Raw genomic sequence first — 72,089 nt, 5'->3', positions numbered from 1 at the left:
AATCAAGTCCTGGTGGATGAGGTTCTTCATTCATATGATCGCCTGTTTGGTTGCTTAGCCGGTAGGAAGATCAATAGCAAGTACAAGGCGGACAGCCTAATGGGGCTCCCCAAGAGCTGTTCCCCTCTGCACAGGACCAGCGTGCTAACGGTTATCATTTGCTTGTAATTTGTGGAATGTCAACCCCACCCACTGGAATGTTAATGAGCAGAAGACAAAGAACTTTGTGTTCAAAGCTGCATTGAATCTCAACCACCCCAGTGTACATCTGCTTCGTCCCAAAGGCAGACAGCCTTTGATGCAGCCGAAGGTCAGCCAGAGGGTGTGAGCCGTTTGCTGCAGTTCGCTGATGTTTGGTGATGTTAAAGCTTCTCTATTGCAATCTGAAACTCACAAGCCCTTTATCCCTTTTACCCAATTTTCCAACTCTATCTGTCCATGAAATTTGAATTGACTGAATAACCTCTGTTCTTTTAATGTAACCACATATTGTTATAACCAGTGGTTGACAAATCACCAAAAAATCTACTCGCCACACAAAAAAATCTACTCGCCACCTAGTACCAAACGTGTGCTGCTTGGGCCAATATTTACTCGCCCGGGGGTTAAATCCACTTGCCCGGGGCGAGCAAATGTATAGGTTTGTCAAACACTGGTTATAACTCTGTGTCCAGGACATACTTGTAAAATGAGAGGTAACTCTCAATGTATTACTTCCTGGTAAAACATTTTTATAAATAAATAAAAAAAAGTACAGTGTCCCAATTATTAATGCCATGTATTAAATTAAATTAAATTTCTAAATTGACATTTAACTCATATTTAGATATAATTTAAGTCTGAAATATATACATGCTATAACTCAATGTTGCAAATACTGAATGTAACATTTATGAGAACATTAACAATGTTTTATATATCAAATTATATATAAAAGACTGCGCCTGTTTGTGAAGTGGTAATATAGATTTGATATATATCAGTATGCTATCACCCCTTTGTCACGGGAGACCAGGTTTTATTAACACCTTAATACCGGGATCCTTGATTGAGCACAACAAGGAGGGTAAAATAAATTGTAATTTATTTCCTTTTAAGACAAAAACACAATCATGCAGAATTACACTTAATATACAATTACTGGGATGGGTAAACAAAATATAATGTCCACAGAATGAATAACAGGAAAACAAAGTCTCTAGGCACCAATTCCCAGGAGCGGGGTCGGTGCGCAAATAGAGCCGTGCGACAGTCCTTGGCTAGGGGTGCTGCGTGCAACCCCTGTATCTCCGCTGAAGGGAAACTTTTCATTTTGTCCTTACAGGATTCGTTCAGGAATCGTTAGTTCAAACGAACTCTGGAAGAGGGGTACAATCCTTGGTTATGATGTTTTAACCCCTCACACTCCGGAACTCTGCTGAAGCTGGAATGGACCTTGGATTAATCTTTAGGTGTTTCTTAGGTGAATCTCAGATGAATCTGATTCAAAACCAGACTGCAGGCATTCTTATAGGGTTTTGAATCCTATCTTTAACCTGTACAGCCATTCCCCCCATGGGAATAACTTTTCCCACCTATCCCAGACTTGCCAGTAGCTCATAAGCCTGGCAGAGGTGGCTTCCCTGTCTGCTAAGGGCATGCGCTAACCTAGCACCTATGCCACTTAGCATACAGAACCCAACCCCTTACCTGGCGACAGAAAGTCTTGGCTTCGGCTACCATTTGTTGCTAGCCAGAAATTTGCACCGGTACAGGGTACTTTACTGTATCCCCCCCCCCCCCCAGACACTTCAGGGTCTCTGAGGATTTCAACTCCGGACCTCTACAGACATTGGGGCAGCTGCCCAGCAGGGTGCCCTTTGAAGTCCGGAGTTAGAAAACCCTCAGCTCATTTATCCCAAACATATGTGCATGTTAATGGATTCACGGCCTGGGCTGACAGGAAGGGGTTCCTGTAGTCATATTTTAAAATGCCTAGAATAAGGCTTACTCTTATATGTGACTTATATATGAGTTGAAGGTATATTAGCAATATGTATGTGTATTATTATCCCCTAGCCCTCTGCATCTTAAAAATCAGATGCTAGCTTACTCCTAACGCAAGTTAGCCCCTTAATTGAATGTGCTCTGTGGTTTGACGTGTAATCTGTCTGCGGTGTGGAGCCGGCATTCAATGTTGCATTGCTTGTTTGGATCGATAACCACATACGCACTTTACCAATTGACCTTAATCTGATAATGAGACCACATTGTACACTGTTGAAATCCGCCATCCTAACTAGACCGCAAGCCACTTATCCACTTTAGTTTGTGGTTAAGGCTTTCTCTGATCTGTCTGCGGTTAGGAAGTGATTCAGGGTTACAATGCAGACACTCACCACAGGCACACTTATCCAATTAACGCTTTACACAGCGCTAGAAGCCCCTTATGCCTAGCGGGCACATTCTACATAACACAGTACATATTAACAGGACTGCAGCCAGGTTCTGGGCTGCAGAACTGGCACTCCACATTTACGGTACACTGGCGACACACTTTATTCGAGCTCGGCTAGTCCCACGAATTCGGGTATACCCGGGTGTATTGAGGTTTGTGACTGTTTTCTGCCCGAGTGCATTGAGGTATTTTCCAAGCAGGGATTGAAGCATTTTATTCCCGCTGGCTGCAATACTGCACAGTATATATATATATACTGCATTACAATTCATGAATTTATGCCATCTGGTAGACACGCGAAGCATTGCAGCCTATTAAATCCTAATCATTATCATTTAACAGATTAGCCGCTCGTCAGCCAGGCATGAACCCAGGCTGGGAAGGCAAACGCAACGGGGCTTGTCAGAGGTGAGGAGCGGCGCATTCCAGGTATCTGCCAGGTACATACTGGGTATTTGCTCGAATAAAGTGTGTCGGTGCAGTATGACTCAGGAGACATCACAGGTGATACACAGGGAATACATGGCATTACGGTGACCATACGGTTAACCCCTTCATCCCCAACAAGGCTTCGGGGCAACCAGCCAGCATAATACCTTTATTAGTGGCCTGGTTACCCCTTCACCGTCACACCCTTATAGGGGCTTAATACAATGATAAATTGTGATCTAATTAAAAATAAAATAAAACATCTTTTAACTGACAAAGCAAATGACTTATGTAAATAAAATACAAATAATGTTAATGTGAATCAACACTATATGAAAAAATATATAAAAATAACTAACTATTGTGCAAAGGATATAAAATATATATGTAAAAAATATAAATAAAAGTCCAAGACTAAAAGCCATACAAAATAAAGTCCACTGGAATAATGGTCAGCATTATTTTGTCTTGATGCACATATGAGGATTTTGGCAGCCTTCGTTATGGGTACAACGACCTCCCTTCACAAACCTGCCTAGAAAACAAAAAGAAAAAGCGCCCAATCCTAGTGCATTATCACTAATATAAAAAAAAAAAACATTTTCCAACAATCACGATTAAAAATCAGTTCCGACTCATCTGTGCGATCTGTCACGAGCTCCTGTCCTTCAGGTATACTCACACTATCTGTCAAACACACTCACACGTTACAAGAATTCACACATTTGCTCTCGTGATCTTGTTTTATTATAGACATCTCCAGTAACATAGTAATTGCATCTTCCGATTTTATTGTATATCTAAAGGCAAGACTAAAATCAGTGAAAAAAATACATTGTGGCAAGACATGGGGGCTGATTCACAAAGCAGTGATAAGTGGTTTAAAGAGTGATAAATGCCTTTATAGCGTGCTATTCACAAAGCAATGATAACAGTGCAGTATCGCACTATATGGCTTTTTATCACCCATAAACAGTCAGTGAAAAAAAAGTCGTCCGATAGGCACAAAAATGACTAACCCGCCGTTTTTTGCCAGTAACTGCTATTCACAAAGCAGTGATAACTTAATCGTACTGTAAAGGCTCGCCAGATTTTTTCACCAGCTAAGCGCTGGTGCAAAAGAGATGGAGACATGCATAAAAACTTGGTTTTTATTTTCCTGTGCAGCATTAATACCAGAGGCCTCCAGGTGGTCCCTGCAGGTGTCCGGGGGCCTCTAGGTTGTCCCCGTGGGTGCGGTATGGAGGCTCTGATATGTCCCGTGCCCCGGGACAAAATGGTGCCAGAGATAAGAGTGGAAATCCTCGATTCCTGGGAGGATCAAGGTGATCATCCAGAACATCTCGCCTCACCCTATACAACTTGACGTCGGTCAAAGACTGGGTCGGATATACCCAGTTACACCCGTAGAAACTCTGGCTCATGTTGGTGGCTATCCTTTAACATTGAGCAAGGGCAGCCAGCAAGAGAAACAGTGCTTGGGGCACAGACCTGGTAACTGATTCTATAAACTAGTCCCCTACCTTTGTCCTGATCATATCTTTTCTATGGAACAGCTCAGATAAATGGATTCAGAAACTCCCTCCATATAAATAATAGGAAAAAGCACATAACATAATTTGCATTTGCAAGGCTGACATGTTAATTTCATCACCACACAATACCAAGTATCTAAGCTGGGGGAATTGCTAACACAGGAATAAATACAGACATAAGGTATTTATGTAAAAGACAAGACTTAGAATTACACATAGCTAGCCCACATTCCCTGTACTTCCCCAGACATTACATACATTGGGCTGAAATATACATTACTTAGCCAGCCAAGTTATATGTGGCCAGGCCACCATCAGCCCTCCCTCTCTCTCCCCTCTTTGTATGGACGTGCTCGCCACAAACCAGGACCGGACCATGGGGCTCAGGTGGGGATGTGAATACACCGACCTTAGACCACGAAGCTGGTTCAGGATTGCGCAGTCCGTAGTCAATCGTAGCAGGATCAGGGTTGGAGAAGCCAGGGTAATCCATAGAAACACCAGGGTCAGGGTTGGAGATGGTAGGGTAGTCGATGTCCAGGCTGGAGTTCGGCAAAAGGAAGTAAGGTGCACACCACTTCAGTGTAGCAGCTGAAGCGCGGGAATGGCCTCTGTGTCGGGAGCGGCCCATGATAAGGTCTCTGCAAGGAGAGAATGCAGGTCTAAGGAACAAGGCAAGGCTGGCACTGGGGATCCAGCGCTTAAGCACAGGAACCAGGAAGCAGACCTCTGCCTGGGGTGAGTGCAGCAGGTCTCAGGAACAAGGCAAGACTAGCACTTGGGATGCAGTGCTTCAGTACAGGAACCAAATAGCAGACCTCTGCCTGGGGTGAATGCAGCAGGTCTCAGGAACAAGGCAAGTAAAGGCAAGGCTAAGGCAAAGTAGCTTGTGGCAAACACAGTCACATCCAAGTGAATCTTGGTTTTATGCTCAGCAATGAGGAAGTGTGAGAACCCAGTATAAGAAGGGCAGATAGCCAATCCCAAGACAGGGGTATGTGGGAATTCCTCCAATGCCAGAGCAGAGAGACAGAGCTGCAGTGATTGCAAGCACATGTGATAGTGCTTGCAAATTCAAGTGGAGGATTGTCTGAGAGCACACCAACTCTGCAGGAGTGAGCTCAGCCAAACCCAGGAACGAATTCCTTACACTCTCTCTCTCTCCAAAATAGCAATTCTTCTTTGTCTTCAACAGTAGCTAGAAACACCAATCTACCTCAAAACCCACCATGTCAACCAAGAAGGAAGTAGCTATCTAATGAAGCCACATGACTTCAAATAAGAGCAGCAGGGAAGAAAATGAACAATTCAAGCAATATCCTAAATCTGTGTATAAAAAAAAACCCATCAGTTGAGTAGTATTAAATGTAACCCCTCTTTATTTGGCTGTACCTCAATATATGAGGTGGGGGCCAGAGTTCGTACAATATAATAACACCCACACGTATGTGTGATTAGCAAGATGGGGAAACACCACAACAGGATATGTACAGTACACAATTTAATGGATAAACAAAATAGGAATTTACACAGGTTTGCAAAACTCATGTGACCCTTATAATTACAGCCACAGCATATCATACACAGTATACTTGTTAACCTCTCAATTGTAACTAGCGCTGCACCTATCAGAAAATCATCAGTACAGGCCATATCTAACTTACCTGATTACCCCTGCTATTCTGGATGGGATTAAAATTATCAGTACAAGTCACATTTAATTTGAAAGTGCAAGTACTTTATCATAAGTACTTTAGTAGGTATATAACCTTCATTGATATATTGTTGTCTTCTTTTGCATTTATCTGGACTATCCTCAACAACTATACCTGGGTCAACGCGCCAGAGGACACTTTTTTCTTCTCTGCTCACATTTGAAGGGATGTGGAACTCCCTCCTGGACTCTGACTGCTGGACATAAGTATACCTATATTGGACTCTTTAATCTTTCTCTATTTACACATTTGTGTTGTATTTACCCTTGACTTTTTTGTTAATTTAATCATTTTAGGATAGTGAGTAGCGCTACTTTTCCCCTTTTTTGTGTGCAAGATTTGTGTTACCATTTTCGGTTACTGATAATTGTTAGGAAATATTGGAAGCAGTTTGAGCTTGAATCGTTAAACAATTACTTTAGCAATCTAACGATACTTTGTAGCGTTACAATAACTGAAGGATTGATTGCAGCTGCAAGGCAGCCATTTAATTCACCCTGGGAAGGCTGAATTTGCTGATCGATGACAGAAGAAAGAATAGATTGAATAGGTTACCCATTGTATGTCAATGTAATAATCTGTGCCACCATTAAGGGCATATGTAACCGCAGTGACAGTGTTTGGCTTTATAGGATAGTGTAGATTAGTCACGACAAATACAAAATGACATAAAATGCAACTATGCATATTTGGATACTAGTGCTTGTCCATTAATGTGTGTGGGGTTGGGGGTCAAGGGGAAGATGATGGGGGTACTTGCAACGGGGAGGGTGTATAGACCTCCAAGCTGTTTAGCAGTGGTGGTTAATCCCTTAATTACCGTAGTGCTTAATAACCACAAATATTATTAAGTGATTAGTGACGACAAAGTAGTCATGAAAAACACATTTGTCGTCACTGAAGAGAGGGAGGAGGACAACGCCCTTAATCCTGCAGGCGTAAGTACAATTTTTTATTCATAAACAGTTGTTGGCTAATGTTTTATTTATTATTTGTTAATGCGCAATTATGCAGATCTAGAGAATAGGGCTTTTGACCATTTCAGTGTGGGTGACTGAAGCTTGTTGTTGCTCCAGGGTGGATGTATATGCCGCGCGAGAGGGGGTTTAACCCTTTCATGACCATAAAAAGTTTTAAACGCTAAGGCAAGAGAGGGGTTAAAACCCCCTAAGCGGACTATCCAACCACCCTGTGGAATGACAAACTTCATCCACCCCCTCTATAACCCACAAAGCGTGCACTGCTATTTTACCCTTTGATGACCTAAGCCGTGAACCACTAAGGTCATGAAGCTGGCCTGGAATATTTATTTTATCACCTAGGTTTGAGGGGCTCAGAAGTACAAAGGAATGCAGCTCAGCTCCTGAGACCCACGACTTCAATCTGATGTAGTAAAAAAAATCTCCATCAGAGACACAGCGCTGATCCCATTTCGCCACTTGAAACCTGCGAGTTGTAGACGTGATGTGAATCTCGGAGCTACCTTAGCTCAATTTGTCAAAAAATGTGAGTTTGAACATTTTTTGACCTAGCGCTTGGTTTGTCTGAGTGGGAGTGCTATCGATTGGGAAGAAGCAGCTTTCAAGCGCGTTTGGCATGTTACCAGAGCTTTCTGAATAGCTACAAATGCAAACTCGCTCAAGAAGTGCCCATAACTTCCTTATCAAAGCTACTAGATTATGCCCCTATGTCTCTTGTACCTGTTGGTCACATTGTAGAAACCTCTTGTGGAGGACTTCTCTCATTAAAGTCCATAATCTCAGACAGGTGGCCTAACATCTTTTATCCTCTGTAATCCTCATCTTCAGACTCATCATCACTTTTGTTTGTGTATGATTTTAAGGGAATACAAGCTGGACACTGTCCTCTGTTTAACTGGTCACTCCTTCTAGGCTGGATATCTACCTCCGGAGTCTCTTGCCTCACTGGACACCTTACATATCGGCAGTAGGTGGTTTCTATGCAGGTTCTTTGCTGCTCCACTTCCCTTTCAGGTTTCAGTCGCTATACAGGTAGCCCCTTTAGTTTCTCTACTACGATAAAGGCTCTGGCTTCCAGCAGTTGGCTATTTTGTGCTATTAACAGTGTTGATCAAGAGATTGATCAGAAAGATTTCCCTCTATATACAGCACTCAAAGTCATATACGTAATCTACTAATGGACAGAAATGGTCCTGCAGTGAAATACTGCAAATCTGGTCAGTATCCCAGAATCACCGAGGAAATCAAAAATAATAAAACTTTATTACTTCTACATAGATAGTTAAAAACACAGATACATTATTAAAAATCCCCATACTAGTGTGGCAGATAGGAGTAAATATAATCGGAGAATTAGGTAGGTCTAATTGACTTGTTTCTCTATATACTCATATCATAACATCCAATGTAAATCTATGGATACTAGCTGGCTACGATTCTCTAATTGTTCTGATGAAAAACTTTATACGTATGTTATATATATTCATTCAATCAGAGGTCAGACTTATATAGTGATAGTACATCTAAATACACCAAAAAACCTGATTTTTAACTGTCAGTGTATATCTTTAAAGGAGCATTATCGTGCTGTGAGGTATAGTGTGTGGCAATACAGCGAATAAAACAATCCTCTATAGAAGTGGTGTTAGTATATAAGGTAGCCAAAGGTTAGGAGATAAAAATATATCTCTCTGCATATCCTGTGAGAAAAAGCAGTGTAATACCTTGGATAATCCCTGCATTCACCACCTATAAAAACCCATCATAAATATGGGCTAAACAGCACTAAATAAACACATTTGTTTTTAGTAGCACTTTAAATTGCTTCAACTTTGTCTCCATAGCAGAAATAAGCGTTGGCAGAATTCAGAAGTAAAAGCTGCTACAAATACAAGCCTGCTCGTAAACCAGGTAGTAGGATGTCGCCACTTCGAGTGACGTCACAGCCGTGACGCCCTACGTTCCCGATGCACATTTCACGTGTTCACCACGCTTCATCAGGGGGAGGAGGGATAGGGCTCCCAGATTTTGTGCTCCCAGATTCCAGATAAGAACGCTATCATCCACTTGCAAATATTGGCGATGAAACCTTTTGTCATATCTGCCTTTTTTCCCCGGTTAGTGGTAGCTAGTTTATATGCCTCTTGTAACTGTTCTTTGAGCTTTCCCTCGTATTGTATATAAGTGGCAGGGGGACGTACCATCTTCAGCCACTCTGAAACACAAATTGTTTGGCAAACTGGCTTCCCGCCCAAACATCATATAAAATGGTGAGTACCCTGTAGTGTCATTGCAAGTACAATTGTTTGTATGTACCAGATGATGTACATGATCACTCCACTGCTCTTTTCCCTGGGTATTCAATGTGCCCATGATGTTCAATAGTGTCCTATTAAACCTCTCCAGTTGGGGGTCTCCCTGCGAATGGCATGGCGTTCTTCAAGATTTCTTTATCCCACAAAGGTGTGGCAACTTCTTAATGAGGCAGCTTTCAAAATCTCGTGCCCAGACGGAATGGAGTCTAGCAGGTAAGCTATAATGAACAAAGTACTTTTCCCACAGCACCTTGGCGACTGCAATGACTCGCTGGTCCTTGGTTGGGAACCCCTGGGTATACCAGATGAAGTGGCCAGTGACAACTAGAATATTACTAGTGTTTTTCTTTCAGGCTTCATTGACAGAAAGCCCATGCAAACTGAATCCAATGGTACTGTAAGGAATCCGCCCCTGGGTTTGGCTGGAACCCATTTCTTACAGAGCTGCAGTTTCCAGACAAACCCTCTCTGCTCATGCAATCACCTGCTTCTTACTGCCTCCTGTGCATCTCTGGCCTGATTGGCTTCCTGTGCTATGTAGAGTCAGCACTTCCCTCTTGGAAGTGACTGTGCATAATCCAAATCCTCCTTGGTGTCACTGTACTGGCCACAAGCTCCTTGCTTGTTCCCTCTTGGCCTTACTGTGCTGAAGCGCTGGTTTTCCAGTGCTTGCTTCTTGTTCATGTGGCCTGCTGCATATCCTCTCTGCAGTGGCCTTCGTGCTGTCCTATCCTGGTCCTGACTTCAGGGGCCCTTTCTACCCTGAAGTGACCCCGCTCAAAGTTCCTGTTTTCTACACTGAAGCGGTCCCGCTCCATATTCCCCCTCTCTACGCTGAAGCGGCTTGGCTCCAAGTTTCCTGCTCTCTACGCTGAAGCGTCTTTGTTCCAGTTTAATGCTTCTACGCTGAAGTGACCACCCAAGATTTCCTGATGATGACCTCAGCTCGTGACCGCGACCTCCACTCCTGTGCCGCCTACCCCGACCCTGGCTTGTCTACGGATTACCCTGCATTCTCCAACCCTGATCCGGATATGTTTGATTACGGACTGCGCAACCCAGAACCGGCTTCATTTTCTAAGGTCGGTGTTTTCATATCTCCACCTCAGCCCCGCGGTCCAGTCCCGGTTTGTGGCAAGCACGATAGTGACGGGTACATTGGTTACATTGGTTACAGTATATTTACGAATGGAGGTACCCTCGTAGGCAGCGTCTTCCTTGATACACACTGACCACCATTCTTGCAGTATTCTTCAATTTCTCTGGTCATTCGGGGCCAGTAGAACCGTCCTTTTACTAGTTCCAACATCTTGTTGGTACCCAGATGGCCATGGTTGTCATGGGGAAGTTTAGTACCACCTGCCTGTATTTGTACGGAAGTACCAATTGTTTAGTTACTACAAGTATGTGTGGAGACTTCTTATTGACTTGAAACATTACTCCACTCTTTCTTAGGCCATTGTCTTTCTAGCAGCCGGCTCTCAGGGTGTATCCCAATGAAGGTCAAAGCCGGCTTCTGTTTGCGCAAAGCTTTAACACTTTAACCTTGAATCTGTCAATTGTGCTTTCTGTAGGCAGATCAGCAGATAGCTTTCCCGGGTCTAGGGCTAACGTTTCCACCGGGGTCCCCACTCACTTGCCGGAGGCCTTTGCGAGAACCCCCTCCCCTTGTTTTCTCTTACACTCTCCATCTCCTCACTCTCTCACCTTATTCCGTACCCCTTTCCTTCTCCCCTCTATCTCTCATTCTCTCCTTCCCTCTCTTACACCCCTCTCCCCTCCCTCTTACAGCCCTCTCTCAAACTCCCCCACTCCCAACTCAATAACCTCCCTCCCCAAATACACACACGCAAACACTCAATAACCCCCTCCTAAAATACACACACATACACTATAAGCTCCCTTCCCAAAATACACACACAAACAATAAGCCCCCTCCCCAACACACACACACACACTCTAAGCCCCCCTCCCCACATACACACAGACAAACACACACAATAGCCCCCCTCCCCAAATACACACAAAATAAACCCCAATACCCAAGACACACAAATACACAATAAGCCCCCTCCCCAATACACAAACACACAATAAGCCCCCCTATCCAATACACACACATTAATCCCCCCTCCCCAAATACACACACAAACACACATACAATAAGTCCCACTTCCCAAATACACACACACACACACACACACACACTAGGACCCCCTCCCCAAATACACACACACTAAGCCCCCTCCCAAATACACTCATACACAATAAACCCTCTCCCTAAATACACTCATACACAATAAACCCCCTCCCTAAATACACACACACACACACACACGCAATAGGCCCCCCTCCCCAAATACACACACACCCATAATAGGCCCCCTCCCCAAATACACACATAGACAAACAATAAGCCCCATCGCCAAATACACACACACACACACAATAGGTCCCCTCCCCAATATACACAAACACACACACACAATAATCCCCCCTCTTCAAATACACACAAACACACATACACACACAATAAGCCCTCCTCCCCAAATTTACACACACACAATAAGTCCCCCCTCCCCAAACACACACACACACACACACACACACACACACACACACACACACACACACACACACACACACACACACACACACACACACAATAAGCCCCTTACCCAAATACACACACAGACAATAAACCCCATACCCAAGACACACAAACACACAATAAGCCCTCCTCCCCAATACATACACACATTAATCCCCCCCCAAATACATATATACACACACACACACACACAATAAGCCCCCATCACCAAATACACACCCACACACAATAAGCTCCCCTCTCCAATACACACACACAATAAGCCCCCCTCCCCAAATACACACACACAATAAGCCCCACTCTCCAAATACACACCCGCACACAATAAGCCCCTTCTCCAAACACACACACAAAGACACAATAAGCCTCCCTCTCCAAATACACATACACACATTCACACACACATTCATACAAACACACACACACACACACACACACAATAAGCCCCCTCCCCAACACACACACACACACACACACAATAAGCCCCGCTCCCCAAATTTACATACACACAATAAGCCCCCTTCCCCAAATACACACACACACACACACACACACACACACACACACACACACACACACACACACACACACACACACACACAATAAGCCTCCTCCCCAAATACACACACGTGCGCGCAATAAAGACACACAATACAACACAATAAGCCCCCTCCCCAATATACACACACACATGTGCAACAAGCCCCCTCACCAATATACACACACATAAACACAATAAGCTCCCCTCCCCAAATATACACACACAATAAGCCCCACTCCCCAAATACACACACGCACACAATAAGCCCCCTCCCCAACACACACACACACACACAATAAGCCCCACTCCCCAAATTTACATATACACAATAACCCCCCTTCCCCAAATACACACACACACACACACACACACACACACACACACACACACACACACACACACACACACACACACACACACACACAATAAGCCTCCTCCCCAAATACACCCACACACACACACACAATAGGCCCCCTCCCCAAATACACACACACGCGCAATAAGCCCCCTCCCCAATATACACACACACAATAAGCCCTGCTCCCCAAATATACGCAACTACACGCACAATAAGTCTCCCTTCACAAATACACACACACAATACACCCCCCTCTCTAATACACAAACACACACACACACACAAACACAATGCAGCTAATCACCTATGACCAGTGGCATCTAATTTATCTGATAATTGATATATGGGAGCAGGTTATTGTCTAAGTGCACCACAAACATTGCCCACAAATGCTATAGGCCAAAGTCCCTCAGAATGTTCCTGATATTATACAACCCCTATCCCTCAAGGCTGGCAGCCACATGTAGTACATAGGGCTTTTGTGGGTCGGCAAATGCCAGTTTTGATGCATTAGTGAGGCAAGCCTTGATGGCTTTGAAGGCCTCTTTCCATTTGGGAGTTCATCTGTCTCCAAATGGTTCATTCATTTTGAAATAATCCTGGTCACAGGGGCCATACTGGATCCTCGAGTCGGCTGGTAACCTTTGTTCAGTTTAGTCATTAACTGGACTATGTTCGAGAAGTTCTTCACGAATCACCTCTACTATTCTCAGATTCCTAAGAATGATCATAGCTCCGACAACTGCCTGGGCCTGGGCCTGGGCCAGGATGCAAAAGCTTCTAATTTGGATGAATCCGTAGCCATTCCTTCAGACAAAATGTGTCCCACATAAGTGACGGACGTTTAACAGAACTGACATTTGTCATGGGATAGCTTCAGTCCGCTTTCACTTAGCCAGTACTTTTATCAGGTGGGCCTCATGCTCTTTCAATATTTAAAAATGGCTGCTTAACAGGATAGATGCACTCAGATCAGGCTCTACAACTTAACTGCTAAATTGCATCACCATCTACCAGATGTGATCACAAAACGCTATCAAAACAGCAGAATCATTGAGAATGGTGTGGCGAGTGTGGAGTTAATCAGGCCTTAATAAAGGTATTATATCCCAACTCATATTGGGAGTGAAGGGGTTAAAAGTGTAAGCATGACACTAATGTATTTGCCCTTCTCCCAGCCTTTTTTATCAACATTTTGCAGGCTGCTCCCTGCCTGGAGTAATAGAAATAAATGCAAAGTGTTCTATATTGTTTTTAGGCACAAAATAGCGTTGTGAGCGCCGAAGCCAGCGCTGATTGAATAAGCGTGGCTGGCGATGGGAGGTCTGTTTGAAGTATGGGTATCCATTTCCAGGGCCCTCGACTCCATAACCGCAAGTCAATTGAATTAGTGGCTTGCGGTTACATTTGGAGTGGTATACCGATAAAATGTATCCATATCTTTTTAGCTCCCGTAACTTGAAAGGCAGAAAGTCTATTGCCGTGGGAAGTCGGTCAATTGACGTGAGAAGTAGGTGAACTTGGCTTTCCACAAGCAAGCCTTTCAATTAAGCGGGCTAACTCGGGAACGCAGACAGCTAGCACTCTAATTTTTGGTGTGCAGCCCCAATAAATAAACCACTCTCACACATATAAAAATTACAGTTGTGACACTCCCAGAACATGATGTTTTAATAAAGTGTATAATACTGTAAATTGTAAAATGTACAGGCAGGAACCGTTTTTTCTGTGAGCCCGGGATAAATCCTTTGGCATGTAAATATGCCAGGGGTAAATGAACTGAGGGTATTTTCCTTCCTACACTACAAAGACCCCCTGTTCAGTGGGAGACTGTGTCTAGTGAAGTGCTGGGAATGAAAAGACTCAGAGATCCAAAGTGTGAAAGTGACCGGATGTTGCTGAGTGCTAGATCCCGGTACTACTCAGCATGAGCCCTTCACACCTTGGAGCCAAACCCCAGACCAAGGGTCACCAGGAAAGGGGTGTACCCCAGGTATGCTAGTCGCATGGGTGTCAAGCGCGGTGCAAACAGGAAAGCCTTTTTGAGCCTGTTTGAGTACAGCAGTAGCGGTTCCAGGACGCAAGGGGTTAACAACATCGTAACAAAGGATTTACCCCAAATTCAGGAATTTGTTAGCCCTGGTGACTCCCAAACGAATTCTAACGAACAAGCACGAAATTCCTTCTTTTGGCGGAGATATTAGATCGTCAACTTGCGATCTAGCCAAATGGACTTTAAATCAGAGACTGCATTTCTTGCGCTTTCGTTCAAAGGACAATTTATTTCGTTTCCCCATCCCAGTAAGTGTTGTATTAAGTGTATTCTGAGGTTGTCGTGTGTTTGTCTATCAAGGAATTAAATTACAATTTATTTTGCCCTCATTGTTGCGTTCAATTGAGAATCCCAAAAATATAAAAGTGTTGTGTTGATAAGTTCTGGACCACCGTGACAAGTGGATCATCAGAAACAATTTAATACTATTATAGTACAATTCTGATAACATTTTATCAACTTATGGTGCATATTGAATGTAAATTTCAGGTCTAACTGCTGATGTAACATTAGTTTTTTGACATCTAGGAGCATCAAGAAGGACTATCCCTCCTGCATTACATTATAACACACTAAACCCACCAATATACAGTGGAAATGTATAGCGCAAGCAGTATAGTACTAATAGTACTAACAGGACTATCCCTCCTGCATTACCTCTTCATGACACTTGTTTGATCTTTATAGTATATTACATTGAGACATCCTGCAATTGTATCAATACTCAACACCTGCTGAGTTGCTACTGCTACTAGTACTGCTGGTAGCACAGTGAGCAATTTGCAGTATCCTGCTGTGAGGAACAGCGAAGCTGATCCTTCTCTGTGGAAGCTGTGGTTCAGGTATATGACAGTTTGTTGTTGTTGGAGTGACCAAAATTGTGCGGAGAGTGTGGACCAGCGAGCAATTCAAGGCCAGAATTCAGCTGAGCTGAGGAAGTTAGCTAGGAAACCTTATTTTATGAAAATAATTATATCTAGAAGTTTATTTTGTACCCTGGAACGGGCACTTCATGCGCTGAGGAGGCAGCCTAATGGGAGCTATGTGGAAATCTACGACCATTACATTATATTACATTATAACACACTAAATCGACCAATATACAGCATAAATATATAGCGCAAACAGTGGAGTACTAACAGTCAAGTGTCTCTTCTACCTCCTCGAGACTCAACCAACACCTAATTGATAACATCAACAACTGCCTTCTATAAAGCTAAACCATACCCCATATACAGTAAAATAAAGTTTGAACATTTTGATTCATTGCGATGGACATTACAATCTAATATCTCAGCCATTTCAAACATCTGCCATCCATCATCTGTGACCTACTCCCTGCTATCAACTACATTTATCAACTCCCCGGTGTTTCCAGCCTGCCTAACATCTGAAGAGCCTATCGTCATCCTCACACCAGGAGCAGAAAATGTCATTCTACCACCATGCTGACAAAAAGTGCCTCAGCCCAATGAAAACCACCAGAACTTCTGTCATCCCCCCATCCAGTTATTTTTTTTTTTTTTTTTTAATAATTACCAGTCATTGTTACTTATTGTTATTAACTACAGTAGAGTATCAGTTATCTGACTTTTGGTTATCCAACATTCCATTTTATCTGACATCTACTCCCCCCTCCTTCTCCCTTACCAGGCTTACCAGCGGCGGCAGAAGAGGATGACTGAAGACCATTGGAGCGGAGCGGCACATGAGAGAGACTGCTTGCTGTGGAAGAAGAGGACCATGTCAGTGGAAGAAAGAAGATAGAGAGCAGGGAGCGGTGGTGGAAGCAGGAGAAAACCATGAGAACATGTGAGTGAAGCAGGAGCAAAGTGGCACAGGAGAGCAGCTGAGGAGCACGCTGTAACAGCGGCAAACACCAGACTTCCAGTGTGACGCTATTACAGCACGCTCCTCCCCAGCCATTTTCCTGTGCCGCTCTTCTCCTGCTGTCTAACTTTTTTCCTCCTCTGACATGGTCCTCTTCTCCCGCCGCCACTTGTCTTCCTCTTGTGCCACTCCGCTCTCATGATCTTCAGTCCTCCTCTGCTGCTTTTGCCGCCCTGGTAAGCCTGGTAAATGAGGGGAGGGTGGTGCAGATGTCGGATAATATTTTCCGTATTATCCGTAATTTTCGGTTATCCGACACAATATTGGTCCCATGTAGGTTGGATAATTGGGATTCTACTGCATAAACTATTGTTATTAACTAATTTGTAACTATTACTATACTCCACTCCTTCCTCTCCTGCGCAACCTATTTCATATTTTTCTCATTCTTGCTCCCCACCAATGCTGAAATCCCATTGTTCCCTCCCCCAGCGCCTTGCTTTGATTGTCCACTTCCACAATGCTTCAACATTAACTAATTGTTGTTGTAATATCTATTAGATTGCTTCCTTCCACAATGGTCCCACTCTATATCATTCCCAGTACTTAGATATCCATTGTCCCCCAATTATCCCTAATCAATGGTAGTGTGGACATTGTCCCATTCCCCTTTGCTTTCAAATCTGATTGTTCCCTTTCCAAGTGCTCATAAATATATTATTCCCTTCCCCAGTGATTCTTAATTAATTGTTCCCTTCCCATTGCTTCTAAAATCTGAATGTTCCTTTCCCAGTGCTCTCAACATTGACTACTCCTGTCTCAAATGCTAACAAATGACAATCCCCATAACAAATGATTCCCCCACAAACTGTGTCCTTTACCCCTGCACAGACTGCTCCATCACTAACTGACACCTTCATCAACTATCCCCACTACAGTTATCCCTAACCCTTGCTGAACTACCACTGTTCACCCCAACCTCAAAAATCATTCAGTCCCTCACCAACTATCCTCTCCTATGCCACATCCTATCCCTCATCCAACCCATTGTTTAATCACCTGTCCCTCCTTGCTACTCAACCTACCTCCACTTCCTCCCCCTCCTGCTTTCCCTTCCCCTTTCCCCATGAGACTTTGCCCCACCCATCCATCCCTCCCTCCAATGAAACCATCCTTTTCAATCTCTGTCCTCACACCCCCATCCCTCGTCACAAGCCAACCTCCACTCGCCATGCCAACCCCAGCAACCTCATATACCCCCTCCTTGTCAACTCCTCTAACCACCCCATCACCCTCTCTCCAACCTCCATCAACCTCTCATTCTCCTCTGAAAGGCCAGATCCATCTGCAATAAGACCACCTTCACACTCAATCACTTCCAACAAAACAATTTTGCATTTCTCACAATTATAAAATCATGGATCCCGACCAAAAACACTGGCACCCTAGCTGCGCTCACATCTACACAATCATACTTCACCCATACCCCACATCACACTGGCACTGGAGGAGGATTTGGCCTCATTGTCTCCTCATCCTGGACACCTTCCCCCAAATTCCCTCCATTCCCCTCCCTCCCTTTTTCCTCCTGTGAATGCCTTGTCTGCTCTTTCTCTTTCAACCTACCCATCACAATCATCGTAATTCATTGTCCACCTGACTCACCCACACTATTTTTCAATGAGTTCAACTGCTTCCTCCCTTCACTCTCATCCTCTCTCAACCCCCTTGTCATCCTCTATGACTTTAACCTTTACCTCGATAACCACACCTCTGCTTCAGCTTTCATCCCCTTAATCTCCTCCTTTGGATTCTTTCTCACTTAATCTCCCCCCACCCACATACACAGAGGCACTCTAAACCTTTATCCTCATGGCAAGATGCCATGATGAATCCCCCTCCACACTCTTTTTCCCACCTGCCGATCACCTCCTCCTCTTTACCATCCAAAGCATCACCCTGCCTGCACCTCCTGCCTCCTCAACCCAACCCAATCCCATCTGGCATAGAAACCTCAAATCCATTGACCATCCTCCCTTACCGTCTACACCAAATCACTCCTCCCTACACTCAAATAATTTTCTTATCTCCCTCTGAACTCTGCCTAATCAACCATCAATTCTGCATTATCCTCCTCCCTCGATAAAATCGCACCAGTCCACTCTGTGCGTCCCACCACAAAGCCACCTCAACCCTGGCTCACCTGCCAACTCAAAACACTCCGTCTCTCCCTTCGCACAGTTGAGAAATCATGGATATCTTTCTATTCCCCATCGTCACTTGTCACCTTCCAATCCCACTTCCACCAATTTACCTCCACTCTTAAATCACAAAATCAAATATACTATAACACCCTTATCAAATCACTATCATGTCATCCACCCTAACTGTTCCCCACCCGAAATAATCTGCTATGACACTCCCCAGCTCCATCGCCTAAACACCCTCCCCCTTTTCAGCCATAGACCTTGCCTCCTACTCAGAAAATTAACAGCATCAGTGCTTCCTTCACCACTGCTTCCCCCCTCCATTCCCTATCCCTACCCACTCCTTTTCTTCTGCCCAAACTCTGATGATGATCTCCTCTCAATCATCAAACGCTGTCATCCCACCCCATCCCCTCCTGACCCCATTCCACACTCCCTCATCACCTCCACTCCTCGCACTTTTCCTCCCCTATCTCTCCTCCTTCTTCAACATCACCCTATCTAGCAGACAATTTCCAGACTCCTTCAAAATGGTAGTAGTCCCCCCCTCCTCAAAAAATATCTCTCGACTCTGACCTACCCTCAAACATTCATCCTATCTCACTCCATCCATACTTCTCCAAACTCCTCAAGCACATAATTCACAACCAACTCTCTACCTTCATCCACACCCATTACATCCTTCCCATTGTCTAGTCTGGCTTCCATCCCTCACACTCTACTGAAACTGCCCTCCTCACAATACATAACTTTCTATCTCAAGCTTGCCACTCCAAACTCTCCTCCATCCTCATTGTCCTCTACCTCTCTTCAGCCTTTGACACCGTTGATCACATTACTCTCATCTCCACCTTCACCAACCTTGGCATCACTGACACAGCCCTCTCATGGCTCTCATTCTCTCTCTCCCACCGTTCTCACTCTGTCACCTTCAATAATTCATCCTCTCAGCCAACCAACATCCAAGTGGGCATGCCCCAAGACTCCATCCTTGGTCCTTTCCTATTTTCCCTTCACACTGCCCCACTCTTTTACCTCATCTCCTCCCATGGATTCAGCATCCATTTTTTTTCAGATGACATCCAAATCTATTTCTCCCACCCCACTATTCTCACCTGAGCTTTCCACCCATATCCCTTCCTGTCTTTCTGCCATTTCCACCTGGATGTCCTCCTACTTCCTACAAATTAATCCAGCTAAGACTGAATTTCTCTACTTTTCTGCTCGTCCTCCCTCCTATCCTCCCCAATCCCCACCATCTCCTTTTCCCCCCTTTTCCCCCCTTTCACCCTGCCTTCCTCTTGACCCAGCTCATAACATCCATCACTACCACTTGTTGCTACCACCTAAATAAAATAAGAAAAGTTTGTCCACTCATTTCTCTCTCCTCGGCCAAACTTATCATCCACTCCCTCATCTTCACCCATCTCGCATACTGTAACTCCCTTCTCCTCATCTCCCCCTCTCCTCCTCCATACCCCTCCAACAAATTCAAGGTGCTGCAGCCAGTACATTTCTTAATCTCCCCTGCTCTACCCACATCACCTCTCTCTCCTCTCCCAAATTCCCTGGCTCCCATCCAACAGCGTTCCCTATTCAAATTCCTCACCCTGGTCTATAAATCTCTTCATGGTCTTGCCTCTCCTTACCTTTCAGCACTCGTCTCTCGCTACACAACTTCATGTCCTCTCCACTCCCTGATTGGCACAACCCTCACTCCCCCCAGCATGTGCCTCCTCTTGATTCTGATCCTTTGTCTTACACGCCCCCCTCCACTGGAACAAGCTCCCCCCACATTCAATCTGCCCCCTCCCTAACTATCTTCAGAAGCCAACTCAAAACTCATCTCTTCTCCATCATATTCCATGATCCCTCACTATGCTCCTATCCCATCCCCTCTTTTATCCTACCCTCGCCATTGCCCATGATCTCCCCTACCCTCACCCCTTCCTAAAGTCTCTCCAAAACCATCCAGGTCACCCACCTCACCGATCCAATTGCCTCCCCTGTCCCCACTGTCAGACCATGCCACCAATAAGACTAAATCCAGAGACCTGACACCAGTTCCTGCCCCCTAACCAAGCAAGTTTTACTAACTAATGTACAGCACCCTGGATAAGGGCACTATATAAATGTTGTTATAAATAAATAAGGTTCTTCCAAAAACTATTAGATTGTCCAAGTATACTAGCACCTCCCGCAAGGTCATGTCCCCCACGACTCGTTCCATCAGTCTCTGGAAAGTGGCCGGGGCTCCTCACACTCCTAGGGGCATGCGTTAAAATGGATAGAACCCCAATGGGCATATGAAGGCTGTATTCTCTTTGTATTGTTCACACATGAGAATCTGATAGTACCCTTGTCGTAAATCGAGGACCGAGAACCACTTGCTCCCTGAGAGACAGTATAACGCATCTTCTATGCATAGCATGGTATATTGGTCAGGAATGGTCCATCCTTTCAAGGTTTTGTAGTCAATATAAATTCTCATGGCCCCACTCTTTTGAGATAAGTGCTGGGAACAGTAGGTGTTTAGATACCTTTAAAAATATGATTAATCAGGTTTTACATTAACACTTTGAGATGGTGAAACTCTCTAAATGTTGATTAAACTAGTGTTATTTTGATTAGTGAGCAGTTATATGGGCCTAAAATGGGGAAAGAACTGTGCACAAGGCAGCACCAAGTATTTGAGAGTAATCATCCAAGCATGACTGCTTCTGATCTTGGTTGTAAGTGACCACAAGGATTTTGTCTCAATAGCAGGGCTGCCCGCACGAAGACATTTCTGTCAGATGAAGTCACAGGGAAGAGCTGGAAACAAGTCCAGGGAGAGAAAGGGCACAAGAAGGTAAATTAGGATATAATGTATGATCACAACATAACGCACAGGTTCACTACTTTAAAGTAACAGTCCTGTGGTATACAGAAGAGGTCATATTAGCCATCCCCTATTATGCTTTCATTAGGGAAATATATATATTTTGACACTGCTTTCAATTGTATACACTGGAAATATGATTTTTAATGTGAGGCATTTAATAGCTACTCACTTTATTCTGACAAAATTCCCTTGAAGTATAGATGGGGACAGAAAAACCAAGATATACTTATTTAAATGGTTTCTCTATGGAGTGGGGGAAATACAAAGGACACTGTATAAAATTGGAAGTGTAGATAACTGCTGAAAGAGTCTAACCTTGAAGTGGTTGCAACGTAACATGTTTTGTCCAAAAGATTGAACTAAGTGACCCTTACTTATGTAACGGGTATTCCCCCCCCAATCGCAGATCTGATGTGGATGCAAGGAACATACGGTGTTACCATAGGTGTGGTGCATTACCTGTTGGCTCGCAGGAGGGCTGAGCTTCCGCCACGGGGAACCTGGGACAATTATACTAGGGGTAACCACTTACTCAATTCAGCGCCTCCACCTGCGATGGCTCCCACCAGAGGGGGAGTGGTTCCTCGCAGGACAATACAATAATCACATACACGGGAATATATATATTAACGAGTGACTTTACTAACAAGCAATATAACATATCACGCAATACCTTTATATAACCTGTGTCCCTCTCTAGAGGAGACACATACGGCGTCGCGCAGGACGCTTCCCCAACACCAGGTGATCCCACCGAGTGTCCCGAGAATCCCACCCAATGTCCCGCACTCTTGGAGAGAACGTGGGTGACTGCGCAGTCACAGTTACACTAAGGGGCCCGTTGGTGCACTTATGACTGTATGGTACCTGCCGAGCACTCCGGTACTCGGATCAGCAACTGGCTTCGCAAAGGGTCAGACGTGTGATGAATCCGTCTGATCCTCCAACCGAACTCCTTTGTACGCAGACCGCCAGGGCGGTCTCCCTCTGGAATAGTCTCTGCGGACCCCAACGTGGGTCCGAACCGCTTTACAGGAACCGCAGCGTCCGCTGAGTCCCTAACTAACACTTGGTACTAACGTGACAGGAACCCTAACCTAGGGCCTGTCCCTGTGGTACCGCAACCTAAAGTGGCTTTGGGGAAAACTCCTAGAGGCCTACCGGGGTTAATAACCTGCCCCACTCCCCTAACTCTTCCCAGCCTTGACTGTACTTACTAAGACCTAACGAGTCCCAGCGCCTACAGCAGCAAGCTGTAGCTCACTGGATGCTGCAGCCATTGTGCTGCGCAACAAGGTGCCTGCCTGTCAGACCTCACAGCACTAACAGCCGTGACTCTGACAAGGCAGCACTCTACACTAAGGGCAGCGTCCCTATCTTGGGCCTCCCTAAGCATTTACCCACTAAACTAGTGGGGAGTTGGGGCCTACCTGGGGTGTAGGTACCTATATGGGGCAGGAGCTGCACTCGCTCCCCGCACCCTTCCTTCCCTCACAGCTCCCTGACTCCAACTCTCTGTAACCTTTCTTTTCCAGCTCCCACTAATGTAAGTGGCAGGGTCCCTAACCTGAGGGCTGTCCCTGGCAACACTCACCTTACTGGGGAGCTGAGCTATCTTGGGCCCTGGGGGTGCTGGCCTAGTACAGGGAGTCCCTGAGTCCTGTACCCTACCTCCTTCCCTGCGCTGCTCCGGTCTCTGACTGCCCAACGTGCTGCAACTGACAAAAACCCTGTCTGCACACAACATTGTTGCAACTCTGCAGCATGAGAATCTGCCAGCTCTATTGGCTTCAATGCTGCCTGTGACCAGGGTGAAAGTGCAGTCCCCAGAGGCTGCTGGGAATTGTAGTCCTTGGCACAGCTCTTTCCTATGGGGACCGCGTGCACGATCTTTACTGCGCATGTGCGACGCTGTAATGGCCGCCGCTACGCTTAACTGCGCCTGCGCAACCTCCCAGAGCTCCGGCACACTGGCGATGGCCACCGCTACCCTGGCCAACCTCTGCGCATTGCGCAAACCTCGCGCCACAACCAAGATGGCGGTGCCCGCCGGGAGAAGTCGCCGTCCCCTTCCCCCACTGCCACAGGGGTAAGGCAGGGGGCAAAGGAAGATCAGGGGAACCGGGGGTGACCCCCTTACACTTATGAGAAGAAAAAACCTCTAAAAATGAATAAAATAATTTGTCATGCTGGATGTGCATTGGGGCTTCTTTGTTTACTGCTAAATATTTGAGGTCACTTTCTCAGTAGCACTCCAATTGGCACAATTAAATATTTACATATACACTACTATGGGACTGGGTTTTTGAATTTGCAAAGATTGTGTATGTCTTTTTCCTAGAGAATACAACAAAAGACAGATATTCCCAATGCTACATCCAATATGAAAAAATATATATATATTGTTAAATACTGAACAGTATGTCTTCTTATAAGTAAGGCCTAACTATATATTTTTTTTTCACATTGGATGTAGCATTGGGAATTTGAGTCTTTTGCTACATACATTGGTCACATCCAATAGCACACCTTTTAACACAAATATATATGATATGGTGTGGTAGGTGTTGGGGTTAAAGTTTGCAGGGGTTGTGTATAATTCCTAGAGAAGTGCCAACATTTAATAATCTGAATTTGATCGACAAGTATAACTTTTGATCCAGTGGGAATTGTTGACACCACCTAGTTTATTAATTATGTATTTGTGTATACTGTGCCACCATGTTCCACTGCACAGTGCAATGGGGTAAAAGACAGGAAAAATTATAACAAACAGATACACATCAATTTATGCATGGTAGCACAATGGGGGTTATTAATTAAACTGCATGTGAACCAACATTATTATTTTTTGTTTCCTGGTGTGATTGAGACAGACTGCAAGCGATATAATCCTGTGTGAACTAAGCAGCCAGTATTAAAAGCCTTCTGGTAAATAACTAGGATTGCCAGGTAGCTTCTCCAAAAATACTGGACACAGTGGTATAATGTGCTATGTACTTGAGACACACACACACACACACACACCACCCCGCTCACCTCTTTCCACTCCATGCCGTTTCCTCCTGTCCTTGGTCCCACCCCTGGCTCCTGACACCTCCTCTTGATTGGCTGCTGCTGGGTGATGCAGCCAATCAGGAAAGAGGAAGCTTCCCAGCCCGCTGGCAACAGCCATGCTCCCTCGCTGCTCAGGGAAATCCCGCAGCCACCCAAGCCGGTCAGGTCACTGTGTCCAGAGAGGTAATACAGGACACATACATGTCCAGAATTACCTCTACATTTTTACTGGACAAGTGTCCAAATACAAGACAGTCTGGTTTAGTAGTGGAAACGCTAACCATAGGAGAGACCTTTGCTTTTTCTCATAACTTTTCTCTTCTATTTTACTGGCCAGTCAATATGTTATCAGACTTCTTTATTTTTTCCTCTACTTTCACTCTATCGAGAATAGCAAAAATACATGTTTGGCAGAAGCAGCTATCTGTTTTCTATACCAAAGCCTAACATTATATTGCATATTTGTATGAAGTGCTGTTAGTAAAATCTCTCTTACCTGTTTCTCTCCTGTGTGTTTGTGGGTGTGTGGGTTTGACACACCTGGTTGTAAGAATACAGGAAGAGGGAAGGTTGGCAGATTAAATCCTATTAATGTTTTAATTCTGTATTGAAGCATACACTCTCATCTTTTTGTATTTGATGTATTATCTTGTTGTGTTTGTAGTATTATGTTGAAACATTTGAATTCTATGTAAAAATAAGATTAATTGATTTTCCTTTGTACAGAGTGGGAGGGGGGAGGGGTGGTTGCTGAAGGGTATAAAAATCCACCACAAGCATTCCTAATCAGTCAGGTTCTGGGTCTTGATGGGTTCTGACCTAGATGTGGAACTCGGCTGGTTGTACCAAGCTGCCTGTAATTGGAAATGTTGTTTTGTTCCTGTTTTGCAAGAAGAAAAATAAATTGTCTCTATTTCGTTTGACAGAAAAAAATCTACACCCTGTCAATTGAACCCTCTGGCACCAAATACAGTATATACAAAAATACTAGAAACGATATTAGAAAAAACTAACTGGTAAAGCCTCTGTTTCCCTTTAAAATAAACAACTTCCAACGAATCCGTATAACAAGTGCAAAAATTGTATTCAATAATCTTGCAAAAATAACATCATGAAAAATGAACCTGCTGATGGAGCCACGAGTATCCGAACACTTGCCTTTTAAAATCTGGGGCAATCTCCCAGGAATGCTGCAACATTTCTGTGACATTTCTGCAGACAGACTAATGGCCCATTGGATTAACTGAATGAGACTGCCAGGGACCCCCGCTGTGTTATTCCGATGGGCCATTAGTCTCTTTGCAGAAATGTCACAGAAATGTTGCAGCATTACTCTGAGATTGCCCCAGATTTTCAAAGGCAAGTGTTCGGATACTCGTTACTGCATCTGTATAACTTACACAAATACACGTTCTTAAAAATAAACTTACATACTGTAGGCTGACACACCCGCCCAGAGAGACTCAACTTTCCAGCAACTGACCTTTGTCCGAGACTTTTGTGTACGCTAGGAATTCATGTTTCATATTTCATGATGCTATTTTTGTAAGATTACTGAATACCATTTTTGCACTTTCTAAACTGTTGTCCTCCTCATTTCTTATATATCATTCATTTGATGATTGAGGTTTCCTCTATATTTGTTGATTATATATTTTATGGCAAAGAACAACTTAGTAATTCTGCCCCTTCGAATAGGTTTATTATCCTAGTTTATTCTAGCCTCTGCAGTGTATTAACACAGGGGTGCGCAAACTTCTTGAGCTGCACCCCCCTGCCCGGCAGCCACAGCATTCGCACCCTTCCTCTCCAAGGACTCGCGTCTAATGATGCCGCGGGACATGTGACTTCACATGACCCGGCACGTCATTTGATGCCGCGTTGCCATGGCGACGCGTCGCCGAAGACCCGGCAGAGAGCAGGTAAGGGAGTTACAGAGGCCTCACGCCACCCCCAGCATTTAATTTAAATGCGGTGGGGAAGAGCGCGGGGCCTCTGTAACTGCCGCGCCCCCCCCTAGAAATTCTGGCGTCCCCAGGTTTGCGCACAGCTGTATTAACACACAAGTCTTACAACACAAAACAAAAATATTACAAACATACACAATTATTATAAAACAATCAAGTACATCACTTCTATTTTGTGAATCTGGAAACAGCAAAAATTTCCCTTTCAAAATTATACAACACGATCTGAATACTCTTGGCTCAACTTGGGAATATAAAGTCTAGTTCAATATTTTACAGTCTCATATGTTAAGTATACAACTAGCACAATCCTCAGGCACATACTTCGCTATCACATCATATCCCATTACGTAAATTACTGCAAGTCCTTGTTTTATTTGTTTCGATTAGAAAAGAGGCGTTTAAGAGTGAATACAGATATAACAAGACTTACTGTCCCCAGAGCCGCGACCCAAAAAGTAAATGGGGGGGGGGGGGGAAGGAGGGGGAGCTGAGGACAGTGTTTGCTGCGATCACGCTGCTGGGTGTCCGTGCTTCCGGATGGGATCCCCTTCAGTGTTAATCCGTCTGGGCCGCATTCATCATGTAAGTAAAAAGTAAGTCTTGCTACATCTGTATGATAACTATATAGAAATATATTCAGGGTCAGTACAAGGAGCTTTCAAAAGAACTATTCATCCCAAGGGCAGTACAAAGGACACAGGGTCATCACTTTAGGTTGGAGGAAAAGAGATTTCACCCGCAACCAAGGAAAGGGTTCTTTCAGTAAGGGCAGATAAAATGTGGAATTCATTACCCATGGAGACTGTGATGGCAGATACAATAGACATCTTCAAAAAAAGGTTGGATATCTTTTAGAAAGGAAAGGTATACAATTATATACCAACTAAGTAAACAAGGGAAGGATGCTGATCAAGGGAGTGATCTGATTGTCAATATTTGGAGTCAGGAAGGAATTTATTTTTCCCCTTATGAAATATAATCAGATGATATTTCAGTGGGGTTTTTTGTTTGCCTTCCTCTGGATCAATATACTGTAAGTACAAATATAGGATAAAGTATCTGTCGTCTAAATTTAGCATAGGTTGATCTTGATGGACATATGTCTTTTTACAACCTCATCTACTACGTAACTATGTAACATTGGAAAAAAGTTGCAAAACTGCTGTTTTACTGGGACAATAAGATAATTATTGCCTTCATTAATAAGGAGAAGAAAAGGCATGCTTGGCCAAGATGGGCCAATACAATGGCAGCTTTATTCAGCTGTCATTACCAACAAGCCCCACCAACAACCACTACACCACCACTTCAGAAGCTGTTTGCATCACAACCCCCCAGGCAGATATAAATACCTGTTATAAGGTTGGGCTTTTATAGAACGTCATGCACTTTCTAATTCATTCATTCCATCATTGGATGATGTGTCAATGGGTTTTTTTTTGTTTGCCTTCCACTGGATCAAAATATTGTAAATACAAAAATAGGATATGTATCTGTCATCTAAACTTACATATCTGTCATACCTTGTCTTCTGGCACAGCGCTGTTTAGTAAATATGGCCCAATGTCTCATTGAGATACAATTGTTATGTGGGACGAACCAATTTAAATTGATCAACAATGAAGAGTTTGTTGAACTGGCAGATGAGTGGATGCATAGAAGAGCAATCTTTAGATCTGGGGTAAATGTGCTCTGGCCCTGGGCGTATTTTCTTTTCATGTACCTTTTTTGAATAAAAGATGCCAAATGCTTGATCGAGACAGAATATATGAGTCAGCAATGTGTTAAGACACATAGGAGACCAGCCACATAAAGAAACAGTCTGCTCAAGATCCTTAACTCATATGACAATTGGGACATCACACACACAAGGCTACACCACGATCTCCCCCTCAACGTGTTTCACGCTATAGAGCAGCTCTTCATCTTGGAGTGGGGAGGTGAGGTCTGAGCCTGTACATTTAAATTAAAAAGCCTGAGAAAAATGGACAAATTGGTTAACCCCTTGTTGCACATGCACTATTTTTTTACAGCAGAAATTAAACAGTTCCTGAATCAATACACATAATCTATAGAAAATGTCATTAGATTAATCCTATCATTAAGCAGACAAAGGATAATATAAGTATATTTTGGGTATTGTTCATATTAATTGAACTGTTATAAAGTGCAATTCAAATACTAGGGTACATATAAAAGTCACAACATAATCCTGAAAACTGGCAGCATAGACATAGATGGTATATAGTATAAGACCTATAGACTATATACCATCTACAGTATGTCTATGCTGCCAGTTTTCAGGATTATGTTGTGACTTTTATATGTACCCCAGTATTTGAATTGCACTTTATAACAGTTCAATTAATATGAACAATACCCAAAATATACTTATATTATCCTTTGTCTGCTTAATGATAGGATTAATCTAATGACATTTTCTATAGATGATGTGTATTGATTCAGGAACTGTTAAATTTCTGCTGTAAAAAAATAGTGCATGTGCAACAAGGGGTTAACCAATTTGTCCGTTTTTCACGGGCTTTTTAATTTAAATGTACAGGCTCAGACCTCACCTCCCCACTCCAAGATGAAGCGCTGCTCTATAGCGTGAAACGCGTTGAGGTGGAGATCGTGGTGTAGCCTTGTGTGTGTGTGATGTCCCAATAAAGTTTTTTCTATCAACCCGGAAGTGGCCTGGATGCTTGTCACTAGCAGTGGCGCCGGATCTTCTTTCTTCCATTCATTCTCTCTGAAGGCTGCACGCTGGCAAACGGAGGATAGAGGACAGTAGGACCCAGATCAGAGAGCACATGGAGGTAAGGGATTTCCCTCCCAGCCCTTATTAATTTAGAGGTCTTTATCTGCTTCACCCATTCCGTTTTCAAGTGACTCATTGACACCCATGGATGCAGAGACTATCTATTGAAGCGCAGGACAGTTTCTTTGTATGCACGTGGAGGAGGGAGCGTGATGTAGGCAGCCGCAGAGGAGGGCAGAGCACGACTTCCGGTGCCTGCTTTTGGGATTCCTCCCTCTGCACTACGGACAGGGACTCGGGGAGTGGAAGTGAGAGTGACGGGGGGAGGGTGGAGTGAGAAGTGACGTGGGGGTAGGGAGGAAAGTGAGAAATTGGTGGGGGAGGAAGGTGGAGAGAGAGAATGGGGGAGAGAGAAAAAAGGAGGAAGAGAGAGAAAACAGGAGATAGAACATACTAAATATTCACAAACACAGTTAGAAATCACAGGATTGTTTTGCCTTAGTTGTATAAAAAAAATCTATGACAGCGCTTTCTCAAGGGCAGTCATCACAAGAGGGGACCACTCTTAAAATGTCATCTGGAATCATTTATTTAAAGGAGATCATAGTTTTGGTGGTGATGATTTGGTGGGATCTTATCAAGCCTTTCATAATGTGTACAGTTTTATGTATGTATACTGTATATGTCTTTATTTATATAGCGCCATTAATGTACATAGCGCTTCACAGCAGTAATACATGTGACAATCATATAAATAACAAATAATACAAATAACAGATCATGGGAATAAGTGCTTCAGACATAAAAGTAACATTTAGGAAAAGGAGTCCCTGCTCTGAAGAGCTTACAATCTAATTGGTAGAAGGAACATACAGATACAGTAGGAGGGCATAATAGTAAGTGTGTCTGCAAGGGGCCAAGCTTTATGTATCAGGTGTATAATGTTAGCCACGGAACTACTCATATGCTTCGTTAAGCAGGTGTGTTTTATGGTGGGTCTTAAAGGTGGATAGAGAGGGTGCTAGTCAGGTATTGAATGGAAGGGCATTCCAGAGGTGTGGGGCAGTAAGTGAGAAAGGTTTAAGGCGGGAGAGGGCTTTAGATACAAAAGGGGTAGAGGGAAGACATCCTTGAGTGGAACGCAAAAGTTGGGATGGTGCATTGCGAGAAATTAGGGCTGAGATGTAAGATGAGGCAGAAGAGTGTAAAGCTTTAAAGGTGAGGAAGAGAATTGCATGTGTGATACGGGATTTGATAGGAAGCCAGGAGAGGGATTTCAGCAGGGGAGGCATGAGACAGATCTAGGAAAGAGTAGAGTGATTCTGGCAACAGCGTTTAGGATAGATTGTAGGAGAGACAGGTGAGAGGCAGGAAGGCCGGACAGCAGGAGGTTACAGTAATCGAGACAGGAGAGAATGAGGGCCTGTGCCAGTTTTAGCAATCGAGCATCAGAGGAAATATCTTTGTGATATTGAGGAAGAAAAAGCGGCAGGATTTAGATACATTTTGAATGTGAGAGGAGAAAGTGAGAGAGGAATCGAGTGGGTGTATGACTGAACTTTCAACAGTAATGCGGAAGGAGGTAGTGGGGCCAGGTTTGGGAGGAAATATAAGGAGCTCTGTTTTTGCCATGTTAAGTTTAAGATGGCGGAGGGCCATCCAGGAGGCTATCACAGAGAAACATTCAGAAACGGTGGTCTGTACAGCAGGTTTAAGTCAGGGGCTGAAAAGTACATTTGTTTGTAGTCAGCATAGAGGTGATATTTGAACCCAAGAGATGTGATTAGGTCACCTAGAGAGAGTGTGTAAAGAGTGTCAAGAGTGTGTAAAGAGAAAGAGGAGAGGTCCCAGGACAGAGCCATGGGGTGCCCCCACAGAAAGGTCGATAGAGGAGGAGGAGGTGTTAGCAGAAGAGACACTGAAAGTACAATGGGAGAGGTAAGAGAAGATCCAGGATAGAGCTCTGTTACGAATGCCCAGAGTATGGAGAATGTGAAGGAGAAGAGGGTGGTCCACAATATCAAATTCTGCAGAGAGGTCGAGTAGTATGAGCAGAGTGTAATGACCTCTGTCTTTGGCAGCATGGAGGTCATTAGTTATTTTAGTGTGGGCTTTTTGAGTGGAGTGAAAAGTGCGGAAGCCAGATTGTAGAGAGTCTTGGAGAGAATAGGTCTTGAGAAAATGGAGCAAGTGAGAGAATACAAGACGTTCAAGGAGTTTAGAGGCAAAAGGCAAGAGGGAGATAGTAGGAGCAAGAAGTTTTAGGAGATGGGAGGGAATGGGGTCAAGAGGACAAGCGGTAGATGGAGAAGAGGAGAGCAGCAGTGCCACATCCTCCTCTGTGACAGCAGAGAAAGAGTCAAGGAAGACAGGAGGAGAGTTAGGAAGCGGTGTAGTATGGGAGGAGGAAACAGAGGGGATGTCCTGACGTATGAATTCCACCTTTCCTTGAAATAGTCAGGAATGTCCTGAGGTGAGATGGAGGAGGAAGAAGAGGCAGCTGAGGGTGGTCTGAGTAGGGAGTCAAGTACAGTTATTCTTGACATATCTTACTTTTCTCCAGACATAAATAACACGAGGACTGTCCTGGTAAACCATGATGTGTGGAAGCTTTGTTAAAGCCATTCTGCAAATAATTTTGTCTCTATACATAACTTTGTGCCCGACAATCTGACACCTAACAATGTATTTGGTTTGTATTTTTCTTTTGTGAACCTGATTTTGCCTTTATTACTTAGTACATAGACGGGCATAAACTACAGCAGTGGTAGGACCAAGCATTGTTCTTTCTATTGTGATCATGACAGCAAATTCTTGACCACGCCAAAGCCATCCCTGGATCAGGTGTTGCTACAATTTCTTCAAAACTGTTGGGAAAGAGAGCAGCTTCTCACTCTAAATGGTGCCCCTACAGGCAACATCTGATTACAAAGCTTATGTTGGCAGCAAAAGATTAAAAGGGAGTGGTTAATAATACCACGTGAGTCACTTCTATGACCACAACCCAGATAACCATTTAGAGCTTTGCTTTTTCACATATGGACCTTCTGCCCTAACCACATCTCAAAAATCCATGTAACATAGAAATATAAAAAGCATAGGAGAAGGAGCGGCTCAGTGAGTAAAAGACACTGACTGGCACTGAGTTTGAAGCAGCGGAGCCTGATTCAATTCCCGGTGTCGGCTCCTTGTGACCTTGGGCAAGTCACTTTATCTCCCTGTGCCTCAGGCACCAAAAAATAGATTGTAAGCTCCACAGGGAGCTATACAAAAACATGTTATTTTTACTGTATTATTATTATTATTATTATATACTAATGTATTAACACCAGTATTATTACAGTATATACAAGACTTATTGGGAAGGATCGATATGAGTTTTCAAACTAGTACAAGACTTATTGTGATGGAGATGATAGCACGTAGAAACATAATATTGGATTAACCACTTTTAGACATTGTAGGTTTAAAAGCCTTACTCAATATCTGACAAAGTGGTTGTTAGGGCTATTTTTTGTCTACAATTCTCCATGAAAGTACATGGGGATGTTTGGACCAAAAGGGGCCCGAATAGCACGTTCAGCCTATATAAAACGAGGCTCTACAGGTCATTTTGGAAGCAGGTAAACAGTTTTAAATACATATGGTTTGCCATACTAAAGTGTTGGGCACAACAAATGTCACTTTAGTGAGTCTTATTAAGTCATTGTATTCCAACATTGGAAATGTTTATAAATGCCCCCTAAAACAAAACTATCCAATAAAATAAAAACAATTCGTTAATAAAATAACTTGATCGTTCATGTTGTGCTGATTTATTTTTAACTTTATTTTTAATTTTAAAAAAAATCAAATTTTTTTCTGAAATTTCCCACGTATTATCTGAATGGAATCAGCTGTTACCATTAGAGATGGGCAAATTCGTGCAAAGCCGTTTCCCACATTTTCCTCCCAAAATCTGTTTCGCTGTGTAAAATCCGCAAACGGATTTGGTCGATTTTTAATCCACGCGGATTCATCAAAACTCGCCATTGGATACAATCCGTTGACAGATTTGTAGAATCCAAACCGTGGATTCAGCAATCGGTGGCGGATTCTTAAGAAACCGCTAGCGGATTGCTGAATCTGCACATTGGATTCTACAAATCCATCAATGGATTGCGGAATCCGCAGAGTGTTTTGGTAATGATAATATAAAAAGCTTAAAAATGCGAAATCGCACTTTTTGAGATTGATCCACTGAAATCCGCAGACAAAAATGAACTGGCTGATCCGCTGCAGATCTAAATTCACCCACAAAATGTGCCCAGCTCTAGTTACGATGGCTACTTCTATTGTCTTAAGTATTTGTGGCCATTTTAGCCTCCAAGTAAGGCAAATAATACATCCAACAGACTATAAGGCTGCGGCCCCGCTGGCGCTGACCGCGCTCATGCTTGAGTGGTGGCGTCACCAACTCTCCAAGCATGAGCGCGGGTGTCCTGCGAATTTTGCGACCCCATGGGGGGGAGTGCATTGGGGGGCCTATTGAGCGCGCTTCGAACACTCTTTTTTTGACTTCCCAAGCTCCAAGCTTAGGAGAGAGTGCGTGCCTGCACACGAGCGCGAGCACGCCGCGTGAGTGGGGACGTGAGAATTCACTTTGACAAAGTGAACCCAGCAAGCGCTGCCCGCTCAGGGCAGCCTTATTCAACAACAGAATTTAACAAACGTGGAATTGCAGGAAACAGTAGCAAATGGACTTGGAAATTAAGAAAAAGAAATGTCTAATTTCTTGTTATGGTGAGCTTTAAGCAAAATCCATTGTGGAAAATACTTTTGTTTAGTACTGCCACGTTACTTGCAAAGGCTTTAGCATAGAGGTGATAGTTTGAGAGTGAGCACAAAGATATTTATGCTCTGAGTTACTACGTGAATCAATGATTCAGGAGTGCTTTAGTCTTCTCATTTACCCCCGTGCTTTAATTTCAGCTTTTCACTATGACTAATGGTTTTTCTTTATTTTTTTCAAAATTGAACTTGATTTTTGTAATTGTTTAGCCCAGCGTTTCCCAAATGGTGGGTCGCGACCTGGCACCGGGCCACGGCACCAAAATTGCCGGGTCGCAGCGAAGCTGGCCCCGCGGTGTCTCCCCCCCCCCCCCCCCGCTCAAGTTAAAAAAATGGCGGCGATTCCCCCCGCGGTCCCGCGCGCATGCGCAGGGCAAGCAGGGCCCGCTCCCTTCCTCCCCCCCACTCCCAACGTGGGACGGAGGAGGAAGTACCAGCTCCTCTGCGGCCCGCACGTTATGTGGGATGGAGGAGGAAGTACCAGCTCCTACTGCGGCCCGCACGTTACGTGGGACGGAGGGGAAGTACTAGCTCCTACTGCGGCCCGCTTCCCCCCGCGGCCAGCTTCCCGAGCTCACCTCCCGTGGCACCCCCTCTGAGCCCATCTCCCGTGCCCCCAAGCCCACCTCCCGTCCCGGGCAGCAGGGGATATCGGGGGCAGCAGGGGATATCGGGACAGCAGGGGAAAGCGTCCGGCGGAAGGTAAGTCACCCCATCCAGTCACTGTCACCCAGTGACTCTGTCCCACCCAGTCACTGTCTCCCACCCACCCAGTCACTGTCACCCACCCAGTCACTGCCTCCCACCCAAGTGTCCCTGCCCCCCCCCCCCCCCCCGACGCAGTCCCTGGCCCCCTCCTCCCACCCACATCCGTCATTGCCTGTAATTCACTGTTTGTGTCTGTGTGCGTATAGGGGAGAGCGAGTGTGTGTATCTGTATCTGTGTGTGTGTGTGTATCAGTGTGTGTGTATCTGTATCTGTGTGTGTGTGTGTATATCAGTGTCTGTGTCTGTGTGTGTATCAGTGTCTGTGTTTGTGTATCAGTGTCTGTGTGTGTGTATCAGTGTCTGTGTGTGTGTGTATCAGTGTCTGTGTGTGTGTGTGTTTGTGTGTGTGTGTATCAGTGTCTGTGTGTGTGTTTGTGTGTGTGTGTGTAGCAGTGTCTGTGTGTGTGTCTGTGTGTAGCAGCGTCTCTGTGGCTGCGTGTGTGTCAGTGGCTGCGTGTGCGTCAGTGGCTGCGTGTGTGTATCAGTGCGTGTCTGTCAGTGACTGCGTGTCTGTCAGTGGCTGCGTGTCTGTCAGTGGCTGCGTGTGTGTGTGGGTGTGTATCAGTGGCTGTGTGTGTGTGTGTGTGTGTGTGTGTGTGTGTGTGTGTGTGTGTGTGTGTGTGTGTGTGTGTCTGTGTGTGTGTGTCTGTGCAGGCCCTATAGGCCAGTATAGGCGATAACATTTTTAGTGGGTCACGAAGGAGAAGTTCAAAAATAACCGGGTCACGGAAAAAAAAGTTTGGGAAACCCTGTTTTAGCCCATATTACTCAAGTAGTAATTTTCCCAATACGGTATTAAGCATATATACTTAATGACCAGTTAGTAATTAACAGTGGCTGATGAGTGAAGCGTTCATGCAAACTAATCTTTCATATCCTCAATGGTTACCCTCTTTTTATCCTCTTTACCTGCCTATTCGCTGTGCTGTACAACTGTTAAGCCCCACAGATTTGCACTGAATTACATTTTCTGATCTAAAACAATGAATGTTTTTGAGTTCTCAGTTTCCCCTCCCTCTGCCAACTTGAAATATCATGTCTGGTACTTTATATTGCCCAGTTGAAATGAATGGTATTGGAATTTTAGTGGGAAATAAAATTGAACCCCTGATAACGCATTTCTGAACCCTTTTTGGCAACCAGAAATGCATTTCTTAGTAACTTTGATGTTTAATAGATCATTTCATAACAAAAAATTAAAATAGACAGCACACAGAAAGCCTATGTAGAAGTGAATAGAGATGGTGCAATGTGGAACCGAGAGGACCCTATTTAGTCCTAATAGTGAACCAAAAAATCTAATGTTCCTAGCACACAAAAGGTCAAAACAGGGGGAGTATGCCAAAAAAGGTTTTAATGAGTAAAAAAAAACACAAAAGATATATGTAAAAAACAACAAAACCACAACACATCAAAAAGAAAACCGGGAGAAAAAAAAGGGAAAAAAGGAAGGGATGGGATGGGGTGAAAAAAGTAAAAAGTACAGGGGAAGTGGGGCGGCAACATTTCAGGGTAAAACCCCGAATAGATAATTTCATGTTTGGTGTTTAAAAGAAACATAGCAAAAATCTCTTACTACAAAAACCTGATAAAGCCATTGATTTAAATAATCAGATCTAATGATAATCGAGAGAGCAAAGGACATTCGAGTGAATGTGTCATATGGTGTCTTCCATCTCTAGAATGTGCATTTTGGGATACAACAGTCTACAGTATATTGTCTGAACCAACTTCAACACCTAGTGTCACAACACACTGTGCTAACTAACCCCTGTTAACGTCAATACGTATCTGATGACATCAATACTATAGTTACAGCAATATTACTCATGCATGAATCTATCTACACACCTACAGTACAATACTTCTTGCCACTCCCGGGTTTTTGATGAGCACAAGTCTGCTTTTCTTTAGTAATAGCAGAGCTGCCTGCTTGCCCTAGGGCCTTTTGAATGCTCACAAATATCAGGAGATAGACAAGCACAAAGTGTTGCAGTCTCTTTTAGCAATAGCTGTGTTGCTGTGTGGGTGCTGTCTCTGCCCTCCTCGGAGCTTTGGGTCTGTGACTAGAAAGGAAAAGCCCCTTATTGAAAATGAAGCAGATCTATGATCAGGTAAGATGTTTTACTTCATTTGTTCTTCGTTTTGAGTTAAAGAGATTTAACCAATTGTATTCTAACAAAGGGCTATGTACAGTATAAAGTAATACTGAATATCATTAGTATTAACATTTTCTAATGCCCCAAATTCTATAGAGAATACTCTTAAAGTATCTCCAGGATGAAGATTCTTTGCAGAAATGTCACGCTACTTTTGGATGCTAACCATTTGGCAGCCAATGGTAATAACCAACAGAAAAGTCATCCTGACTCCTCAATGTGGTGTTTCTCTCTTACTGTTCTAAAGTAGATGAAATTAGGGATCCATGGCTTTAATTGTTGGAGTGGTTCCATAATAATGTTTGAGTACATCTCTCTTAATAAAGTACTGTACTTAAAAATGAAAATAAATTAAAAAAAGCTGGGGTATTGTAAAAAAAAGAAAAATGCATGTAGGGATAGTAAGACAATACATATCAGAGACTTATCGGGAGTTTATTCATTAAACTATGAGAGAGAGAGAAACGATTGGGGAACTATGACATGGAAACTTCCATTGATTACCATAGAAGTTTGTGTGCAATAGTGCCATGATCGACACTATCACCGTTAAATGAATAACAAACGCCATTTCGGTAGATCTGGAGCTGTGCTTTACACCCGTTTTACATTTAAAAGATCTACTACTGTATATCTCTTTTTAACACCTGAAAAAGAGATTTCTGAATGGTGAAATCTCAAATGATCCCGTGTCAATTGAATCCATAAAAGTATCACTATAAAGAAAAGAAATTAATAAAGAGGACAATTTGTTTTAATTGCATTTTAAATTAATTGCATTATAAATGACTTGCATACTGTAGAGAAAGTGGTAATGAAGTCAAACAAAAATATAGGGAGGTAGTGTAAATGTTCTTAATATGAGCTTATGCTGCTCCACCCTGAACCAGTTCAGAATTTGTGAACAAGGTAAAACATGAAGAATGAGTCAATACATATGCTGATATGTTCGAATGTAATTGTGTGCCACATTCTTAACTAATGTGTGCACTGCAATATCATTGGGTGTGTTCTAGCAACTTTCACAGGCTTTTTTCCTGCAATGTAGTGGACGTGCAGGCAACTACTTAACACATTAATGGATTTTATATTTTCAACCCAAAACTAATTCCTGACGATGTAACCTCAGCATGTGCTATGGTCAAAATTATGACTGTAGCAAATGTATATTTCTCTGGGAAAATATAGGCATTTTACTAAGAAGTGGTGCTGTCCTGACCGCATCTTCTGGTACAAAACAGCTTCTAGCTACTACCATATTTACTAAGAAGCTGGAATGCGACTTACAGTTGTAAAACGGGGCTGTGCAGATCCAAAAGACTGCATTTACCCAGCAGCAGTAGCCACACCGCCGTCCCCAGACTTCATCTTCCATCCTGCGTGCTTTAACTAGGCGTTCTGGATATAAAGCTACTTTAACACCATAGAATTAGTAAAACCAATAGATATTTAGGCCTAACTCTCTTTATGAGTATGTTGATATATATATATATATATATATATATATATATATATATATATATATATATATATATATATATATATATATATATATATATATATATATATATATATATATATATATATATATATAAATTTTACTATATATAAATTTTACTATGTGTTTACTGGTAATTTATATAAATGTAACAAAAAGCAAATTGTAGTTATTTTGTATGTGTTGTATAATTGTTGTATTTTAAATAAACCATAGTTTTTTTTGTTTTTTTACATGAAATAGTGTCATATTAACCACACACAGAAGAAGAAAAAAAGTGATGTAGAATAGCGCTAATGTAAATAAATAATGTACCCTAATATGAGGGTGAGCCCTAGTGGCAAGCTAGGCAGCCTGATGATAATCTGATGGTACAATCAGAACACAAGAATAAAACAAAGAGAGATCAGGCGTTGGTATCTCTCTTTGTTTTATTAACCACACACCTACATACAGTATATACTTAATTCCCTGTTTATACTCATGGTGTAATTTGCTGTCACATGAGATGAGTATGTTTGTTGTAAATACATATTCACAAGATGCATGTTCTGTTAAACACAGCCTAATAAATACTGCAGTATGGCTTCTTCCAAACCATGTTGGAAAGCCTTGTGGGACTGGGGAATAAGTACCAAGTGTCGCAAACAGGAGCATTGTTCCAAAACCGTCCCAAACTGCATCATTTTAAGATTGCTAAACGCTGCATCAATGTATCAAGGTGCATTGTTCCATTGTTTGTCCAAAATTGCCCAACTTGTACCATACACATTTTGGGGGGTGTGTATATACCTGTATGCAGAGAAGTTAGGGAAGAGACAATCTGGGCTATATTATAATGAGACGTTTCAAAAGTTGCGCCTATAACTGGTTCAGTTTTCTTTTTGTGGTAAATAAATCCACCAGGTTTAAGTGACGTTAGCCTCTGTTTCAAAGAGATCTGCACCAAGGAACAAGATTTGAATGATTCACACATACGTGTCCAGGGGGTCACCAGCTTTCCCGGAGGCCCAGGGCCCCCCTGTGTCAGTGGCCCTGTGAGACCCCACCCTTTCTCTTACACTCCACCCCTCTCACACAACTCTTAGCTTGCTCACCCCCTCTATTCCTCTCCCCCTTCTCTCACTCCCCCCTCTCACATACATCCTCGCTCGCTCACCCCCTCTATTTCTCTCCCCCTGTTCACAGCTTCTCTCACATCCTCTCCATCCCCCATGTATTTATCTCACCACCTCTGTCTCTTATACCCCAACCTCTCCCCCTCTTACAGCCCACCTTACTCTCTTCCCTATCTTACATCAACTCCCTCTCTTGTTCACTCATCCTCTCTCACACACCCCTTATTGCTCTTCCCCCTCTCTATCACTCTCCCCCTCTTACACTCTACCCCCTCACTCTTCCCAACCTTCTTTTATACCCCTTATCCCCCCTCCTCCTCTCTCACTCAATGCCCCCTTTCTCTCACTCAATCCCACTCCCTCTCTCAAGTCGCACTCCCCCACTCACACTCAATCCCCCTAACACTTCAATCTCTCCCCACCACACATCCAATACACTCACACTCACACTCACAGACAGGACCCAACTTCCAACGCTGGCCGGACCCCCTAACAGTCACCGTATTCATTGTCCCAGCTCCCCCTCCCCCCCTGTCGACAGCCCTGCATGTGTCGCTGCTCTCAAATTTACGCAGGTGCCACTTAGTAAATATCTCCCATAGTCTCTCACTTTGTGGTATATTTACTAAGTTATGAAACTTTTGCATTAGTAAATTATGTTCACTACTGAGCAGGGTTCCCTTCCTTCCCTCCCCCTCCTCTCCACCTTTCCCCACTAGGTATATCCAACAATTATTTAAGGTGCATGCAGAATTCATATTTTAGTGACTAGATCATATCTACTCAGCTAAGTCCAACCAAATAATTCAATGGCCTGCTTGCAATCATTAAAGCTTTGTTTAACCTTAACAGTTGCAGTTCCGTGTACTGAATATACAATTTTGATTAAGGAGTGCACCGTGAGTCCAAAGTGGTATTTTGTTAACTTAAAATGGTGCCTAACTTATGGACGTAGGGTCTACGGATTTCCCAGTAGCTGTGAGTTTGTCCTTTTAAAACTGCACAGTTTGACATGGTCATAATTCACGGAATAAAATTTGACAGCTAGTCCGTATTGTGTATCCCAAATGGGAGATAGAATGAGAGGAGGAGAGAGAAGAGAGATCCAATCAAATCTCCCTCCAAATAACATATGGAGAGCCCCTGTGCCCAAAATTAGGAAAACATCTGTGTGTTATTTAAAACTGTTTAGCCTTTTGGAGTTAACTGAGCTACTGGAATTTGTGAGAGTTTGAGCTACTTTTGTCTTACCGCTCGAATTTGCAGAGCTGGAATGGAACCGCTTCTAAAAAACAAACAAATTTCCAATGGTTTGGACATGCGTGGAAGGCTTAGAGAATCCCAAAACTTGTTTTTCCGAGCACCTATATGCACTTGCTGCAGCTACTAGAATATCATCCTAAATCTGCCAGGAATAGTTGGTGATCATATATAGAAATCATCAGATATGTTCAGTAGCCCTGGTGGACTTGGAACACATGAGAATACCATGTGTCTTCCAGTCCTGGAAGGTGTCTTATGAAATAGCACTGCTTAGTCAACATCTACACTTTTATTAACCCTTTAAGTGCCATCCGGCGCTCCAAAGCGATCTCATGATTGCTGTCACTGATGATGGATGGAAGAGGAGGAGTCCTCCTCCATTCCTCTTCTTGTAAGATCGTGTTCTCCCATACAAAAACAAGCAATTACATTATGACGTAACCACTACATAGTCACAGAGTGCCAGACCCAATATGGGTTAGTAGCTATGTCCTTGGTCACCCAAAGGGTTAAGTACGAAATTCTCTCCCTCTCCCCCTCTCCCTCTCTTTCTCTCTCTCCCTCCTGAAATTTTCCAGGCTTAGGTAAATAAAAGAATGCAGAAAAGTGCACTCCCATAAAAATGAAAAATGTATTGGGTCACATTAAAAAATGAAGGCATACAACCCCCCTATGTGTCTCATGTCTATGGTGGGTGGGTGCGTGCGCGTGACCATGCTAGTGGCTTCACGCTTATTCTAAGCTTGATCGATTTGTGCCCTCTAATTGGACGCGACAAGGGGGCGTATTGTGGGCATGGCCATGACGTCAGGGAGCTGGTTCGCCCTCATTGGGCGAACCACTCACATGACCCAGCTGTCACGCGAGAAAACAAATGTATTTGTTTCCTCGTGCATCGCGAGCGCCGGCGTTTCAGGTTGCACACGCAGCCTTGCACTCTAAAGACAGCCTCATAGAGGCAGATCATTTTGATCGCGCCACGAGCGCAGTCGCGCTTGTGATAACCATGGACGCGACCGAAGTGAGTCCTTCTATGAATACACAGGATAACTCGTTCCCCAGATGGCTGAAGGAAGGTATGGGGAATTTATATACGCTGTTCTTTCTGGACACTGGATGTGTTAGCCTCTACTACTTTGATTTGTAAGGTTTTCCAGAAAATCGTTTCTTTTCTACCCACTCCAGCCTTATACATGAATCTAAGGATACCTTAAGGGTACTTTTTGCTGGAATATATATGCTTTATATTTATGTCTGTCACTAGTTCTGAACACCACACATTTTTTTGGACTTTAAGGTAAATATAAATTCTTCCCCTTCATGTCTCCTATGGCTATCTAGAACAGTTCAAACCTCTTCTCTCCTCTCCTGCTGCCCCCGTCACTAGAATGTGGCCTTACTTAATCAAGGCTCTATTTTCATTATACACAGTTTGGTTTTCTGTGCAGTTCTTCTCTTTCAAAGCTGCATAAACCCCTCAGTGAGAAATAGCCTCACAGCACATTTAATATTCAGGTAACATTATAATACTATATAAGAGACCAGTTTCAAACGTATGACCCTACACAGCTGACAGGAGGGCTTTACTAAGTCATTAAACAATTAATTAATATTCAATCATTTGGCATTATAAGGAGTGTCTTTTTCCCCAAGTGTCATACAGTTAATACATACGATGATAACATGTTATTCTCGTAGCTCCTAAATTGTTATTGCCAAACCGCACAGTTGGGAATGTTCACAAGTAGTGGAATGAAATGTAAGAGAAAAAAACATTCTCTATTTCAAATCGCATCTTTTAAACCTCTTCTTTAAAAAGTGACTAACCCCCGGTTTAACATCCAAACGCCCGGATTGTACTTGCTTCAGACGCAGAATGACCAGAGGTGGTGCTAACTCCATCCCCAGTCTGACACATGGGTTTTGCTCCCAGCCAAACCCCATATTTCAGGCTCTGGATGTGACTTGAAATAGCAATCTCGCCAGCCTTTAGGTGGTGTTAAAACAAACCCGAGTATTCAGAAGCGGTTTGCATAACGGAGCTATGAGAATTGCAGTTGTTGTGGCAGAGCCAGAGTGAAACCACTTCTTATAAAGCTTTGTAGACATGGATTGGACATGCGAGAAGGGCTTCAAGAATAGCCAAGCATGCCAAGAGTACTTTAGAAGCGGATTGTCACAAATCGGAGTTAGGAGAATAGGCCCCATATCATTTTACGTCTAACATCAATTTACAACCTTTAAACAACATTAATTTACTGTAAAAAAAAAAACAATCCGAGAGCTTGATAAATCGCTTAGATTCTGTAAAAACTGTTGAAAAAAGTGACCAATTTTCTCAAAGGAATATGCCATTTATACATCAATGAGATTTTATTTTTGATAAATATGTTACCGTTCTCATGCCTCAGCTTTGTCCTAGTTTGCAGTAATGAGGCTTTCCATCTCAAATACTTAAAAGGAAGTTAATGAACAATTAATTATGCGTTATTCTGCTTCTAACCACCCAGGACCCCTTTAAACATAACACCCTTTGTTCCACGGAATTCTATTCTGCAAGCTACTAATGAAGGTATATTCCAGTTGGTTAGCCCTGCATACATAAGATCACATTTGTTTTCTATTGTCTATTTTATTTCTATTGAAGTTTAGTGGAATCAGCCTCTTATGACCATAAACAATAGAGATATGTGTCAACCAGAGCACACTAATCAATCGCTTTAGCACCAATACTTACTGTAGATACTTTATTTAATACAAATATTATGTTTCAGAAGAATTTGTGATGCATTTCTTCATTTTGTACAATGTTTATGTAATATATATCCTTGGTAAAATATATAAGCCCTGGTAAGAGCAGGACTGCCAGTATCTATCATGGCTTTTCCCCACTCCCTGCAGTGCTCAAGTGACAGGGGAGGAGGTGGAACCAGGCCTGGGTTCACCCAATCCTGATCCAGACCTGGTGCCCGCCTCCTGGCTGTACTTAAGAGGAGATTACCGCCCAAATTTAGTCATTAGTCAGTGCCTCTCCCCACTTGAGAGAGGCAGGTCACACACAGGTTACTGAAGACTGGCCTTCCCGGTTCTTCTTCCCCTCGGGGAAGAGTGAGTGTGCACCTTTCCCCTGATCCTGATATATATATTATATATATATATATTATATATATATTATATATATATATATATTATATATATATATATATATATATTACATATATATATATATATATATATATATATATATATATATATATATATATATATAGTATCACCTAATACTGAATAACTTTTATATATATATATACCAGAATCCCTTGCTGCAGTGGAAGTGCTGTATGCTGGGTTATAATGGGGAAAGGCGGGGTTGCAGACCTGCCTAAGACATGCAGATGAGCATACAGTTATATTTGTATATATATATATATATATATATATATATATATATATATATATATATATATATATATATATATATATATATATATATACTGCAGTGGAAGTGCTGTGTGCTGGTGATAATGGTGGTGAAAGACAGGGTTGCAGACCTGTCTAAGACATGCAAATGAATATACAGGAATATTTACAGTTGCTATATATATATATATATATATATATATATATATATATATATATATATATATATATATATATATATATATATATATATATATATATATGTTATTCAGTATTAGGTTATACCTTATATATGTATATATACATATATATATATATATATATACATACAAAAATATAATGATGCCTGGTGCACTCCAAAAACAAAAACATGGTATATAAGGGCTAATATGGGGTGCCAGCAGAAAGACTAGGGTCCCAAACCAGTCAAAAATAATATAGAAAAGAGAAAAATCTGCAGAACTCACCACGATGATGTCAAAAAAGGTATTTATTCACACCATGTGAAGTAAGCAAACACAGCAGTTTGAGCAATGGTGTGAATACTGTAAATACCCTTTTTGACATCATCTTGGTGGGTGCTGCAGATTTTTCTCTTTTCTATGTATGTATATGTATAGCTCTTCCATGACTTTGACTTAATTCTATTCCATTAATGCTGTATAATATCTAGCAGTGCACTCAAATGAACCTCTTTACATATAATTATGCGTTCTGATTTTCGTTGTTTATTTTCCCTTAAAATCTGTGTTTATTGTTATTAGTTTCCGGTATTTTCATTTCATACAAAAAAATCTGTGTTTATCAGTGTTAACAACGGAAATTAATGCCACACGTTTCAATACAGTGGTTATCTGTGCACTTTTTTTGCGTTTCCATCCTAGCTTTGGGTTGCCTTTGTATCGTACCTGTGGCTGGTTTGCTACAAGACGTCCAATTCAATAAGAAATGATGCCTCATTTCCAGTTTTTATAAGTTTTAACTGGAAGTGCGAGATGATCAGATGTTTTTTTCCGGTGTTTTTAAGTTAAAACCTAAAACCAGAATCCCTGCAGATAATGGAGGTACTGTACACGTATGACTATTAGAAAAGTGAAACGTAAGACCATCTCAGGGGTGGCGGACAAAAAAAGGGCAACATACAGGTTTTTGAAACTGTACAAAGTACCTAAAGATTTACAACTCTACATTTGTATTTGCTGTGCCGGGAGAGATAGCGAATACCCCCATAATAACACCTTTTTTTTCAGTAAATCATGTAATGGTTCAATGAGTATTATCTCGGGCAACACAGGCTAACAAGATAGACAACTCATTAGAATAAACTGTGTAGATGCAGGTCAGCAGAAACAGAAGGTAATCTAGGAAATTACCTTCATTTCCAAGGATTTTGCCTGATTTTCACTTTCTTTGTGGTTAATTTACTAACGTCTTCGGGTTACAAAACTGGGGCAAAACCAGTGCAAACAGCACCCTATTTACCAACGAAAATTAATCCAATTAAAAGCATTGGGATTTTTATGAAATCTGGCGCACATCTTTTGCAGTGGTTTTGTCTCCGTTTTGCAGCCGGGAGACTCGTCTGTCACATTGAATCTGCAATTCTTTAGTTTACATGTAAAATACAGTACATTGTGAACTAGCAAGAAGTAAGAACATTACTTCATTTTTATCAATGCAGTTACATACTTCTTTGCTTGTTTGGTTTCTTGGCTTTCAAATAAAAATCTGAAAAATAAGAAAACAAAATACTGGATACATAAACATTGCCTGCTATAGCTGCTTAGAACACATTACAAATACCATGGTGCCTCGTGGAGCAGAGAAGGAATCTAAAGGAGTGATTGGGTAGTTTGGGTGGCAATTATCAAAGGTCCCCAGAACTCCTATGTTTCAAATTCCTCCACACAAGGGCCCTGCCCTTTCTTCCCAAATGCAAGGCAAGCTCTAATTTTTGTTTTGCCCCAGGCTCAGGTGGTGTATTCACCATGTTTAATGCCTCATAGTAGCAAGGGTGGGTTCTCCTACAGTGAAGCAAAGGAGGAGGTAGGAAGACAGAGACTGAGATGGGGGAGGCTAGAAGGAAGAGGCTAGCAGAGAGAGAGACTAAATAAAGCAGAAAGATGCAGCAGAAAGTAGAGAATAAATCCTGCAATTATTAAATAGAGAAGAATTAAGTAAAACAGAAGAACTTAAGGAAGGAATATCATAAGTGGCACAGATAATCCACTACAATCTTTATGTATTTATTATTGTTTCTGCTAATCATAACCCACATTATTTTTATTATTATTTTTGACACTCATCAACCACATTATTTTGTATTATTGATTTTGTTAAATGGATTTCAAGTTCCATGAATCCGAAACAATTCAGTGTCTCATAGACCTACAATGCACTTCATGAAGGGCGGCCCCCTGGAGGACCTCATGACGTGTGCTGTACGTCATCGTGTACTGCTTATTCTTTATAGTGTATTCGGGATCAGCTCTACATCGGAGCACCAATCACAAATTAAATGGAACGAAAGGACCTTCCCCTTTCATATACATCACCAGAAAGAGAAAGCGATTGTGTGAGCGCTCAGAAACGATCACGGGATTGCGCTATTGATTTATAAATATGTTTTACCAGGAAGTGATACATTGAGAGTTACCTCTCATTTAAGTATGTCCTGGGCACAGAGTTATAACAATACATGGTTACATTAAATGAACAGAGTTATACAGACAATTCACATATATTTCATGGATAGTTAGAGTTGGAAAATTGGGTACAGGGGATAAAAAGGCTTGTAAGTTTCAGATTGAAATAGAGTAGCTTTAACATCACCAAACATCAGCGAACGGCAGCAATGGCTCACACCCTTTGGCTGCCCTTCAGTTGCACAAAAGTCTGTCCGCCTTTGGAATGATGCATGATGTAGACTGAAGGAGTTCAGATTGAATGCAGCTGTAGTTTCAAAAAGTCCTTTGTCCTCTTTGGTCATTAGCATTCCAGAGGGTGGGGCTGAAAAAATACAGCAGTAAGCAAATGCAGATATTAACCCGTAGCACGCTGGATGTGTGCAGAGGGGAGCAGGTCTTGGGGAACCCCATCAGGCATCCACCTTTGGGGCGATGCAGGTGTAGACAGAAGGGGGTTCAAATTGAATGGAGCTGTGGTTTCAAAAAGTCCTTTCCTTGTTATTCTCTAAACTGTTGTGTTTTTGCAGTTTGAGCTGAGCTCAGAATTGAGATTTGCCGGAAATAAACTGGTAGTTGTTGCTTTCACTTCTGGAAAATGTGGACCATGCAGACTGACAACACCCTTCCTTGAAGTAAGTATAAGTGATTTAAGAATTGTCATTGTCCATTTTTCTTGGGTTCTGGAGACCTGTGGCAGAATATATCTGTCCACGATAAGATATGTGATTTATTACCAAAGAAAAATGGAAGCGTGTGATGTCCATTCTCTTATATATATTCGGAGTAGTATCTTTTATCGTGTTTTATTTTGTCATAGCTTTTATTCATTGTTTTTGTCTGCGTGGTTGTGTGGAAATAGTTTGGGGCAGTATTTCACTTTATAATGTGAAAACATGTAAACACTAATTTTTTAGTCATACATCAGAATGAGCTGATACTTTACAATTTTACAGAAAAAAAATATATATATAGATGCTTGATCACATGCATACATACTGAAGACATAATTTTCTTCAAATTAAATGAACATTTTATGCATTTGGAATTATATGTATAACATCGTACATATAAACATATATGTGTACTTATGTAGATACCATTTTACACATAATGTAAAGTACAGTAGTATGCGTACTGTGTTTCAGATACATTAAATACATTCTACTTTTCTGATTATTGTAGTGACATCAACATTATTACATTTATTTTTTTATCTCCAAATTTACTAATCTAACATTTCAAAAGGTAAAATATTTAAAGTGTGTCGTAAGCCTTTCCATATAGTTATGCCCAACCCCCTTCTTTGTGCAACAAATCATAAATCATGATACTGTAAGTTTTTTTAATTAATTTATTTACAAAATGTTTTACCAGAAAGTAATAGATTGAGAGTTACATCTCATTTTAAAGTATGTCCTGGGCACAGAGTTATGATGACAATACATGGTTACAAATGTTATACATTATATTTAAAGACATTTCATGAACAATTATGTTGTGGGCGTATGTAACAGTTACATAACAAGATTAAAATGAGAGACATCTGAAGTCTTGAAATTACTTAAAATAGTGCATTGTATCACAAAACAGAAGAACCATAACATTGTTGCCGAAATCTGTATTTGTGATTTATCAGTTGTGATTTTATGATAAAGAACAATCGTTGTATTACATCATGTTTCACATTTCTTTGCACACTTAATGTTCTGCTTCAAATCACTTCACAACCAGAGAGGGCTGCAATGCATTGCACACTGTACTATATGTTCAAATGTTATCAGAGGATATTTGCTAAGATGTTTTCTCATATATTTCACAGTCACTGTGTCCACAGATGCCTGATGTTCTTTTCATTAAAATTGATGTCAATGAATCTGAGGTGAGTAACAAAAAAAAACTAAACACGGACGCATTTTATTTATAAAAAATATTTTAGCCAGAAAAAAAACATTGAGGGTTACCTCTTGGTTTCAAGTATGTCCTGGGTACAAAAATAATACTTTGACAACATTACAAGTGAATCCCTCATTCCGCAGTCATCAACTCCATCTGCTTCTCATATCACACTCCATCAACCCCTCGTCCCTCCAAAAGAAACGGCAACTCCCTGTCCTGTTCTCTCTTCCTCTTCTTACTAATACGCCTGCTCTGTGGCGACATGTCCCTTAATGCTGGACCTACCCATAAACCAATCCTTTACTTCCCATACCCTACTCAAAGTCTCCCCACCACGCACTGCAAATCACTCCAACCTCATCCCCATTACACCTCTTCCTTCCCTTTTCCTGTGCCCTAGGAAATGCATGATCTGTCTGTAACAAACTTAGAGCTATCCATGATATTCATTTCCAATGCTCTCAGCCTTCTACAGAAACCTGGCTGTCCTCCTCAGACACCACCTTCCCTACTGCACTTTCCTATGGTAGTCTCTCAATTAGCCACAACCCCAGAACAGGGAATAGACAGGGTGGAGGATTAGGAATACTACTTTCCCCACACTGCACATTTCATGTCATACCCCCCTTTCCATTCCTCTCCTTCTCATCCTTCGAAATCCATGCTGCCCATCTCTTTCTCCCCCCCTTTACTTCCATATCGCTGTCATCTATCGTCCCCTTTCACCTACATCTCAATTTCTTGACAACTTTGCCACCTGGCTTACTCACTTCCTCTCCTCTGACACACCTAATGTCATCCTGGGAGACTTTAACATACCTACTTATAATCCCAATGCCACTTTTGCAGCCAATTTTTTATCTCTAACCGCCTCCTGTGGTATCTCCCAGTGGACCACCTGTCATACTCACTGCAATGGACACTCACAATTAAGTCTTAGGGTCACTTCTCCTTACTAATTCTCCTGGATCTCTCTGCTGCCTTTGACATGGTTGATCACCCCATTTCCTGAACAGTGTCCACTCCATTGACCTCCATGACGCAGCCTTTTCCTGGCAAACATCATACATATCCAATGTATGGGAGAAGGAGTGGCTCTGTGAGTAAAGACACTGACTGGCACTGAGAGCTTGAAGCAGGGGAGCCTGGTTCAATTCCCGGTGTCGGCTCCTTGTGACCTTGGGCAAGTCACTTTATCTCCCTGTGCCTCAGGCGCCAAAAAATAGATTGTAAGCTCCATGGGGCAGGGACCTCAGCCTGCAAAATGTCTCTGTAAAGCGCTGCGTACAACTAGCCAGCGCTATACAAGAACATGTTATTATTATTATTATTATTATTATTAACTGCTCCGTCAGCGTTTCCTTCGCTGATGTCTCCTCATCTTCATTCCCTCTCCCTGTTGGGGTCCCACAAGGCTCTATCTTCGGCCCTCGACTCTTCTCCCTCTACACCCATTCTCGGTGAACTACTGTAATACAAGCTTTTTACTTTTAGTATCATCTCTATGCCTATGACACAACATTTACCTCACCTCTCCTGACCTCTTCCCTCTCTAGTGTCCCGTGTCAACAACTGTCTCTGAGCAATTTCCTCTTGGATGTCCCACTGTTACATGAAGCTTAACATGTCCAAAACAGAACCCTGTTTACGCAATGATCTAATCTCTGTACCCCTATTGTACCGCTTTTCAGAATATGTTGGCGCTTTACAAATAAATCATAATGATAAATATTAAAAATTCGTCACATACGTGTTTAAAGTAGGGAACAGCTGAAGTCTTGACAGAACTTAGACATTAGGCGGTTTAGAAAAACAATTGGTAAATTGTTCCAAAGTGGGGTGTTTGGAAAGAGAAGGAAGAGCAACCAGATTATTTTGGGGAACATAACAGGATTGACTAAGGATGACAAAGGTGATAATATTTTCTCTTTTCTTACCCTTGGTATATTCTTTTTGTTTTTATTTGTAGGATTTTGTGGAGCTTTTTAAGATCACAGGAATACCAGCATTTTATTTTTTTAGGAACAACGTAAAGGTATGTATCTATAGATTCACGTGGATTGCCTACGTCATTTGCTACTCCTTATATATATATAAAATGTCATGTTGATCAATTAAAAGTTCTTGCTATGTACAGTATAAAAGAATATAGTCAACCAATATGGATTCTATACTGTGTCCAGAAAAAAATGGGTCTCCTTTTATTTATCGTCACGATATCTTTCAGAAAAATCCCAACATTTTCATGAAAATGTGAGCAACTATAGGTCTGTCACAGTTTCATCTATGAATTATTTGATAAATAACTATTCTTTGGAATATTTACAAAGTGGTGTTTAGCGAAGATAAGTATGTTATAAAGTGCTTGAGAGAGAGCAAGAATTATTGTCCAAAACGTTTGCATAAATTGCTTCCTGATAAAGGATGGTCGGCAGGATAACTGAAAAAAATTAATTAGTAAAACAACGTATTGTTAAGGAGTGCGAGCAGCTGGATCAACGCATTATCGATTATACAATCAGACGGTGGGGTTCTCGTGTTCTGGCGTGTTATTCAGCAGAAGGAGGACATTTTGAACACACTAAACCAAGTGACAAATGTAAAATGCACTCAAGTGACAAATGAATGTGGCTAAAATATAACTTTTATTTCCTTCTTACTTAAAACTTATAATCTCTAATACTACAACAATAAAATGATAATATAAATAAATTAGTTAAAAAGTGGGCGCAACCTGTATGTGTGGAGTTTAGTGGTTGATAGCCCTTGAGAAAGCTTGACGGGTAGCGAAACGGTCGCCGGTCAGGCAGTGAGGAGTCCTGAGGAGATCTCATTTCTCTTAGAATGAGGCTGTAAGCACATTAAACTTCTACTAACTAAGGGATTTCTACAAGTAAGCTACCCTTCCAGCATTGTGTGACGATTGCAAAATAGTGCAATACTCACCAGCCAGCAATAAGGTACTCTTACCTCATACTCAGCCCCTTAATAGTGGCTGTATATTGATCTATTCTCACGGGGGTGGCTTGTATTAACAATTAAAGTTCTGCAATTTATGAAGCACTAACATCTCCACAGGATACTTTATATCAAGCATCATTAGTTACACCATTTAAAGCTGCAGTTCAGGCAATGTCCTGCATGTGTGTTTTTTTTTTAATAAATCAGTTCTGTAGTAAGAAAAAAATACTTTTAGCATTTTCTGTTTTAAAAAAATAACTTTGAAAGACCAATTTTCTTGTATTCTATTTTAACAAGCATGCTTGTTCCTATAGCAACGATTTACATTCCCCATATTTAAAGATGTCGCCAAACTTTGCCGATCAATAGACGGAGAACGAATTGACCGGCAGCTATGCAGTTCTTTAGGTAATTAGAGATTACCCACATGAAACTATTGAAGTAAAAAAAAAATTTTTTAAAAAAAGAAAAAAAGACTGAACTGCAGCATTAAGGGCAGCATAATACCTAGGCTGTGTCTAATTTGAGATTTATATTTGGTTAGTGCCTACACCCTGGAATAATTAACCACATTTAGTAATTTACCCTTCCAGCATTGGACGTGGATCAATATTAATTGGTGCAAACAACAGTTAGTAACTACTGTAGCATTGGCCAACCTCCACACACACAGGTTGCATGCAGTTTTTAACTCCTTTAGATATTTTATCATTTTATTGTTGTATTATTAGAAATTGTAACTTAAGTAAAAGGAAATAAAAGTTATATTTTATTCACATTAATTCGTCACTAGAGTGCATTTTCCCTCAAAGCACAGTAGGTTCTCTGTTTCACTCTTTCAGTTTCAACAATGATATTTACCTACTGAATCTGCACCTCTATCATGTCTTTTGTCTATAGCAGTGATTTTCAACCGGGGTTCCACGAGCACCCCTTAGGGGTTACGCGGCTGCCAGGTGGGGAGAGCTGGGATAACACTCCGAGCTGTCCTAGGCCTGGCGGCATGGTGGCACTCCCACATAGCAGTGACCCGGTGGCTCCTGAGCTCAGCAGCAGCCGCCCGGTCACAGCTATCTTTCCTCTCCCTGCTTCTGCCGTCAACGTCTGGCTGACAGGAGGGAGAGGAAGAATCAGCGCGGACTCTCAATGTCTGTGTCTGTGTGGGGAAGTGTGTTTGTCTGTATGGGGATAGTGTGTGTGTGTCTCTCTATGTGGGAGAGTCTGTGTGGGGGAGGAGGAGAGAGTATCTGTGTGTGTGTGTATGTGTGTGGGAGAGGGAGAGTGTGTGTATGTGTGTGGGGGGGGAGGGGGAGAGAGAGTATGCGTCTGTGTGTGTCTGTGTGGGGGAGTGTGTGTCTGTGTGGGGGAGAAGGAGAGAGTGTATCTGTGTGTCTGGGTGTGGGAGAGGGAGAGTGTGTGTATGTGTGTGTGGGGGAGGGGGGGAGAGAGAGTGTGTGTCTGTGTGTGTGTCAGTGTGTGTCTGTGTTGGGGAGAGGGAGAGTGTGTGTATGTGTGTGTGGGGGAGGGGGAGAGAGAGTGTGTGTCTGTGTGTGTGTGTCTGTGTTGGAGAGAGAAAGTGTGTGTCGGTGAGGGGGAGAGAGTGTGTGCGTGTGTGTGTCTCTGTGTGTCTTTAAACAGATTATTTTCTCATTTATGTAACAGTTTGAACTCAAAATCTATAGTAATCTTAGAGTTTCAGATTAGATTACAAGTTTAACACATTTACAAGCCATGAAAGCAAAAACTCCTATTTTTCGTTTAATGAACATGAACTTACCGCAGTGTAACTGGTACTTGTTGACATAATACAGTGACATCAGTTTAGTTAACATCAGTTGATTGTCTACATTGTGCTTCTTATATAGTGGCAATCTGAGGTACATAACAGACCTAAAATTGTTCACATCTTCATGGGAATGGGAGACAAATATATAAGATATGAGGAAAAATGAAAGGGGCCCCTTTTATCCTAAACACCGTGTATAACTCTGTGCTATGTGCTCATTAATCAAAATGGAGCTGTTAATAAGAGCAAAATTAGCGTTTCTCAACCAGAAGTGGGGGGGGGGGGGGGCGCTCTTAAATTGATCTAATTGCAGTGACATGTTTACGGGCTCTCATCCTGTTATTTGATGCCTTATTTTACCCAAAACTGACACCTATAAATATCTTTCATTTTTTACGTTATGTTAGTCAGGGGTGGGGTTTGATCTCCTTTTGTGTGATGTCACTGTGTGATCAGTAAGTGCTTGTCCAGCCGAGTCCCCCTTCCTTCAGTTTCCACATTTCAGTTTTGTAAATAGGGGACGTCTGGATGCCAAAATCCAGTAGGAATATTTAATTTAAATCCAGACATTTCCTATATGTTTTCATGACAAACAAACATACACCATTTCTTTCTCCCCCATTCTCTCTTCTACACCATCTCAATCTCGCCCCCCTCCATCCATCTCTCACCCCTCCTCCACCTCCTCCTCAGAGCTCCTCATCACCTCTCAGCCCCTTTCCCCCCCACACACTGAAAGTGCACCGCGCAGCACTTACCTGTAGAGTGTAACCCATTCTGGCGGGACACAATGGAGGTATGAAGGTCCGACCAGCAGCGATGGGATTAGAAGGATAGCAGATATGAGGTGGCAGAAGGTGACTGCGGAAGAGGACCATGGCGTTGGCAGCAGAGGGCAGTGGTGGAGCACGCCACAGCGGTATGACCCGGAGGTCAATTACAACATACGGGTCTTACCACTGGGGTGGGCTCCACCACTGCCCTCGGCTGCTGCCGCCATGGTCCTCTGCAGCTGCCATCCCACACCTTCTGCCACTGCCAGCACCCCTGCCATCCTTCTCCTCCCGTCGCTGCTGGCTGGACCTTTGTCCCTGAATTGTCCTCTTGCCCCTGAAATAAGGGAGAATTATGCCTCCCGACACACCTTTCAGGGAAAACGGAACAATTAATTGAAATAAGGGACCATCTCTTATATACGGGACGTCTGGCAACCCCTACCCTTCCCTTTAACTTTATTGGTTAGCTGATAAGCACTGGGTGGGAAAAGGGTAAAAAAAAACACTTGATTGAAACTTTCCCTTTTAGAGGCCCCTAAAAATTTCAAACTGGCTGACTATGTGGCGTTGCCCATTTAAAGAGGGAGTTCCCTCTGGCCCCGTGTTCTGCTCCCCTCCCTCCCCCCTCTGGATAGGAAGCAAGGAGTCTCCAGGGCTGAACCACCTTAATTTTTTAGCTCCGGGGACCCCCTGCTTCCTGAGATACTTACTGAGGATGGTATTGCCGGTTCTTCATTCAGGTTTAAATCCCCAGTGTGGCGCTGGCCAATAATAAGCGACGACGGTTGACGTTGCTGCTTCCTATTGGCCCATGTGACATTTAAACCTCCATTTTGTTTACCCTGTAGGTAAGTATCTCTGGAAGCAGGGTGTCCCCAGAGGATGGAACTTCCCTTTTCAGGGAGCCATTGCGGATGAAAACAGCAGTCCTGGCACAGGATGTACTGTACTCTTGTTTCAAGAAAATTGTTCAACTCAGCTAACCTTCCCTCATTGTGACTTTATTGCAGGTGTTTGACTTCCAAGGAGCCAATACAAATTTTCTACACAGTAAGATAAATGAGCTAAGACAAGCCTGATTCTGCTATTTCAACTTCAACATCTTGAACGTCAACGTTTGCCCTGTTCTGCTGTAAATGAATTACTGATTTTGCATACAAATGCAAGCATGTGTAATTCAACTTCACTGCCATGACATAGGGTTTTGTTGGAGTTACCTTTTCATAGAGTTTTTTTTTTAAATTAGGAGACATTAAATAGACTTGCAGTACCAACAATGTAAAAGTGAGCTTTTTTTTTGGACAATAAAGGAAAATGTGTATTTCAATGTATCTAAGGTTTTTTGGATGAACCGTTAAGCTCTACAGATAGATTCATATACATGGATGTTTGCAGTTCAGTCAATCCATACTGATTTTCTATAAATCTAAGTTGGAGTTTCTCACAGATTGTTAGCATCTGCAATTTTACCCTACAATGAAGTCTGACTGATGAGAACAGTTCTTCATTGAAATAAAATGTTTTAATTCAGAGATGTGTTATATTTTCACAGAAGTTCAGAACCCAGGCGCAATTTACATCTCCCCCCCAAAAAAATTGCTAAACATTTTGGGGAAACAGAAATGTTAGCCAGCAAAGCTCCAAAAGCATAAGTCAATATGCTTTTAGTATATTTCCTATTTACTGCCATTTTCATAAAATAATAGCTAAAAGTGGCACAATTCAGGTGAAACTGGTAACATTTTGGAGTAATTTGGTAAAAATGTTGCAACTAAGTGCAGGGCCGGTGCAATGGTATTCATAAATTCATCACCCTAAGCGAACCTTCAGCCCTGCGTGTGTGTGTCCCCTCCCCCCGAACTTTCAGATTTTTTAATTTTATTATAGACCCATTCTCTCACTCCCCTCCTCATCCTCTCTCATTTCGCTCCCCTCCCACGCCTCAATCCCCCCCTCCTCAGCCTCAATCACCCTCCTTCTCTCCACCTCCTCCCCCCCTTCCGCTCTCACCCCTCTCTTCCTCTCTCACCCTAATTCTCTTTCTCCCTCACCCCCCTCTCAACCTCCTCTTTCTCCATCACCCCCCTCTCAACCCATCCTCCTTTTCCTCTTTCACCCCCTCCTCCTCTTCCTCTCACGCTCTCCTTCTCCTCTTCTCACTCCCCTCCTCCTCTCAAACCCCCTCCTCCACCTCCTACCTTCCTCCACCTCTCACCTACCTGGCTTCGGTGGAGCAGGGCAGCGGGAGAAGAGGACAGAGGAGGCGGCCGTCAGATGGCGGCTACAGAAGAGGACTGATGACCAGGTGAAAGGAGCAGGGCGGCACATTAGGACAGCCGGAGAGGAGCATGCTGTATCAGCGGAAGACACCCGTCGGACTGCTGTAGCGTGCTCCTCCCCAGCCGTCTTCTTGTACCATCCTGCTCCACGCACATGGTCCTCAGTTAACTTCTCCCGCCGCCTGCCATCTTCCTCCTCTGCTGTCCTACACCTGCCACCCTCCTCTCCCTCTGCTGCTCAACATCCTCCTCCTCCGTCCTCTTCTCCCGCTGCCACCCGCCATCCTCCTTCTCTCCCGCTGCCGACCTAAATGACCGCATAAGTTGCCTAATGGTAGCACCGGCCCTGCCTAAGGCTGCATCCATAGAAGGACAGTCAGCTCTGAGCCGTGTGGACGCCCTGCGATGAGCTCCATCGTCCTCAATGAGGATGTCTTGAGAGGGGGCTCCCATGAGCGTCCGCAGGCGTGCTGAGGCGCAGGGATTTTCGTCCGACAGCAGAACCTGTTTCTGAGTGCGCTGTCGGCTGAAAACCTCCAATCAGAGCGAAGCAGCGTCGTCACGGCACCGTGACGTTGACGTCGGCGCTTCGCGGGCTATTGGCCCAGTGATGTCAGTGCCCCACCTCCCCCCGCCTCCCGATCGTGCATGCTGGCTCGTCTGCTAGTTCATGCAATTGCTCCTGATTGCGCAGACGAGCCTCAGCATGAGCGCGGAGGAGCGCTGACTGCAAAACTATGGACGCAGCCTTAGGCCTGTAATATAGTCATATAATTGCCTGTGTGAGCCTGATGTTGCTATAGTTGAGATGCGTGCGCACACGGCCATGAGCATTGACGCAGCAGATCTGAGGAAACACAAGAAATTTGTGTTTTCGTGCTTTTGCCGCGCCACGTGACACTGTGAGCCAATCACAGTGCGGCCTAATGCTGTGATGTCATAGCCACACCTCCTAACCACGCACATCACCGCTTGCCCTATAGACACAACTCGTGCATCACGTGAACGCACAACTCTGCACATGCGCCAGCGCGTACTATGCTACAATTGCCAAAAGTCTGTCTTGCGCTTCTGTGTGTACAGCAAGGTCACCATAGGTGTCTCAGTCAATGGAGCTGTGTGTGAGGGAGCTTTGCATGGCCACAGTGTTGACCGGTGCAGGGAGAAATTGATTCTTACCTCAGCTGCATCTCCGGTCTGGGGCCAGCTCACCTCGTGTGCTCCTGCGTGCTGCCGTCTAGAATTGCCAGGATAGAAGAGAAACTTCGGCGCAACTGCGCATGACTGAATCAATGAGACTCCCGGATGATCTTCAACCAACTTTATTGACACCACACACAAGGGCTACACCGCGATCTCCCCCTCTACGCGTTTCACCCTCTAGGATAGGGCTTCGTCTTGGAGTGGGGAGAGGCGGTGACTGCCTGACATTTAAACTCTAAAAAGCCCGCGAAAACGGACTGAAATATTAACCCCTTCATTGACATTGCCTGTTTTAGTACTACTCGGATATAGCAATCCTATATGCAACAATCACTTAAATATAGTGTCTATTAAACATAGATTAAATACTATACTCATATTGAGCTCAGGCTGTGTAATGAAAGTATATTAAAACCTGCTAACTACACTGCAAAAAATCTTACTGAGTCCTTAAGTCAATGTTACATATCAAAATGCAGCTACAGACCTATTATGATGTGCAAAAAGCATGTGTTATGTTACAAAACGCATAATTACACATAATTCATTATAAAGGTTAAATGATGCTGCTAACATTGGATGGTTATCACTATGGGAACCAATAAAAGAAAAAAGAGGAAAGGTAAGGAAAATCAAGGGCGGTAAAGGGGGGGGGGATGTGGGGGAGGTGGGGGGATGGGGAGAGGATAACTGGGGAATGGGGAAGGTGAGGTACAATAAATAAGAAACAGAAACGGAAGATACAAAGTAATCCTTACAGAATAAATAAATAAACTGAACATTCTGTCCTGCAGAAAATAGATATACTATAGCACCTCAAGATAAACAAATCTCTATAAGAAACAACGCAGATCCCATTCGACATTTAGTCCATTGGGCTGTAGGGTATTTAATATAAAGATCCAATGTGCCTCTCTCTGATGCAGAATCTTAATTCTATCCCCTCCACGAGGAGGTAATGCAATATGTTCAATCGCACAACATTGTAAGGTCTCTACAGAACCCAAAGGGCACGTGTTAAAATGTAATGGTACAGGATGTGTCATGTCATGATTTTTTATGAGTCTCAGGTGTTCTAAAATGCGAATTTTTAGGGCTCTACTAGTTAACCCCACATATTGTTTGTTACATCCGCATTTTATTAGATACACCACAAAATTTGTCTGACATGACATAAATGATTTGATATTGAATCTGCGTGTTTCATCACGGTTGGAAAAATGTGTTGTTTTAATCATGTTAGGACAAATTTTGCAATGGCCACATTTGAATGAGCCTATTAATTTGGGAAAAAAGGACAGTCTGGTTTTATTTTGAGTCATTGGTTTTAGCATGCTGGGTGACAAGAAATTGCCTAGGGACAACATGATTAACATCAAAAATAGGTAACATCACATTTTGATTATTGCTTCTAGAGGAAAAAAATCGTTTAAGGGTTAACTTTCGTGTGAATTTAAACACATCCACCATAGTTGAGAACAGGTTAAATTGTGTACTGGGTGCAAAGGATAGTCCAAGATGTAAAATGGACAGTTCTGATTGTGTGAGTTCATATTTAGAGATATTAATGACATTACTAGTCTCAATGTCTAGATCTTCAATCTCTTTGACGGCATCCCACTGTACGTTTTTTCTCCTGCCTCTTCTAGTCTTTCCCCATTTTTTGAGGGCTTCTGACTGGCCGGTCTGCTTGGATAAGTCCTCTCACTGGATCCCGCCTTTTCATCCCCAGATGATGGGTAGAAATCACTCTCAGAAAATGAGAAAGAGACAGCGTGTGGTGTTAATTCACTATCTTTGATCTCCTTGAGGATGGATTTATTGCCCCCACCTTCTTTGTTTATTTTCTTAGATTTGGGTTTACCCTTAATTCTAGAGGATAATTTTTGCCAGATGTAAATCTGGTGCGCCTCGTAATCAGCCTTGTCTCGCTCAAATTTTGTTGTTTATTTAACATAATGGTCTTTTCCTGCTTATTAAGCTTGCTAGCTGTTTTCAAATCTAGCTCCTTGAAATTCTCCATGTGAGAAAAGGCTTGCAACTTTTTCTGCAATTCTGATATTTGTTTGGACACTAATTCAATTTCTTCTGATTTGTATCGTATAATAAGGTCCATTAATTTAAAGGAGCAGTCATTGAGAATGTGGCACCACTGTTGTTCAAATTCCCCATTCACAAAGCCAAAAGAAGGTGTTTTGGTGTGGCGCAAACCTCTGGGAATACGTTTAACACGATTATAATTTTCCATGGTGGTGATTTCCCACCATATTCTCTGTCGTTGCAATAAACACTTCTCTAGCCTGGTGAAATTTATCTTGAGGTCTGCAGTGTCCTCACAAAGGAGTTCTGAGTACTCAGATTTGTCCTTCCAAGAGACCTTCTGGATATATAAATTGGGGACATTATACCCGGGAGGCCTCAATGAGGATATAGACATATGGTCCCTGTACTGACCCACTTAATAGTGATGGAGTTGGGTCTATATACTAAAAAAACATGCATTATCCCTTTAATGTGTTCTGAGCTGGTATATGATACATTTGTATCTATATATTATTCACTTTTACCTTTTTTATAAATATGGAATTTTATACTTTTTAGATACTTATAGTTTTTAGTTCGTGCTTCTTTTTCAAATAAATCATGTCAGTGGTCATATGTTTTTACCACCACTAGTATCTGAATGTAGCTGTTTATTTAAAGTGTGTACTAATTCTTTTTTCTTTATTTTAGAGACACCATTTATGCTTTTGTTCGTTTTAATGTTTACTAATAAAGTTGATTTTAGCTTTTTTTCAATATGCATTCTATGTTGCTATGGAGCGTTTGACTCCTCCCCGCTGCCATTTGATTGGCCTAAATTCCTCAATTAGGTGGCCAATCAGTGACATGCGAGGGGTATTTAAATGCCAATAGATTGTTTAGCCTTTATTCCATGATGAAGAGACCCATGTGGTCTCGAAACGCGTTGGATTAAAGAACTGTAAGACCTTTGCGAACCACCCACAAGACAGCACTCCCAGAGAACCGGTCCGGTGATTTGCAGACTCGCGGCGAACTCTTGCGATCGCATGACGTCATAGACCAGGAAGTGTTTGAGCAGGACGCCAAACAGCGTGCGCTCTGCTGCTCGATTGTCAGCTGGACCTGTGCAGTAGCGGGCATTGCGCACATTAAACGGGACTGCTGCTTACCGAAAAACTTGAGACTGCTTAAGACCTACCCTGAGGCAAGGGGCTGGCACACCAGTGACTGGAGTGGAGACTATCCAGGCCCAACACCGAGGCTGTTTTGGAGTGAGAAGGAGAGAGCCACGAGACCATCACGAGCGTCCGTTGGTGTTTGGGTAACAATAACCTTGAAAAGCTTGTTTAATTTTGTTTTAATGTACGCACATTACTTACCTTCTTACTTGGTTACAAAAATATTATCATTTAATGCACTATGAGCGTTGTGCGCTGTGTTTTTTGTATTCTTGCAACCAGTCAGAAGCCCTCAAAAAACGGGGAAAGACAAGAAGAGGCAGGAGAAAAACGTACAGTGGGATGCCGTCAAAGAGATTGAAGACCTTAGCATTGAGACTAGTAATGTCATTAATATCTCTAAATATGAACTCACACAATCGGAACTGTCCATTTTACATCTTGGACTATCCTTTGCACCCAGTACACAATTTAACCTGTTCTCAACTATGGTGGATGTGTTTAAATTCACACGAAAGTTAACCCTTAAACGATTTTTTTCCTCTAGAAGCAATAATCAAAATGTGATGTTACCTATTTTTGATGTTAATCATGTTGTCCCAATTTCCTTAGGTTTCCAGGAGCAGTGCCAACAGCAGGACCTAATGGATCTCTTCAATGAAAATAATACAATTGATGATCCCATAGATATCCTGGGTATCACAAATTCAGGTTTCAAAAAGAAATCATCGTTCTTCCCCTTGCATATGAGAGGGCAGTACATAGATATTTTTCAAAAGGGTATTGAAAGAGATCTTTCGCTCCTTGCTAAGGGCATAGGAACTAGGGGATTCCAACGGGATAACTTAACAGTAGAACAAAGGGCAGCTTTGAAATCACTTGCTGATAACGATCTTATTCTCATCAGAAAAGATGGCCATGGGGGCGCAACAGTCGTGCTCGACAGGGATTACTACATTTCGGAGGCCCAGCGGCAACTTGGTGACTCAGAGGCCTATCGTGCTCTTGATAGGGACACTACTCCACAGTTCAGCAGAGAGTTTGCGGACCTCATGGACGAAGGTGAGATTTTACATGTCCTCTCACCTAATGAGTGGGACTTCCTCACCACTCCAGATCCCATCACACCCATTTTTCACCACCTGCCCAAAATTCACAAAACACTCACTGCACCCCCAGGTAGACCCATCATTTCAAGTATTGGCTCCCTGGGTGAACACCTTTCTCAATATATAGATCACTTTTTACAGCCACTTGTTTATTCCTTACCCTCACATATTATAGACACCAAGCATGTTTTATCACTTTTAGCACCCCTCACATGGCACTCACACTACATCTGGGTAACCCTGGATGTAGCTTCATTATACAATATCATTAAACACGAACATGGTCTTTCAGCCACTGAATTCTTTTTGCACAATCATTCCACCCTCTCTCCGGCACATATAGCGTTTCTTTTGGATATTATTAGATTTTCACTCACGCACAACTACTTTCTCTTTGACCAACAGTTTTATCTCCAAACACGTGGGACAGCAATGGGGACTTCGTTTGCCCCCTCCTACGCCAATCTGTTCATGGGTTGGTGGGAGATGTCCCACGTGTTTGGAGATTCCAATCAATTCAGGCATCATGTGGCGTTCTACAAATGCTACATTGATGACCTGATCATGATCTGGAGTGGTGGGGAGGCAGAGCTTTTGAAGTTCTTTGAATACCTGGCAGAGAATACTTTAAATCTGAGTTTTACTCATACATTTGATAAATACCAAATACAATTTTTGGATCTGAATTTGTATGTAGATATAGAGAACAAAATTCAATCAGATACCTTTAGAAAAGCAAATGCCAGGAATTCATTGCTTCATGCAAAAAGTTGTCATGCCCGCCCTTTGGTCAGAGGTATTCCGAGGGGACAGTTCCTACGTTTATGTCGGAACTGTTCCACTCTGGAGTCCTTTGTCCAGAGGGCGGACGAGATGAGGGAGAGATTCCTGTCAAGAGGATATGACGAAAAGGACTTGGATCTAGCGTATCAAAATGCGCTTGATACAGACAGAGAAATGCTCATCAATATGAATGTGAGTCGAGCAGGCCAGGGTACATCAGTCGGGAACACCGAAGCGCCCTATTTTGTCACAAATTACAGTGAACAAGCGAATTGTATTAAAGCGATAATACATAAACATTGGGCCACATTATCTTTAGACCCTTTAATACGCGATATGGTCTGTGTAGGCCCAAGGATAGTGTTTCGCAAAGCAGCTACACTAGGCAATTTCTTGTCACCCAGCATGCTAAAACCAATGACTCAAAATAAAACCAGACTGTCCTTTTTTCCCAAATTAATAGGCTCATTCAAATGTGGCCATTGCAAAATTTGTCCCAACATGATTAAAACAACACATTTTTCCAACCGTGATGAAACACGCAGATTCAATATCAAATCATTTATGTCATGTCAGACAAATTTTGTGGTGTATCTAATAAAATGCGGATGTAACAAACAATATGTGGGGTTAACTAGTAGAGCCCTAAAAATTCGCATTATAGAACACCTGAGACTCATAAAAAATCATGACATGACACATCCTGTACCATTACATTTTAACACGTGCCCTTTGGGTTCTGTAGAGACCTTACAATGTTGTGCGATTGAACATATTGCATTACCTCCTCGTGGAGGGGATAGAATTAAGAACCTGCATCAGAGAGAGGCACATTGGATCTTTATATTAAATACCCTACAGCCCAATGGACTAAATGTCGAATGGGATCTGCGTTGTTTCTTATAGAGATTTGTTTATCTTGAGGTGCTATAGTATATCTATTTTCTGCAGGACAGAATGTTCAGTTTATTTATTTATTCTGTAAGGATTACTTTGTATCTTCCGTTTCTGTTTCTTATTTATTGTACCTCACCTTCCCCATTCCCCAGTTATCCTCTCCCCATCCCCCCACCTCCCCCACATCCCCCCCCTTTACCGCCCTTGATTTTCCTTACCTTTCCTCTTTTTTCTTTTATTGGTTCCCATAGTGATAACCATCCAATGTTAGCAGCATCATTTAACCTTTATAATGAATTATGTGTAATTATGCGTTTTGTTACATAACACATGCTTTTTGCACATCATAATAGGTCTGTAGCTGCATTTTGATATGTAACATTGACTTAAGGACTCAGTAAGATTTTTTGCAGTGTAGTTAGCAGGTTTTAATATACTTTCATTACACAGCCTGAGCTCAATATGAGTATAGTATTTAATCTATGTTTAATAGACACTATATTTAAGTGATTGTTGCATATAGGATTGCTATATCCGAGTAGTACTAAAACAGGCAATGTCAATGAAGGGGTTAATATTTCAGTCCGTTTTCGCGGGCTTTTTAGAGTTTAAATGTCAGGCAGTCACCGCCTCTCCCCACTCCAAGACGAAGCCCTATCCTAGAGGGTGAAACGCGTAGAGGGGGAGATCGCGGTGTAGCCCTTGTGTGTGGTGTCAATAAAGTTGGTTGAAGATCATCCGGGAGTCTCATTGATTCAGTCATGCGCAGTTGCGCCGAAGTTTCTCTTCTATCCGTACTATGTTACAAGCCTAAGTGTGTTCTTGCAAATTTCCAAGCAATGTGAACTTTCAATGAAAAAATTACCAAAACACAAAATTTTAAAGAAATTTGCTAACCATTTTGCTAAGCACTTTTGATGCCATGCAAACATCTGCAGTTCAGAACCCCAAATATCACAGATTTTGATCCTTGCAAGTTAACATCTTTGCGCTTGACATATGTATATCTCACACACATACACCAAAAATCAGATTTCTTCAAAAATGCTCATTTGAATTTTTAGCGTGCCCCATTGATGCACCTGGTAATTCACAGGAGCCGACACTCTGGGGGCCCTTGTGATGCACCAAGTACGGAAATTCTCCCCCATTGGTTCCCCACCTAGTATATCCCTAAAGTCTGTGGGGGCAGGCGAGCGCTGCCATCCAAGGCAGCAGAGATCTTTAGAGCAGTTCCTACACTAAAAAAATAGATTTTTAAGAAAACGTGTGGTACTTTTAGAAGCTGATCTTGAACCAGTTTTTGCTGCTGTTGTGTGCCATATTTAGTTTACCATTCTGGAAATCCGGGGCAACAAAAACGGCGTTAAAATAAACCACAAGAAATTGACATGAATACCAAATAAGGCAGAAAAATATCCATAACTCCTATGGGATGGGGGGGGGGGGGGGCGATTTATTTTTGGTAAAAGTGGTGTAGTTCTGGGGCACAACATATGTATCCAAATAAGAAATTCCATTTAAAATCAATAGGATTATTTTCATTGCTAAATTTGAAGCAATTGTTCTATTATTTCTATATTTGCTCTATCAATTCTATAAGAATTATACTAATTCTGCCTTGATGCTTACGCCCCTGTGTGTTTAGGAAGTTTTGAAGAAAAAAAAAACAGCTGCCTTTGATAAACAGAGTGGTCTTCATCTGTAAATTACGGCAAAACCAATGAAAAAAATTGCATCATATTTATCAAATACGAGGAATCCTATTGCAAGCTATTGGGGCACTGATCATTCTGGTGTAATTGTTCACCCTAGGTTTGCAATCAGGAGATTTTAGAACTAATCCCCAAAGATGTGAGGTTCTTTGGGGGGTTAATGTGAGTTGAATTCTAAAAGGATTTTGATGGGATCACTGCAACATGATGCAAGGAGGAATTTGGGTGTGTTTTCACGTTCCTTGTAAAAAAAAAAAAAAAAATCCACTGAAATCCTGCACCTGACAAGCTGGAACTTGGATATGGGGAAAACAACAAGGTGTGATTCGAAAATACCTTAAGATATTCAACAATGAAATCACACTATATTGTGGGTAAGGCATGATGCTGGTGAGAAAGGAAGAAAGAGGACGAGGGGGGAAGGGAGAGAGATACATTTTGCTAACTTGATAAATAAGTCCCCACGTTTTTTTTTTTAAATTGCATGCATGTCTACTATCTCTAAGTTGTTATTGGGGTTTTGATAATAGTGTACATGAGCATGGGGTCTCCTGAGCTTAACCGCAATGGTTTCAGCCTCCCGCCCCCCTACTTCCCGAGATAAAGACCCCATTATGGGGTGCCAGTATCCCCTGTGCTTTAAAATCTCCCGCGTCACGTGGCGGGGGATTTAAATCCTGCACTGGGATACCGGCACCCCCATAAGGGAGCCTGTATCTTGGGAAGTAGGGGGTCTCCGAGGCTGAAACCAATGCGGTTTAGCTCAGGAGACCCCCTGCTCATGTACACTATTATCAAAACCCCAATAACAACTTTTAAAAATTAATTACTGTAGCGGCTATCCGCTATGGTAATGAAGCAGCTATAATAAAAAATGTATTAATAGTGTGCATGAGCAGGGGGCCTCCTGAGATGAACCGCATTGATTTCAGCTTCGGGACCCCCTACTTCCCGAGATACAGGCCACGTTATGGGGTGCCGGTATCTCCTCCAGTATTTAAATCCCACGGTCACATGACGCGGAAAATTTAAAAATTGTGGCGATACCGGCACCCGATGCTCAATACCAGGGCCTGTAACTCGGGAAACAGGGGTCAATGAGGCAGAAATCAAAGCGGTTCAGCTCAGGAGACCCCCTGCTCCCGCACACTATTAATACAATTTACATTAAAGCAGCTTCATTACCTTAGCGTATAGTCGCAAAGGCAATGAAGGGGTTAAGGTACAATAGCAGGTTTATTGGGGACAATTGCCCCCAAGAAACATTGCAATACGTACAACCCACCAATACACAACCCACCCACCCCGTGCCCCCAACAACCCCTATACCCCCTAACTCACATACAAGCAAATTTTTTTTTTGCACAAGAATGATACCAGAGGTGGTCCCAGCGGTTGTCTGGGAACCTCGGGTGGTCTCCGCGGGTGTCTGGGGGCCTTCGGGTGGTCCCCACGGGTGTCAGAGAGGGGGAGGGATGGAGTGAGAGGGAGGGGGGATGGCGGAGAGAGCGTGTGGGGAGGAAGGAGAGAGAGAGGGGCATGGGGGAGTGAAAGAGAAGGAAGGGGGTGACTGAGAGGAGGGGGAGTGACAGAGAGGGGAGGGGGAGGTGACAGAGAGGGGAGGGGTGAGAGGGGATTGGCTGTGTGAGAGAGGGGAGGGTGGAGGAGTGAGAGGGGGGGAGTGAGAGACTGGGGAATGAGAGAGAGTACAGAGGGGGAGTAAGAGGTAAGAGAGAGAAGGGAGTGAGAGAGTAACAGAGAGAGGGGAGGGGCAGACAGAGTGGGGAGGGTGGGAGTGAGAGAGAATGAGGAGGGGGGTTTTGAGAGAGGAGATGGGGATTCAGGGGAACCTGCATGGATTCATCAAAAACTGCAATTGGATGCAATCCGTTGATGGATTTGTAGAATCCAATTCGTGGATTCAGCAAACCATTGGGGGATTCTTAAAAATCCAGAAACGGATTGCTGATTCCGCGGATTGGATTCTACAAATCCGTCTACGGTAGTGGAATCTGTGGATTGGATTCTATAAATCCATCAACGGATTGTGGAATCCATGGAATGTATTGGCAAGAGTAAAAGATTAGCAAAACAGGAATCACCCTTTTTTAGATTGATCCGCACAAATCTGTGGACCTAAGGAACCGGCCGATCCGCTGCAGATCCAAATTCTCCCCCAAAATTTGCCCATTTCTACCCCAGACCCTCAGAGGTAGAGTGAATGGGGAAAGCGTGGGGGCTGGCCAGGTCGCCAGGTACTGGTATACCAATAGATAGAGGAGGAATTGGACCTCAAATTAGGAGATAACCATAAGTAATGGTCTACAGAAAATAAAAGTCCTTGTATCCAGGGTTTGAAGCCAAACCAGAAATAGATATTAGGCTAATAAGGGCTAATGCAGAATTGTGAGACTAATAACTAGATGTAAAAACTATTTTAATGACCCATAGGGTGAAACTCTAATGTAAACAAACAATAAAAACAGCTGCAGTTAGCAGACAGGATAAAAACAATGTGAGGACGTGTGTTTAATCTGCTATTTGTTTGTTTAGAAATTCCAATAATTTCTCCCCGTTGATACATTCTAAGTGTTGTCGGACTAATGAAACAACATGGGCAATGCGTTCTTTCAAATCTTTGACGTATTGAATAATATTCTTCCCTGGAACAGTCTGTTCCTCCCACTCTTCTTTGATCCTATCTAGAATTCCCATTTTGGCATCTCCCATGTAGGAGTTAAAAAGGGGAAAACCCCATAGAAGCCTGATTGGTATAAGGTGCATAAACCTTTATAGCAAATGTGAAACAAACCATAGTTAACAAGTGTGTTACATTTGTTACTGGGCCCTGCAGAACAATTGAGACTCAGTTCTTAATAATTTTATAAATGTTATTAGGGCCCTGGTGGAGGAGGTGGGCACTAAAGCTCACTATGAGAAGATAATTTAGAAGTGTATCCCAGTGTTGTAGGTGCAGGAAATCAAACTTGGCCTTTTTAATGTAGAGGCTTTTAATAGGGTACACAATCCATGAAGGTACATACATTAAAATAATAATTAAAAAAAAAACATTTATTTGAAAACACTGTCAATTTCTTTTTAAAACAAATCAGTTTAAATAGGATATACTGTATTCAGTGATAACTTCTTACAGGAAATTAGTTTCTTCATTATTATATGTAACGGTTGTTCCCTCTTGGTATGACCCACCCAATCTCATATTGGCCCGTGTGGTCTAACCAACCCCATTACATGGTCGTGTTTGGTGGTGCACCTGTAGGCAAAGGGACTCCTGAGTCTCCCGCATGATGGTATTCGGGGATTGTCCATCAGGACAGGTGGCTGAGGTAGTGGGTGCGAGTCCTACCTATATCACGTGCAGCGCCTCCACCTCATCAGGGTCTATGCATCCGCAGGGAGATGGTCCTGATGAAGAACTCCTTCTTGGTGGTGCCGTCCACTGGAGAGTAACATCACACTCACACAGTGGGGCTATCATTGAACAAGACATGTTTATTGTAGCTTGGTGGGCAAGCTGCCCTTCACCGCCAGCTGTCTCAGCCGCACATTGTTCTATGCTGTCCCTTTGCCAGGTACGCCCTCCCAATGGAGTGGGATCCCCTCTCCCCGTAGGGAGATCACCCCTGTGCCAGGTCTCTGGACACAGTGTGGCTCTTCTCTAGATTAATGTAGAAATGGACCACTAGTTACTGCACTAGTGGTTCCTTCCTTCCAAACAACTCAGCACTCCAGCAACCAACTAACTTTTGAGCAGTGCTGTGCCTTATATACTTTAGGAGCTGTCACAGCTCTGATGTCACTAACTGTGGACTCAGAGCTGGGAGCCACTCCCACTCATACATAGGGCACCTCACCAGGGTATGAGGGCAAACCTCCATAATTACTGCTGGCATCCCTGTAACTTACCAGGTTTACTGCCAGCAGGGGAGACAACTGCAGACCATTTTACATGCATGGCTACATATATTTAAAACCTAGAGGTCCCACTGCATTGAGTTTGGTAATTCAATTGGACTCATGTTCTAACCATTTTTTTTTGTCTGTCACCCCTTCTGTAGCATCAGATAACGTGCCCTTTTTCCAGACCATAAACTGCAAGCAACATGGATAGTTACTATTGGTCTATTAATATGTGTAATAAATTGGGTGTGGGTTATGAATAAGCAGACATATGTAGGAGCACATGCACACCGCTGGTAGGTGCTGGAGGGGGTACTTATCTGCCGGTGCGCTGTATCCAGGGAGGTCCAGACATCCCAGAGGTACTCGAGCATAGGAATGGAAGCAGGCACACAGTCTTTCTAAAGGTGCAGTTTATTGTGCCACCAAAGGTCCAACGTTTCGGCAAATAGATGGCCCTCTCCTTGATAAAGGCAATCTATTTGCCGAAACGTTGGACCTTTGGTGGCACAATAAACTGCACCGTTAGAAAGACCGTGTGCCCATTTGGTGGACATGTCCGGAAATTCAAAAATACTGGGGAACCACTCAAAAATTAATAGAAGAGGTCACCGGCCTCAAAATCCCTGTTGACCCGCTGACCTACCTGTTGGCCAGGCCCCTAGAAAATGTGGACCGACCAACAAGTAAATTAATCTCCTTCATCCTAACAGCGGCTAGATGTGCAGTGGCGGCCGCCTGGAAGAAAGTGTCTCCCCCCTCAAAACAAACGATAAAAAATAGGATACAAGAGGTAATGAATATGGAGAAACTATCGGCCTTTTTGAAAAGATCCACGGACTCCTTTAATAAAACATGGGACCCGTGGCTAACCCATATGGCACCCCCACGTCCCTAACCCAAAAATGAAAAGTAAAAAGAACGAGTCTAGAAACTCCAATAGAAATATTCTGAGGACGCGATAAGCAACAGGTATCCCCCCCCCCCTTCCCCCCCCCCTCCCCACCTTCTCTTCTCCCCCTTTCCATACTCTTACTCTCTGTTTCCATACTCGCGCCCCCCTCACAACCCCAGGAGGGTCAGGGGGGCGATGAGCTTTCCTCTCTCTTTCTGGTTTCTTTAACCAAAAAATGGAGAAAACTTGTATTAGGCTGTATTAACATATATGACATGTACAATGTGAAATAAGTACTTGCCTAATAAAAAATTTTGGGAAAAAAAAAAAAAAGAAAGACCGTGTGCCTGCTTCCAATCCTTTATGAATAAGCAGAGACAGAAAAAAAACACAAAGCACAGGGGAAGAAAGTAGGCAAAGATATTAGAGAGTAGAGACTGTAAGGTTACTTGTGTGTTGTTACTACGTTGGCATATAGATACCAGCATCTGACCATTCTCTGCTACTAATAAACCAGGCAATCAGTTTTATTTGGGTAACACCGTTAGGTCACCCAATACTATGTTGGAATATACATAGATACCAGCATCTGACCACTTTCTAATATAACGTACCAGTGAATCATTTCGATTTGGTTAACACCGTCTGGGAGATTACATCGCAGCTTCCTATTGGTGACCCCCCAGCCAGGTTTGTAGTCCGGGGGACCCATTTTCTGCTGTCTGCCAGAGCGGGAGAACTAGAGGAACCTCAAAACTGCTGGAGAAAGGCCGGATCAAGTGCGTTACCTGCCAACGAATTTCCCCCAGAGTCCTTCCTGACAGGAGAACCAGCTTCACTGCCTATTCAATTTAGGCCATAGAGTCGTGGTGTATTACAAATAAACATTTTTAAATTGCAGTATAAAACATTGTATTTTAACAGCTATCAAACGAAAGTGAATTTTAATTTGTTTTACAAATGTCCCCTATTGTGGCATTAAAATGAGATTGCTCAACTTCTAATTTGTGTTGTATTACAAGAAGGCAGAAATTCACGCAGAATAAAGAGAATAATAGACTCAACAAGTGATTGACATTTATTTCTCTTGAAAATGTTCTAAGAAATAAAAAACTTGTTTTATCTAAACTGTGGTCTGTGCACACAACAAAATGATAAATACATTATACTTGGTAATTTTTGAACATGATATAAAACTGATGCGTAATGTATTAGGTAACTATACTAATTTAAAACAACATT

The 72,089-nt window shown here is 42.7% G+C and overlaps 2 protein-coding genes across 5 annotated transcripts in view; one reads left to right on the top strand and one right to left on the bottom strand.

Moving 5' to 3' along the window:
- The first annotated feature begins 37,179 nt into the window (after window positions 1–37,179).
- On the top strand, window positions 37,180–56,372 carry LOC142492490 (thioredoxin-like). The gene is made up of 5 exons (XM_075595149.1): window positions 37,180–37,395; window positions 47,951–48,055; window positions 49,243–49,302; window positions 51,289–51,354; window positions 55,853–56,372. The coding sequence occupies exons 1-5, from the start codon at window positions 37,375–37,377 to the stop codon at window positions 55,919–55,921; spliced, it is 321 nt and encodes a 106-aa protein (XP_075451264.1). The 5' UTR covers window positions 37,180–37,374; the 3' UTR covers window positions 55,922–56,372.
- Window positions 56,373–71,912: 15,540 nt separating this feature from the next.
- The window catches only part of LOC142492471 (prostaglandin reductase 1-like), a 34,612-nt gene continuing 34,435 nt past the window's right edge, over window positions 71,913–72,089 (bottom strand). For all 4 annotated transcript variants that reach the window (XM_075595135.1, XM_075595117.1, XM_075595111.1 and 1 more), the window contains one exon: window positions 71,913–72,089. This exon is cut by the window's right edge and continues 673 nt beyond it. The gene's annotated coding sequence lies outside the window, so the exon portion shown is untranslated.

This window comes from Ascaphus truei, chromosome 1 (genome assembly GCF_040206685.1).
Source record: "Ascaphus truei isolate aAscTru1 chromosome 1, aAscTru1.hap1, whole genome shotgun sequence".
NCBI classification, from domain to species: Eukaryota; Metazoa; Chordata; class Amphibia; order Anura; family Ascaphidae; genus Ascaphus; species Ascaphus truei.
This window is presented reverse-complemented; position numbering and strand designations above follow the sequence as displayed.

Coding starts and splice junctions, on each gene's coding strand:
- LOC142492490 (XM_075595149.1), top strand. CDS start 37,375: ATGAAGCAGATCTATGATCAG. Junction 49,303..51,288: donor TTGATGTCAATGAATCTGAG/GTGAGTAACAAA, acceptor TTTTATTTGTAG/GATTTTGTGGAGCTTTTTAA. Junction 51,355..55,852: donor TTTTTAGGAACAACGTAAAG/GTATGTATCTAT, acceptor ACTTTATTGCAG/GTGTTTGACTTCCAAGGAGC.